We start from the raw sequence: 72089 nt of genomic DNA, 5'->3' as shown, positions 1-72089 counted from the left end.
TTATAATATTTAAATATATAAATATAACTATATGTTGAATTATATAAACATTAAAACTAGCTTATATATATTTATATATATATATAAATAAGCCGAGAGATATCCTTTTGAGGTGCCTATTGCACTGAGTGAGATTATGAAAATAGCACCTCGAGAAGGATATCTCTCGGCTTATATATATATATATATATATATATATAAGCTAGTAGCAGACGCGACACACAATTAATAAGCATAATTAATAATGTTATTTGTTTAAATATATTATATTTATTTATTTTATTATTATTTTTAATTTAAAAAAATATTATTTTCATTTATTAAGTTTAATTAATTATTAGAATAAATAATTTTAATTATTAATAAATATTAAAATAGAATTTGGCATAATGCATTTGAATAATTATTTTTGAACAACTTAATAAAAAAGTTAATTTTTTAAAGGGTCAGTACCAATTTTATATTTTTATACATTTTATTATTAGTTTTGATGATTGTACATAGATAATATGGCATCTAACATATCAATGAGAGTATAAATTTTATACATATCAATGTTAGCATCAATTTTATAAATATTATTATTAGTGTTGATGATTATGCATAGAAAATGTAACATCAAATATCGTAAGTATACCTTTAAACATCATTTGAAGAGTGGAATTTATTTATTTATTTTGTTGTTCATGAAACTCACATAGATGAAAAAAATATGTGTCCATGACTTGAATAGTGAAAATAACTTATTCATGTCGTTGTTCATAAAACTTACATTGATGAAATAGGAAATATAAGCCCAAGTAGAAGTATTCAGATGAAGTATAGGAAATATGAGAAGAAACTGAAAAAATAACATTTCTCCATAATGATGTAGTTGCATCACATATTCCTCAATGATAAGGATGGTGTTGCGACCTTTATTAGAGCAATGATCACAATAGACTTCTTTCATCATTTGTGGAAATGCATATGTTTTTGCAGATGTGTCACACATAACTTTGGCAACATCTGCCATTTCCATTATTTCTAGTTCATCAACAGTATCAATTGACAATGCAATGTTCTCCAAAGCTTGATTATATGTGAGCACAATTCTCGGATTATTCATTTACATTTATCTAAATCAGTCTCAAAGAAATTATTTGAGGTGACGGAAGTAGTAGGACTCGTAACAATGATATTTGACTCTCCAATAGAAGAATCCATTGCTCAAATGATATGCTACAAAATTTTAAACAAATATTAATATAAAAATATATAAAACCATTATAAGATATAATAAAATATAGAACAAACAATTTAAATATAGCACTTATACTTAAATATAGACCAAATAAAGTTTTTGATTAAGGAAAACAGGCTTTAAAAGGGCCCTGAAACCCCAAACATAGAAAAGAAAGTCAATAGTTTAAACGAAAAAGGCCATCAAGAGCCAGAAAGAAAAACAACAGTTCCCTAAAATATAAAGCAAGAAAAAGCCAGGGAAGAGCGCCAAAAACTAGGGCAGGCCGCCAAAGGCTAGGGCAGATCAACCAATGTCTCTGAGCATCTCCGCGACATTGATCTCGAGCTTGGACATCTTGCCCATCAATAGAAATAAAGTTAAGTTCACTAATTTTAAAAGTATGAAACAAAATCAAATTAATATTGGAGGATAATTAGAATAAGTAAATTATATTCATTGATTTTTTCTTTGAAATTATATAATGAATCTTTTAATTTAATAGTTTAAATAAAGAAAAGTTATCCATAATATTATCATCAAATATTAAGAGACATTGAAGCAAAAGTAAATATAATTTGTAAACATAAACTGATATTACCGAATGAGTCAGTATAGTTATTGCTTGAAACATTAGTACAATTAGTTAAGATATAATTATTACTTAATACATCGCTATAATTAATTGAGATCTATAAAAATAAAATATCATAAAAAAAGATAGGGTTTCTCAAAATAGAATAAATTAAAATGAAGAAAGTTTTTTTTTTTATCATTTATCATTGTATAATAGAGACATTTTTAAAACATGGAATATAGTAGGAAGTGTTACAAACAAAATACCAATGTGTCCAAAAAGACTTTTACAGACATAACATTTAAGAATAACATATCACATCAACTATCTTCAAGGCACTTAAGTCTATTTTCTTCATCCTTGTGCTTGAAAATTTGTCTACCCTTTTTCATTTTCTCATAACGATCATATGTGAAAGGAGACATTATTCTCAAAAATTGGAGAGATTTTACACGTAAAACTGCCACAAATGTCAATCCTGCTCTTTCTCTTGGTCCTATATCAATTGTTACTTTGGGAAGAGTCAATTCTTGAGATTTGTGAATAGTCGATGCCCATGCCAACCTCAATGGCAGTTTAAGTGTTCTACCCTTCTGTATTAGCGGTATTGGAATTATCTTTGGATTATGATCTTCAAATGGTAGTCCTAAATAACCATCAAACTCAACCATCACATATGTTGGAGGCTCAGGTGGAGCACTGTCTTGCTTGTAGACAATTTTTCAAATGTATCCAAGAGCCCCATTTACAAGACCTGCCTCTATCCATAGATTTGAAGTTAGCATGACCCTTGAATCCTTGCAGATTAACAACTCCAGAACGAGCTCATCATTTGAACAATCATCTCTTGTATTAATAGTAGCTACTTTTGATGCAACACAACGTGCAACAGGATGTTTCAATGAATGTAGCATTTTTTTATTATGAGCATGCACATTTTCATTTGTTGATAACAAATGAACATTTTCATTTGTTGATAACAAATGAACATTTTCATTTGTTGATAACAAATGAACATTTTCATTTGTTGATAACAAATGAACAACATTATTAGATTCAAAATTTGTTGCAACATTTATGTTGATAGGGGTCCTTGACATTAGCAATCTCCAAACATCAATTTGTGGGTTTGCATCTCTTAGATTTGTTGCTCAATATCTTCCTCATCTTGTCTAAATATCTTATCTAATGTGACAATAGTCTTGAATTCTTGCCATAGCAACTTTGCCCACTTATTACTGTCGTATGTTGCTCTATCATTGACAAGAGGCAGCTAGCCCAAATCTCCCACCAATATTATAGATGCACCTAAAATACAATTGAGGAAAATAATTATTTTAAAAACTATGTATTAATTCATGTATTTGATTCAAATAAAGTATATTTCACACATGAATTAGCTATTCATGATGTAAAAATAGAATCTTTACCTCCAAAGCTTATATGTGCAGATTGTGGGAATGCTTGTCACAGTCGTGAATCTATATTTTCCAACATGTTTTGACCAATGAAGCTCATTTCATCAATCAAAATATATTTTATAGGTGACATTTCTTCTTAAAAACTTGTGAGTCTTGCTCCTTCCAGTTGAGAAAAATCTCTTATTGGTATCATCAATTTTGAATGAATTGTAGAAGCTCCTATATTATATGCTACAACTCCTATTGGTGCAAGTAATAGAAGTGGAGAATGGGAGGGTATTGCCCCATTTTGAAGAGATTGACTACAGGCACCAATTAGATATAATTTTCCTATTCCTATTGTTCCTTGCATTATCATAAACAATGGTTCTCCATTTTGATTTCTGTGGTAGTGTGTGATGATTATGTTGACTGCCTTTTTTGTTTGTCACCAAGGGTCATGTAGTTTATGCATTGAGGAATTTCATCATAGATAAGGCACCCATTATTCTTCATGTTACTTATGAAATTGATTGCTCTAATAGTGTACTCTTCTCCTTGATAATCAACAGACCAATTTGTTTGTCTATCAATGTCTCTTCTCGCCAACATGTCTATTTTTGAGCAATGTATATTTTGACCCTAGTGCAACCTAGATATAATCTCCCATTCATGTTCTATAGTATTTCTTTGAACATCTTCATTGTCTCCAGTTTTAGAATCATTTGGGTTTTCAACATTTTTTGCAGACATTGTGCATTGAACATGCCAAGGGTTGTAATTGAATGTCTCCCAATTTTGTATGATAGAGGCATCATCATGACCAATATCTCATTCAATATCACAGAATGGCTTTTAGAGAAGTAACTCCAATAAACAAAATTCAATCCATTTACCTCACTCACGTGAAGGGATGGATACAAGCCTGGGAAATACTCTGACAATTGTGGCTTTTTCCCTAAGCTCCCATTTGTTGTCTCTTTTTCTCTTAGGATTATATATCCATGATCTAGTTGCATCAATTAATATGACACCTTCCATACATAATGGCCTATTTTTATAACCATCAATGAAAGATTTTGTTTGTTCTTCATTGTTCTCTTCATCATTTTCATTTTCATTATTTAGAGTTATGGGTTTGAAAATCTCAAATGAGACATTTAGACTAACAAATCTTCTACTACACTCCACCAATGGAAGTTCTAATAACATATGACAAGTTTCTTGAGCACCAATGTCTCTTTCTACAATTGTCTAAGTTAGAAGCCTCCTATAAGCTCATGCTGCTAAATCATCTAAATATTCCATGTTGGATAGATGCATCAACATTCGATGGTATGTTTCTAAGCATTTCTCTGCTTTTGTTGCATACTTGGTGATATATTTTATGACAACATGTTTGGAAAGAATAGGTTGCCAATCTATATTTTCTCTCCATAATTGTAGTATACGGCGATTATGTGAATTGACTCTATCATCATTTCTCGCTGGTTCAAATTTCTTTTCCCCTGTTTCTATGTCTTCGTATAATTTTGATTCCCCTAGATTTAATGGCTAGGGAGCATTATACCTACACTCCATGTAAGAAGTATTATATTTAGCCCCATCATTTTGTAGTAATTATATATATTTTATAAATATTTGTTGGGATGAAATAATTACCTGAAAACCATCATTCCTTTTTTTCATAGGCATGCATCCTCCTTACAGATTGTGTATTGCTCCACACAGTTTAATATTTCTTCATAGTCATGGTCCAAATCCACCTCTGCAAGTTGCCTTGCATTTTTAAGACATGGATGATGTTGAAAATTGACAAATGGCTATAATTCAAGGTAAGAAAAATTAAGCACATTAATTAATATCACATTACATGAATATATATAAATATTTATTAATGTGCCTGTATATTTCGTTGATGAGGATCATTTCTAGGGTTCCATGCATGTACAATGGAATGAAAATATCTTTCAACACTTCTTCTTTCCTCCTCATTTGACCAGTCAATTTTATCCACATCAAGTGCTCTTTCGATCCATATGAATCCATGTACGTGCGGGGACCCCCTATGTTGCCATTCATATCTACACCAAAAGTCCCTGACATTCATTCCTTTTTCTAGAATCTATTTTATAAGCATTGAGTGTCTTAAGTGCATATAGTGTGTGACTATGTGAGGATAGTCAATAATATTTTGTCTTCTTCAATTATGAGCTCATGGATCAGTTGGCATTGTTCCTGGCAAAAGTGCATGCAGATCAGGCCAATACATACCTGCTACACTTAATGTGAAAAATATTATAGGAGTACTAATCTAATGAAGCAAATCTATCAATTTTGCACAAGATTTAGTCCAATAAGACCATGTTCCCCTTAATGATGTCCCAGATTGCATCAATTTATTTTCCAGATTGGAGTGGGGTGTATTTTTCATATGTTGTTGCAACTCATGGATGTTAATGGGCATGTCTTTAAAGCTTCTTTTCACAAACACCAAGGATGAGTTCTGTGCACAATGTCTCATTATCATGTTAAACACAAAATATCTAAATCTAGGATGTTTGCGAAAACAATGATCCCTATAACGCATTAGATGTTTCACAAATTCATGAAGATAAACCTGCCACAACTGTGCTTCTAACCAATCACAGCTTCCATTAGGAAACAATGTTGGAAATGCCATATCAAGTAATCCAAATGTGACATATTTATTAATGGGAGATACACCTATACTTGGCCAATCTATCAATGATGTTGGATTCACATCAAAGTTATTGACTCATGCATGAATAAGTTTCATTTCTTTTTGGGCATTAGGTGCTCTTGAAGCCATTGATGTTGTATGCTCTATTATATTTCCTTCATCTGACTCCATGACTGGGCTAACAAAAATAATCTCATTTGCATCTAAATCAAATTCCATATTCACTATCTTTAATCTGGCAAAGATATTTTCATCTGCGTTTCTAGGTAGATCATTGAGAGCATTTTCATTAATTTGGACATCTAAATAAAATTTATCATGCTCTACTTTGTATTTGAGTGCTTTGTAGACACAATCCCTATTCAAAGTAAAGTTATAGTGTGTTCCATGTTGATCTCTTCATCTAACAATAATAATTGGCAAATTATCTATTATGTGTGGAAATATATTGGAAACATGTTCTATATTTTGTGTGAAACTTATTGTATGGCCTTTATATTTATATTGACCACCTGTTGCATGTGTAACTTGAAGTATGGGGCTGACACGTACAATTAGAATTTCCTCAACTTGGGTCAAGTTCGCAAGCTCCTCAGGTTGTGGCCCTGGATCCATATTATTTAAAGTAGAAAATCTATTGTTTCCCTTTTCTTGTTGACATCTATTGCATACTGGACCTTCTAACGTACAAAACACTTTCATTCGTAGATAGCATTCCTAACAAATATAACACATACATAGTATTCTTAAGCTATCCAATTATTGTCGAAACTACATTTGGAATCTATAGAAATTATCCTAAAGAAATACAGTTAGGTTTTGTATATTTTCTCTATTGCCTTGTCCACCTAAATTTATCTTGTTTTGGCTTATAGGATGAGGCATTTCAGGAACCTACTCTGTTGTTCTTGAATTTTCATTCTAGTGACTCATTTCCACAAATGCAAGTAATGCTTGATTGTACCTCTCACTTGATTCAAAATCAACTTCATGTCTCCCTTGTGTTTCAAAATGAGATACTTCATTAGATGTTCGTTGACGAGTAATTCTATCCCTATTTTGTAATTCCAATTATTGTAATGGCAATTATGCCCTTCTTCTAGCATAATTTAGTCATCGAACTTCATTGTTCCTTCTTCTTTCTTCTTCTCTTTCAGCTTGTGTCATTTGTTCTTGTCATCATCTGCGATACTCTCTCTGGTATGCTCTTCGTTGCTCCATTTCGTATTGTCTTCTTGCTTGATCTGATTGGAAATTCATAGTTGATTGATTCATTTCTATGAAATAAATTTGTAACCAAACATTTTTAAAAATTAGTAGATCTAGTAAACTATTTTTTATAAATTCGGTTTAAAATATCACATAAATTTAGTGACATTGTGTTTCAGATAAGATAGATATTTATTCATTTCTAAATAATAGTTCAACAATTGACAAATACATATAGAAGGAACTTTTTGTGTGGATAAGAGAAGAAGATCTACAAATATACTAAATACCAAATATTCTTATATGTATAATTCTAAGTTTATTTAAGACAAAGGAAAAATAACATACGTTCATCAAAATTGATAAGTTGAACAGACAAATTTATAAAAAAATGATAATGTCAAATAATACGACACCTAGATTTCATTATAATGATGTAAAAACATTTGGAATTCATCAGTGAGGAAAATGTTGTTTTTGCCATCCATGTGCTCTTCATCATAGCGGATGTCTTTCATAAATTCAAAGAACCCAAATGATTTCTTCCATGCCTCATGAATTTCCTTTGTATATTGTCTCATCTGTAAGATTTGAGAATCTTTGACACCTCGAACATGAAAGCTCGTAGTATGAATTTCATCTGCAATTTTTTTACAAGACTTAGAAATGATTGTTCCTGATCTATCCAAATAAGTTTGAACAATTTGACTTGATTGCACTGAGTCATCTGGAAGAAATGGGCTTGTGACAGTGTTTTTAGAATTATTTTGTTGAGCATCCATAGTTAATTTTTTTCTGATATCTATAATGTAAGGGAAAAAAATGGTCAGTATCAAAATGACAAAAATTAAGCTATGCATATATAGCAATAAAATGGTATTTGAAAGAGAAGAAGATTTGTTTGATTCTTTCCTATTGACATAGATTTATGCATTAATTTTTCTTAACAAAAAGCTTATATTTTCTTAATATTATTTATATAATATTCTAATCTTTGATTTTAAAAATTGATAGTAAAACCTAAATTCAAAATTTTCTTTGATGATTGAAGATAAAAGATGTTTTACTAAATGTACTCTTTTTTATTAATTAGAATGCACTTAATAAGGCAATATCTAGTAAAATTACAAAATTTCATTTTTGAATTTTAATAGTGAGTATAATATCATAATAAGATGCATCAAGCTACTATGACAAACCAAAATTTAACACTATTATCACATGCAGTGTTTTTCACAACAAAAAATGAGACTAGTATGACATGTACTATATGTCAAATCCAAAAGTAACACCAAAATCTAGAATGCCAAATTGGTTGGACCCATCGACTCATAAACCATTCCTTTTCAAGACGTAGTTGTTCACGTGAATATGGTTGAAGTGTAGATGTATTAGGAAAATACACTTCAAAAAATTGTTTTTGACTAAGAGGCGAATCAAATGTATCAAATATCACCCCTTGCCACCAATAATCATTATCAAACACTTCACCACAATATCGTATTGGTATAAAATTAGGCAGGTTGCTTGGTGGTGGAATTGTTCTTAGATACTCTACGAAAAAATCTTCTATGAGTGGTTCCTTGTCTCATTCATTATTGATGAAGTGATCATAACGAACAAAATACTTCAGCCTTTCACTATTTTGAACCCTCCCTATTATGGTTCCTTCAAACCATGCACCCTAAAAACCATCCTTGTCACATGAAGCTTCAACTCTCATTCCAATGTAAACCTCCATCACAAAACCTTATGTATAATCACAAATGAAAAAAATCATTACATATAAAGTAATATTCCATAGAATCCATAGAAACCAAATTGTTAATAATAAACCCAAAAATAATATACAATAAATAATATTTAACAAAAAATCTAATCTATTACTACATTTTTGTAAAGCACGACATAATTTAATCCTAAATAACTATATTATAACTGAATAATTAGATTCAATAACAAATATTTGTAATTGTCTAGCTACAATTCCTTTCAACCAAATAGTTTAATAATATAACTTACATAATATATGAAAGTCGTCTTTAAAAACTAAAAAAAAATAAAAAATGTAAAGTTTTAAATGTGTTGTCAACAAAAAACTGAAAAATCTATTAAAAGGAAAATAATTAAATATTCAACAATCAGTTAAATATTTTATGAAAAATATATTTAAAACTATAAATTATTTTAGGGTTCAATAAGTGGTGGTGGTTGTGTTCCTTTTAAAAATCACTTACTATGTAAATTTATAATTAAGTGGATGTGATATCTTTAAAATCAAATATTCTAATTTAATACTAAAATATGTCCTCATAAAGCTCTTAAAAAATGAAACTTCTATTTTCATTCCAATTAATACTGTAGACTTGAAAACTTAACATTACTTGTTATTTTAATAATTTTAATAATTTCTTGATAAATTAATTATCAAACATTCATACTTTCTAAATTTAAATGAAAATCCTTTTTATTAGGATTTAAAACTTTTCTATGTGATATTTGAAAAGATATTTAAAAGAACTACAAATCTAGTTTCAATGAAAAATAATAATAGAAGTATTATCTAAATATATTCAAATAGTTATGAAGAACCATTGCAACAAAATAGCCATAGAGCCAACTTATAAAATATGAGGAAGAGAAACATTATTTAAAAATGGAAAAATTTAGAGGCCAACTAATACACAATGTGACAACTTAAGAGTATGAGGATGAAAATTGATATATGATATCTCCTGCAAATATTCTATGACTAAAATAATCTAGAAATACACTTCGAAAACAAATTATTTTCCACTTACTACTATATTTTTTATTCATAGTCTATATTCCATAATTGAACTGCATGTAATTACTTTGTCACAACTATCAAAATTATAATACAAATTACATTTTTAAATTATCTACAATTTGATTTTGTTATAAAACTTGTAATAACATAAATTTCAATAAACTAACAAAAATTTCTTGAAAAAATATGGAAATATCATTGAATGTATACCATACCTGCAAACATAATCTTCTCCTATTACTTATGGTGATCAGTAAATTAATACCAGCTCTCTTCTACACTGCCATGCATATGAGTAAGATTATGCACAATGGAATACACTTTCTGCAAACTAGATAAGGAAAAAGTAAACAAACAATCATCTTATTAAATATGTATAGAAATTTCAATGTAAAACCTCTAATTTGTTATTTAAATTAAAAATAATAGCAATGAAGCAAACAACAAAATTGGCAAGCGGGAGCGAGAACGGTGAGAGTTTGGGTGGGAATAGGATTTTGAATCTCCCTGTACCTGGAGAACAGTCTGGGAATCTCCCTGTCAAATCTGGGGATGATGGCGAATCTGGGGATGCGGATGATGGCAGGTTCCTAGCAGATGTGGGGGGGGGGGCACAAATAGAATAAAAAATGGTCTAGCTTGTTTGGGATTTGACCCACGGGAAAATCTAATTTTCGTTGGTTAAAGACATTTCAGTGAAGGAGAAAGGTAAGTTTTCTATTGAGATTCCTGATCAGATTATTGATAGAAACATCTCTTGTATGGAGTCTACCCTAGTTGGGTGTTTCATTCGTGCACGACCTAATATTGAAGATGTGCGAGCTTTTGTGCGAAGAAAATGGTGTTTGAAGGGTCAAGTGGATATTTCTGCTATGGCTAAAGGGTATCTTTCTTTTTGTTTCTCTTATGGTGAGGATAGGAGAGATATTTTGTGTTGTAGTCCTTGGGTTATGGGGAAGCATACCATGCTTCTACAGAAATGGGCCCCCAATATTTACTCCTTGGATGATTCAGCTATTCAAGCTCCTGTATGGGTGAAACTTCATGGTCTCCCTCTTGAGTTCTGGATGGAAGATATTTTCAAAGGCATAGCCAACACCTTCGGGGAACTTCTCTCTTTAGATCCAGTGACGATTTCTAGGAGGAGATTGAACTTTGCCAGGTTTTGTGTTGGAGTATCCCGTGGGATAGACCTCCTGGAATCTATTGCTCTTAAATCTAAACTTGGGGTTTGGGACGAGAGGACTGAATATGAATCTATCCCTTTTGCTTGCTTCCATTGCAAGAAAGCGGGTCGTTGGGCTAAGAAATGTCCTTTATTGAAAGGTAAAGCTAATAAGAATGCTAAGAAGAGCAAGAAAATTTGGGTCAAAAAAACCCAACCTAAAGAGACAATGGTGGGAGTCGAGGGGCCTGTTCTTCCTAAGGACATTGCCCATTTGGATAGTAGTTGTTCTTCAGTGGGGGAAAAGAAAGATCTATCTAAAGAGTCTGCTGTGGTGACAGTTGAGGTGCTTTCTCCTACTAAGAACCAAGCTCATTTGGAAATCCCCAAGGAAGGTCATAAGGAAGTTGTGGGGCTTGTTCCTTCAAAGGACCTTGCTCATTTAGATAGAAGAAGCGCTTTAGTAGGGGGAAAGAATGTTCAATCTTTAGAGGTTGTTGTGGCGATTGCTAAGGTGACTTCTCCTACTAAGAACCAAGCTCATAAGGAAATGTTTAGCAATCAAGAGGTTGTAGTGGATGTGGCTAGTGTGGATGTTGTTTCCCACCAAGATACCCCAGTATTGCACGATATTTCAAAGGAGAATGGGGAGATATCTGACTTGAGAAATCAAGATGGGGAGGATATTGTTTTGTCAGGTCCCTCGAAGGATCTTAGTTCTGCCTTACCTTTAACAATGGTGGCTGATTTGGCTACCCCTTCCCTAGGTCCTCTAGAGGTTCCAGATTTTGAGACTCCTTTTACAGAGGATAGGATTAAGGTTTCTGATGGTTTCCACAAGGAGACTTTACCCCGAGCCCCTGTTGTGAAGGATAATTCCTTTGTTAGTGGAGTGGTTGAGGACATTCTCACTATTTCCCATGTTGAGGAAGTAGCTATGAAGAAGGATAGGTCTGGGACCTTTGGGACAATAGGAGGGAAGAAATCTAGAGGCAAAAGGATTAAAGATGGAGAGAACTTTACGCCAGTGAATATCAACAAGAAGGGAGCCAAAGTTGATCCCAGGTCTTCTAAGGGTAAGATTGGTCTATCTAAGAATGGTAGTGCCACCATCAAGAATGGTGATGTTGGGTCTTCACCATCTTCTACTAGTAGACCTTCTAATCAGCATAAAAGAACAACTGAGGCTATTAAGAGTATAGTTGATGGTTGTCAAAGCACTATCCTTGATTCAAAACATTTTGTTAAACTATGAAGATCATATCGTGGAATATTTGAGGGTTAAATAATCCTCACAAACATGATATTTAAAAAAATATGATTAAGGATAATAGACTTGATATTTTTGTTATCCAGGAAACTAAGATGCTCAAAGATAAGGTGGGACGCCTCTCTATTTTTAAGGGAGGAAAGATTTTTGGAAGTGACTTTGATGGTGCTTCAAGTGGCTTGGCAGTGTTTTGGATTAACAAATGGATTCAAGGGGAATTCATTTATCAAAATAGAAATATGATGAATGTGAGTTTTGTTAATTCTAAGGATAATTTTAGTTGGGTTCTCACTGATGTTTTCACCCCTAATACTAAATGGGGGAGGAAAGCTTTGTGGGAAGAAATTTCTAATCAAAGAAAGCTTTTTGTTGAGGATAACTGGTTGGTGATAGGGGATTTTAATACTCCCTTAAAGGAATTTGAAACGAGGGGAGGTAATCAGTCCATTTTGGACAATATATTAGATCTTATGCACTTTAATGACTCCCATATGCTTCATGATCTTGATTTACATGGGGTTGAGTATACATGGACGAATAAAAGAGCTGGTAAGGATCTTATTCAGGTTAGACTGGATCAAGTCCTTATTAGTAATGAATGGATTTTGAAGTTTAAATGCTCTCTTAATGCTCAGGTTCGGGTGGGCTCTGATCACTTTCCAATTTTCTTTTCTACTGACCCTTTTAGTTTTAAAAAGAATTACCCTTTGTGATTTGAAAAAATGTGGACCCTTCATCCTAATTTGGAGATCCTCATTTAGGAGTGGTGGAATATTGATGTCGAGGGTACAACTAAGTTTAGAGTGGCGGCCAAATTGAACAATGTCAAGAAACACATTAAAATTTGGAATAAAACTACTTTTGGTAATTTTTTTAGAACAAAACCAAGATATTGGAGGAGCTTAAAGACATTCAAAATAAGATTCAAGCTAATGGTTATGAGATGGTCTCTAGGGAAGAAGAGAGCAATAAACTGGTTGAACTTCATGATCTCATTTCTAAGGAGGAGACCTTTTGGAGACAGCGTTCCCAAAAAGTTTTTCTCAAAGAAGGTGATAGAAACACCAAGTTTTTTCATATGGCTACCTTGAAGCATAGGATGGCTAATAGAATATCCAAACTCATGACGGCTAATGGTATGACTAATAATGAAGATGTCATTAAAAGGGAGCCCAGGGTGTTCTTTGGTAGCTTGTTGCAGTGTGACCCAAACTTGAAGATGGAAAAGCAGCAAATGTTCTTGGACAATATTCCTTCTTGTATTTATGAAGCTTAGAGCTCAGTCTTGACTTCCATTCCCTCTTCGGATGAGATTTCTAAGGCTATTTTTTCTTTTGAGGGTGATAAGGCCCCTGGTCCTAATGGTTTTCGCCTCTTGTTCTTTCATAAATATCGGCATATCATTGGTCTTGATGTTTGTAATGGTGTTAAGGAATTTTTTGGTTCAAGAAACATCCTCAGAGAATTAAATGGGGCCTTCATTGCCCTTATTCCTAAGAAGCCGGGTGCTGATAGTTTGGATCAGTTTAGGCCTATCAGTTTATGCAATTCTTTTTATAAGATTATTTCCAAAGTTCCGACTCTCAGAATTCTTTCCATTCTTCCAGCTATTATTTTTGGTTAGCAAAATGGCTTTGTTCTTGGCAGGCAGATTTTGGATTCCATAATCACGGTTCATGAAAACATCCATTCTCTTGCGGCGTCTAAGAAAGAAGGGTTTCTGCTTAAGCTTGATATTTCTCAAGCGTATGATAGAGTTGACTGGAACTTCCTCCTTAGGTGTTTGGAAGCATTTGGCTTTAATAAGAGATTAAGGGATATTATCTTTATGCTTATCTCTTTGGCTTCCTTTTCTGTTCTGGTTAATGGTTCCCCTTCCTCCTTTTTTAAGGCTTCCAGGGGCCTTAGACAGGGAGACCCAATCTCTCCTATTCTTTTTATTATCCCGGCTGAATGCTTGGGAAGATTTATTTATAATATGGTTGTTAAAGGAGACTTTTTTGGTCTTAGCCCTTCCTCCTCTGCTCTACTGTGCTCACATAAGCAATTTGTGGATGATTCTATTGTCATGGGGGAGGCCTCGATGAGAAATTCTAGGAATATTAAGAAGGCTTTGACTGACTATGGGGATGCTTCTGGCCAAATCATTAACTGGAATAAAAGTGTGATTTATTTTATTAATGTTAGTGAGGCTAGACAATTAAAGATTAAAAGGATTATTGGGTGTAAAAGTGGATCCTTGCCTAGAACTTATTTGGGGCTACCTTTGGGTTTATCTCCCCCTGATAATTTTTGGAACTCTCTGATCGACAAGATTCACTTGAAACTTGATGGCTGGAAGGGATCCCTCCTTAGTCAGGTTGGGAAGGTCATTGTTTTGAAATCTATCCTCCAAAGTGTGCCGCTCTATGCTTTGAGTGTCTTTAAAATCTTGAGAAAGTTTGCACTTGCTATTGAGAAAATACAGAAAACTTTCTTGTGGACAAGTATGGAGACTAAAAAGAGACTTCCTCTTATTGCCTGGGAAAATGTTTGCATTCCCAAGGGGAAGGGAGGGCTTGGGCTCTGGAGGATTTCTTTTATGAATGAACTTTTATTGGCTAAACTTCTTTGGAGATGGCATAAGGAAGAGGGGGAACGGAGGAATATTTGGGATTATAAATATAATTGGAATAACTTTGATTTTTAGCATCTCCTTTCTGATTCTGATCAAGGGGGATCTTAGATTTGGAAGAATGCTTATAAATTTAAACACATTTTAAGGAAAGGAGTCAAATGGAAGGTTGGAAATGGGTTGAAGATACTTTTTTGGGAAGATATTTGGATTTTGGATTACCCCCTCTGTGAGGATCCAAGATGGAATGGGTTTATGGAGCAATGCAAGACTCAGTTTGGTACTCTGGTTAGTGATTACAGGAAGAATGACTCATGGGTGAATCTTCTTAGCGTGGATTTGAATCTTGCTGAGCTCGCTGATTGCTTAAATGCTTATTGTCTGAACCATGAAGATGATGTTCTGATTTGGAAAAAGGATCCTAGTGGTGTGTACTCTACTTCATCAGCTTTTGCTAATTCTTTTGAAGATTATGAGGTTCCCTGCTGGGCAATGGCTTGGGTAAAAGGTATGACTCCTAAAATTAATATCTTTTTTTGGATCCTTTTGCAAAACAAAATTTTAACCCTTGATAATCTCGAGAAGAGAGGATTCTTCATTGTTAATCAATGTATTCTTTGTAAGAATGATGAGGAATTGGTGGATCATTTAATGCTCTATTGCCCCTTTACTACTGAGGTTTGGGATAACATTTGGGACTTAATGAATATGGATTGGGTCCCTCATGCTACTATCCAGTTGTTCTTTTTGTCTTGGAAAGCTCCTTCTAAGAACCCTCTGATTATTAAATTGTGGGATTTTATACTTCCTTATCTTTGCTGGGGGGTTTGGAAAGAATGTAATGATAAGATCTTCAAAGGAGTGGAATCCAACTCTATTCAAGTTTTTCATAAAATTAAGGTCCTTATGCATGAAAATATCAAAATTTGTGGTAAGGGATAGCAACATTCTAATGATTGGGATGTGGGGGTGATGAATAATTGGAATATAAGGAGCCTAATTTTGGATGCAAAGGATCCTAACCCAAGGGAAAGTGCTAGATGGGATTGTCCTCCGACTAATTGGTTTAAGTTGAACTTTGATGGGGCCTCAAAAGGGAATCCGGGCCTTGTTGGTTATGGAGTGGTGATTAGAATTCTAATGGTGATTTTGTTGGTGGTATGGCTATACCTTTGGGGTGTCCAACCAATCATGTTGCGGAAGCCTCAGCTGCTCTTTATGGTCTTATGTATGCCAAAGACCTGAATCTGGTAAATATTTGGATTGAAGGTGATTCCCTCAACATTATAAATTGCTTAAAGAAGATATATCCACCATCATGGAACATTAGTAACATTATATTTAAGGCTGGGGATATTATTAATTCTTTTCAAAATTGCATTATTTCCCATAATTATAGGGAAGCAAATGGCTCAGTCGATTGGGCTTCCAATGTGGTGTGTTATAATGATCAAAAAATCATATGGGATTCATATGCAACTTTACCTGCTGATGGCCGCGAGTTTGTCAAGCATGACAAATGGAAATCCCAATAAACATCTTTTAATAATGACACTGTCAAGGAATTATGATTTTTACCTCTTTGTAGTGAAGTGGGCTATTATTTTTGGAAATGCGGGCAGCTCGCACGGATTATGGGTTACTTCTTTCTATCAGTGTTTAGTTTGTGGTGATTGCAGGGTGATTGGGGTTCTTTAGTGTGAGGAAACAAGAGCCTCATCTTGCAGAGAGTTTGGGGTTTCTTAGTAAGAGCAATTTAGGGTGTTTGTTGTAGAGATTATGGGGGGAAAGCAGAAATGGGTTGAACCGCCTAGTTGTGCGAAATGGAAGAATAAACCAGAGGTTTGGGATATCCTCAGGCGTGGCAATCTTACCAGCTACATGGAGAGACTTAAAGGAAATAATCCTGCTATCGCGCACCAATTTGTAAAATCTTGGAAGGATGGCTCGATTTTGGTTGGGAACCAGAGGATGGAGGTTATGGTTGAGACCATTGCGGAGCCTACTGGGTTGGATTTGGATGGGATGAATTTCTACAGGGAAAGGAAGATATCAGACAAGGCAATTAATGATTTTGTTGAGACCGAACAGGAAAGAAACCGTCTGGTTAAGATAGATACTTCTTGCTTCGTTCGTGGTGGTTTATTTTCTTTGTCATTATGGAATATTTAACTTTGGATGGTCGATATACCAAATTGTATGGTTATCACTTTGTGCTTGCAAACCATTTTTGACATAATATTAGGGTGAATTTTCCTTCCTACTTGTTCCAATCTCTTGCAATTTCTACTCAAGCCATTCAGTGTGACCCAACTAGGGAACATGTATGCCATTAAGGGCTTATAGTTTTGATCATGAATATGCTCAAATAAAAAAAAATCCAAAAACCAAGGAATTTTAAAGTGGAAGATCAAGATACGAAAGGGAGTATTCAAGAAAAAGGCTATGACTTTGATACACAAGATGAGGCTGAAGGCGGTTTGGCTAGCCCTAAAATTGGTTCCAGTGGCAACAATAAGAAAAAGAAGAAGAATACTAAGAAGGAGGATTTTGACCAGGAGAGAGAAAGTGATTTTGTTGAAGAAATTGTTCCCAAGCACATCAAAAATAGGGGAGGCAGTAAAGATAAAGGTAAGGGTTGTCTAGATGAGAGAGTGTCCATGCATTCTGATGATGAGCCTTTGGCTCATCGCTTGGAGAGGAAAAGGAAGCCCGCGCGGTATCAAGTCAATAAAAAAGCTAAGAAAGTTAAAGATGATTTTGATGCTGATTTTGATGAGCAGGGATCTAAATTTGAAGGGGGTGATAGTGGGTTAGGGTTTTCTAAAGGTATGTTTGACAACCTAGGCTCTATTCGAAAGGACATAGGCATCTTAAAGCATAAAATATTTCTGCTAAACAAGGAAATGGAATGATTTTCCAAAATGGCGAGAGGGGAAAGAACTCTAGGATAGCATATTGACAAGCTCTCAGAGGTCATAGGAAATGCTGAAGAAGTTAAAAATTTGATGCATAAGATTCCTATGTTGGAAGCTAAATAGAGGGTTATGGACAAGGATATTAGTAGTGTCCAGGGGAAGGTGTCAAAACTTGAATCTAGACTAGAAAACATGGACAAACAACTTAAGCAAATGGTGGCTTCTTGAAGAAGAATGAGGCAAGTAAAGACCAAGATTTTCCCTTGGGGGCTGATTCTCAAGGACCAAGTATGTTTACCTAGGCCCATTCGAAGAAGATTGAAGAAACCAGTAGGAAAGATGAGGTCAAAGCTGCTGTTGAAACCATGCATTCTCTGGTGGACCAAATCTAATCAACACTCCTTAGCTGCTCGGTTGCTATTCCTTTGCTGGAGTTTTGCTGTCTTTTCCAGCACTGTCCTCTGTGACCTCTTTTTTGTTGTTTGAGGTTTGTTTCATGCTTAGTCTTGGTTTTTTTCTCTGTAGTTCTTTTCTCTTGCTTGTTTCTAGAACTCTGTTGTTGTATAGGTTTCGGGTCCTTTAAAACCTACTTTTACTTAATCAAAACAAACCTGAATGGAAACCTTGATGCCAAAAGTTGAGAAAACTTTTCTCCAAACCTGAGAAATGCTAAGTGTTGATGAAGAACTTCATATATATAGAAGCTTCAACATTAATCAGTTCACTACCATTCTTCTTGTAATGTTAGTCTCCTCCTCTTCCATTTAACAATTGGCAGGTGAAGTCATTTGTTTATCTGCCCCACTCCAACTCTATACTGCAGTGCTAACTTGGAAATTCTTTGTAATAACATATTCTCTGGGAGAGCAATTGATGGCGATTAAACTAACCAAGAAAACCAAGAAAAGTGTATCCAATTTATTGCATATGTCATGGTTGGTTCCATGATACTACGCCTGTCACGAATCTCGACATCATTGTTAGCATTAAAATATTACTTTGATAATATTACTAACGAGATTATGTAGATTTATCATTATAATATGAAATTTTAGAAAAGCCGCAAATGTGTTTGATTTTGACCCTGAATTAAAAGTTGACAAATTAATAGAAATTAAAATCGACAATGTAAATCTGCTAGACTTTGCAAAGGAAGTCGATCGTTGGGTGTAATAATAATAAGGTGCACAAAATTGAACACCTCTGTGTTGGCGCCAGGGCATGACATCTACGGCAGGACCAATTGCATTTCAGTTGACTCTGCCAGAATTTTACATCGATGGATCTTGAACATCTGTTACTTAACATAACGCCCAAATGAGTAAAAAAGAAAAAGACTTTTATTAACAAATTCTTCGTAGAACTTGGCGCCTTTCAATATACGTTATGTTTGTTGATTTCCACCGATCTCTTACCATTATTAATATGCTATGACGGTATAACAGTTCATCGTCATACTGGCAGCTGCCTATCAATTTTAAAAAAAATGTTAGATAGTTTACAACCAAATCTGCTCCCATTGTAGAAGCCTCACGACTTAATCAACTTTTATAAAGAAAGCAAATTTTTTACATCAACCTAAACTCTAACTTGAGAGTTATGAGAGAATATGTAAAGTTTAGATATATTATCAATAAATATTTTGTAAAGAAATAAAATGTTGATTTTGTAAAACCTAATTTTATTGTGATTTATAATATTTAAACATGTAAATATAATTATATGTTGAATTATATAAATATTAAAATCAACTTTTATAAAAAGTAAAGTTTTACATCAACCTATACTTTTACTTGAGACTTATGAGAGAATATGTAAAGTGTAATTTTAGAATATTTTAAAAATTTTAGAAGAAAAATGAAAAAAACCACTAGCAAAAATATGATAAACCAATCATAAATAAGAAATAGTCTTTCAAAAATAAAAATAAAAATAAGATAATTGTAAAAAAATATAAATATAATGTAATTTTTTTAGAAGGTGGCCAAACTAACAATATAATCCATTTGCATCCATTTCAACATCAATAATTTATTTGAGAAATAAATACACCCAATCCAATCATCTATTTTTTTTTTCACAAATATACTTCAATAACAGCTCCCAAGTTTACTACATAAATATTTTACAATTAATAATTATATTAATTTTTATTTTACTACAATCAAATATGATATTAAAACTAACCAACCAAATCAAAGAATTTAAAAGATTATATGAGATTTCAAATGTTTATATCTTTTTCTAATTTTTCATTATTTTATAAATCACATTTTTCATCCATTCTATTGGTCCATACTATTTTTGGTGGGGAGAAAATTAATTTCTTCAACAAAAATTACAAATATTTTTTAACAACTTTATCTTGCATTAATGAATGTATTAATTACAACTTTATCTTTTTAGTAACAAGTTGACAAGATTTTATTTTTTCAATCATTTTATCTTCCACCTCACACAACATGTCTAATCAATATTATCACAATTTATTAAATATTTTTAATTTCTTATTTTAAATATATTTATTATTAGTTTTACATTGATGTTTATTTTTGACTATTTGATATAACTTGTTCTTAAAACTTTATGTAATGCATAAGTTCAAATTATACTTGTGTGTGTGTCTTTTTAATATAATTTCAATATGTTATATCTTTGTATTCTAATTTCTATTTAAGAAAAAAATATTTTGCTTTTTAAATAAAAGTAGTTAAATTATTACTATTATTTTACTTTTATAAAAATAAATTAAACAATATTATTTTTTAATTATATTTTATAATAGTGTTTGTAATATGTATAATTGATAAGCATTACAATTTATAAATTATAGAATTTATTATTATTAATATTTTTTTATTTAAACAATTTATTATTTAGTTTAAATACATTTAAAACTTAAATATATATTTTAATATTAAATTAATGATTATATTTCATATAAAAAAATACTAAAGAAATAACCACAAAAAAGAAATAATTTAATTCTAAAAGATATATAAATTATTATTATGTTTATATAAACTATGTATTAAAATTAAATAGTTATATTTTATTTCTTATTTATTACATCATATTTATTCATCAACATTAAATTTATATGTATTACATTTATTTATTATTTACAAATGTACATATTAAATTATATAGATATTATTTTATAATTAAAAATTACTTAATTTTATTAAAAATTTGGAAATACAAAACATTAAATAGTAAACATTTTCTAATTTTGTAAAATTAAAGAATTAGTTGTACTTATAAAATATTTTAATATTTCAATACATTTCATTTTTTTTTATAGAAATGTGAGTTTTAATATAAAAATTAAATTCTTAGTTTTATTAATTAAAATATAATATATTTTAATTTTTTAAATTATAATCATGATTCTATTTTGACTATTTGTTTTATTAAGAAAAATAATTATATTTAATTCTCTCTCTCTCTCTCTCACACACACACACACACAACTTATGTTGTTATTACTCTATCTTACTATTTTATCTATCTTCCTCTTCCTCTTCCTTCTCTATATTATCTATCTTTTTTTTACTTCTACATTTATGTTACTTATGTTGTTATCACTCTATCTTTCTATTTTATCTATCTTCCTCTTCCTCTTCCTTCTCTATATTATCTATCTTTTTTTTCCTTCTACATTTATGTTTATGTTGTTATTGTTGTATACTGATATTTATCTCTATCTATATCTCTATCCTAGTTTTTGTCTAGTGCTAATGATTAAAAATAGTATGAGTTTCATTTGATAATCAAGATGAGAATAATACATAGTTGGGGGAGTTATTCCAACTACTTATGGTTATCTAGTAGCATACATGGTATGCTTAAACATATAATGTGATACTCCAAATGCTTCATCACTTCTTCAAGTTCTATAATTCAAATATTGGTATGAATATCTTTCCTTATTACACATAATTTAAGTTGTCAATGTAGAAGGTGCAAATTTGTCTAAAGCATATGTATTGATCGTAGTATGATATTAAGTACTTAGTGCCATATTCAGACTTAAATGCCCAAAGATATAATAATATAGCATGAGAACTTAATAAGAAAATATGAGCCATCATATCAAATCACAAGTGCATTTTTAGGACGAAAATTTAACAACAAAATATGAGCAATCCTATCAAATCACAAGTGCATTTTTAGGCAAAAATTAATGCATTCACAATGTTAATTTAGATTGTCACTCATCTCCACTTCTACAACCATTATGCGTTAGGAAATAAGTGAAAATAGATATTTAAACTAGTAAAATTTCAAACAAATATGAGAATCGTAATTTGACTACCATTTTTGCAGTTTATTAAATAGCGAGGGTTTAGCTAGGGTTCATTTTTGGTATTCGGCCTGACCTAAAGGGTCTCCGGAGGGATCATTTGGCGGTAAGAGGGCAGAGCTGGAAGGGAAAAAATGAGGTTGGAGAAGTGTTGGTTCTGTTCCTCCACGATATACCCTGGCCATGGCATCCAGTTTGTTCGAAATGACGCTAAGGTATGCCTATTTTTATTTTTGTTTCATGTTTAGAGTTATTCATGAACACCAAAAGCATTATCAGTTACCAAAAGCAATGCTTAATCTCGTAGCAAGACTAGAGCATGCCGCAGCGTCACCAGATGGTCACTCGGGTGCAGGGAAATAGTCGATTGAAATTCTATTTAGCTGGTATAGATATCGCTCGGCCTTGATATTTTGCTATTTTTTGAGGTGTTCGAAGAAGAACTATGTTCTGGCTGTTTATCTCTTACTGTTTTCGCCTTTCGATCCTGAAAGAGATTTTTTCTTTTTGGAATCGCTAATCCCCAGAATTCCCATCTCCCTGCATTTGAACTTCGTTTACCAACATCAAGGTCAACGAGCTATCCTTCCCAAGAATGGTATCCCCATCAGCGGTGTTATGATGCATTCAACTTCCTAGATGATCCTCGTAATTTACAACTACTGAGAGGAAAGGTACACAGTCTGTATATTCAACACAGTAAAATATCACTGTAGCTAAACGGCCAACCTAACTGTATTAATATTGCTGTTTGTATACGACAGAAAGAAATAAAGAAATGTATTAATGTCTGCACATGATTGTTTTCCAAATATGTTTCTGACCTACTTTGTAGCCACCCAGCAGTTGCTGACACAGTTGCTCCGAACAGGTTTAATAATGCTTATTGGGAAGTTCAACACAGAGGCCTGTTACTTATGAAATATCCGAGAAGGAGCAACAAGTAACTGTTTGCTTATTAATGAAGTTCACAGACTTACAAGATTTGTTCCTGTATGACGCTTTAAAATTATTGGGAATGAAGTGCACAGTGTGTGACCAGTCAGAACAAATTACATATTACATTTAAAATGTAGTTACATTAACTCAAACATGGGCATGCATACTTATTGCCATGCCAGCAACCAGGCCTACAAGATACATGATATTCAAATTTCATGTAATTAGTTGGTCATCCACAAACTGAGACTGTCATCTGCTATTATCTCCAAGCAAACATTGAAAAGGCTTCTACTTTTTAACAACGTTATCTAATGTGAATGCTATGAATTGCACATCATTTTAGGATAGCAGTTTGAACAGACAACCTAGTTGTTTACAATGATTTATGCCATGCATGACTTCTTCTAGTCATTGCATTTTACCATGATGCGGCATTCAACTTGTCATGCCTTAAATTCACACCAAGTCCCGTTCAAAGTTCATTTAACTTTTCCTATGCCGCTGAGTTCAGGCACACTAGAACAAATTTTACATAAAATCAATTCTTAGTCAAGGCCCCTATAACAAGATGTGTCTTCCCACTATCATCACAAGAGCCATAGAGACATAGTCATTTATATAGTTCAGAGGTCCAATTACTTGTCAACTCAAGTGTCAGATTTATAATCCATCCAGCATAAGCATACATTCTTAATGTTCCGTGCAAGCAGAAATTTATATGCAAGAACACGGTTTGAATGCATTCTACCATTTATTATCCCTTATAAGGATTAGGCCAACTTGCCCAATTGGAATTTGGTACAGGCAATATATATTAAGTTCAGATTATCACATGTTATACATGGAACAGGGTGACTTGTGCTGAAAGGAATGCCTGGATTAGAAAATTGAAAACACACACACACATGTTTGCAGCATAATTGACTCTTGAGCAATTAAGTTCACAATAGTAAATACCACATAACATACATGGAACAGTGTGACTTGTGTTCAAGGGAATATCTGGATTGGAAAATTGACAATTAATTAAGTTCAGAATGTCACATTACATGCATGGATTAGTGTGATTTCTGTTTAAGGAATACAAGGACTAAAAAAATTGACAACCTCCATTGCAAATATTGTTAAACTGGGTGTTTACATCAAGTGCCTTTTTATTTATTAGTGATGTTAGAATTGTTGAAAAAAAGACTAATTAAAATTCAAGACATTTAATACCAATTTATGGTACAAATTTAGTTCCCCATTGAATTTCACTATGTTATGGACATGATGAAAATATAAATCTTGATTTCATTAGATCCTACATATAACTGATATAATTTAAATTAAGTCAATTAATTCGGAATAAAATATAAAACCTGAATTTTTGCCCTTATAATAAAGTGTTTAGGGTTCAAGCAAAGTGTCAAAAATATAGTGAAGGATGAGGAGATCTATCATTTTATGAAGGAATTGTTTCAGGTGTGGAGCATGCCCTGCAACACCTACAGAATTAAGAGCTTAGTAAATTACATGAAATGCTCTTTGGCAACAAACTTTATCTTTAGAAACAAAATGATGTCTTTGGTTTCGTACAACTCATATGTCATAAGTAAATTGCAATTTTGTTTTTCTATGCTATACATGTCCTTTCTTTGTCCGTTGGATTTTCTCTGTCTGGTGTGTTCCATGGTTTTACATCTGAACTCACTAAAAACCTTGCACGACTCTTTGCCTGTATTAGACTTGACAAGTCCCTTCTTCATAGAGTATTATTTATCTCCTCACCTGTAACATCACTTGACAAGGCTGGACATAATTATTACATGTTGGATTTAAAGTTGACATTATATATCCTAAAATAATATTATTCATAAAGAAGAAGGAACAAAAATTCTTGCATAACCAATTGCATTACTATTTGGTTCAAGAATGGAAGGAGTAGGTGTCATCCAAGTTGCCTAGATACCAACTTTGCAATGGATTCACTCATAGTTTATAGGTCCAAGCCTGATCTATCAAAGCTTACGGAGTACTGATCCCCCCATTTTGGGACCAAGATCCATTGCTTGGATATATACAAGCCACTCCCTGGGTAACATCCCAGACCTTCCTTCCATAAATCAAATAGTAATAGGATTGATAAATAATTTCTGCAGACAGTCAGTTTATATATATCACAAGTAATTATAAATATATCATGCTGGTTCTATCTGTTGGCAGGCGTTCAGATTCTTGTACATACATGATATATGCAAGTGTATGTTTATGTTGCAATAATTGGTATGCTGCCTTCATGCAGAATACTCCTGATTGTTACAGAGTTTACAATATATTTGATGGTTTATATTACTGCTAAGAATGATACTTCCTATCTATAGTTCTCCAGATTCTTTTTCCTTTTTCCAGTGCCTTCCCTTCTATCCTTGTTCGTTGTTTTATATCCCTTTTTTATAAGGGACATGTCTCCTGTTTCGTGCAATGTGCCTGTTCAGAAGAGGCACAATAATAGAATATGAATTATTGAATAGAGCACATAAGCATTGCTAATTATGTATTCATCATATAAGTTATTGCCCAGCAAACCATGACGTGGTTAGTTTGTTGACAGTGATGAGGGGTCATCCACGTGGCCTCTCAAACTCTGACAACAGATTATAATAATGCTTTGGTCGGTATCCATGCCAGCAGTCTGCCTTTGCCTATCCACTTGGACTGGTAGACTTGCTCATCTGATTGTTTACTTGATTCATTTATTAATCATTCCTGAAGCTTGTTAAAAAATTAGTTCATTGATTATTTGAATTTCTTTAATTAATAATTGTTTAGTAATAATCATTTATAATTAATATCCTCTTTTATTAATAATTTACTTATTATTTAATATTCATTTTATTCAATTTTCCAATTGATGTCTGAATACTATTTTAAATATATGAAGTATATTAATTAATTGATCTATTTATAATAAAATATTTATACATGGAATTCTACATCAGCAAGCTGTCGGCTTTGTCAAAGGCTATTAGTAGGTGGTATGAGTAATAACTTAGGAAGCTATGGAATAATTAATTGCATTTACCAATCCCTTTCACAGCTCATATTCTCGAGTCAGTGTCTCAGAAGCTGACCCAGGAAGCTTCTATATGACCTTTTCACTACATAGAAGCAGATATAGAGGAACTATGCTAGGAGCTGTAGGAACTGGTACTTTGATCTTGTACATTCCTTTAATAGAAACAAAATAAAATGGGTCAATCCACATGTTATATAATTTTTGCACTCTGCTGTTAAAGTAACTTGTATGATGCAAAGCACTCGATTCCCTAGATCCTTTACTAAATGTGTTGAAGCAATGCTTACTTTTTCTGGGCTTTTAAAATCAAGTTTTGCTGTGAAGTAGATTAAGTACAAGTTTTTTTTCGTTCTACTGATATGATTATAACAGTTGCACAAAGCTAAGTGGGATGCAAGCATTAGATTCCTTGATGCAGAGCTTCATGCAAAACATCCAATCTACCAAGGATCATACTGATCCAAACATCACTTTCATCATATTCATCATCAAGTACAAATAATAGAGGTTTAACCACATCAATTATTTCTCACATCAACATGTCACTATCACTTTCATCAGATCAACTTGAGGAACCTTAATTTAGATTCCATTAACACTTTAGCAAGGCATTACAAGCCTCAAATTAGAGTGGAATACAGTCTTTCAACTACACAACCAAACAGTACTTCCCAACAACCCTGATTATTGCTCACAAAAACAGTGAATCCACTTTGTCCTGCACCGAAGCTTTAGGTCCAATAATAATCCTTGAATCATATCAATCAACTCATATCTACTCACATTCAATCCATTTGGTATGTTGCCAATACCAACTTCATACACTGATCACAACACTTATCTATCCAATTCTGATCAGAATCTCTTAGAGCATTAATAGATCATAAACACCTTCCTTATACAATGCATTATTACCTAAAAGTAACAGTAAACATCCAAAACTCCTTGCAATCAAAACTTCAGACCATCACGAATTTATTCTGCATACTTATCACAGTTTTAGTTATGTTATCCTTGTATGATCATCTTGTGTCAATCAAAGCTCTTAAAGGATCCATTCTGATCAGAACAAATACAATATACTGTTAAACACAGAAAATCTCACTGGAATAGCTTGTTAGGGCATCATTTTTTTTTCACATACTCATATCATTCAATGTCAACCCAATCCCATATCAAAGCATGCCAATGCGCTGCAACATACCAGAGAAGCAGAATTTTTAAATGGTTAATTTTCAAGATATTTGAAAACCCTTGCAGAGACCCCTGATGTTGAGGGTTTTAATTTTAAAACCAGTCTGTGGAAAATTTTTTCTTTCCTTCATTATACTCCATGGCCAGTGCTTAATAAAACTCAAAAGAAAGTTAACTCTCTATACCACACAAGCAGATCAATTTCAGAAACAATCCAATCTAGTTGTCAAAAAGCTCTGTAACAATGAAAATCATGACTGCAGCCAGATTATCTGTCAACAACTTTGACTGAAAGAAACCCAAACCATACTTATTGATCTTTCTAAATACAATACATTTGTTTGATGGAGGTTACTCTCCTCTCCATTCCTCATACCCCCTCCATATAATTACTTTGTAATCTAAACAAGGTATGAACACATGACTGTTCACCTTTCTGTGAAAAATGGGTGACTGTCAGACGTGTGTTTGATCAGATCATTCCCAAACCTCCTCCAACTTGACTTTCTGCTCAAGATTCAACTAATACATGATGCTTGTAGCCATTTTACAGTTTCACAACTGCTCAACTAGCCTTTAGACCAAATATCTTCCCTTTTACATTGTTTTTGCAACTTTTTGGCAATATTTTGACATAATGGACTCCTAAACTTTGCATAGGCTCTTAAAAAATATTAAAATGGACTAGAAACACCATTTTACATCCTTCTTAACCTTCCGTAGACATATTTGCACATTTTGGTGCCCTTGACCAATCAGGACCTTGATGGACAACTTTGCAAATTATTACAATTGACTTGTATAGGCTTACATATGGATCCATAATGACTCAAAATGACAACATAGACCAATATATATGAATTTTACTCTTGACATGTCTTTTTGACCTCCTGAAACCTCCTGGTATGCTTATGCCTTTGTGCTAGGTGCTTCTGCAACATTCCTGCATTTCTGTTATTTTCCGAGAGAGCAGAAAGGTACCCAGATGACCTCGATGGACAACTTTGCAAATTATTACAATTGACTTGTATAGCCTTACATATGGATTCATAATGACTTAAAATGACATTATAGACCAATATATATGAATTTTACTCTTGACATGTCTTTTTGACCTCCTGAAACCTCCTGGTATGCGTATGCCTTTGTGCTAGGGGCTCCTGCAACATTCCTGCATTTCTGTTCTTTTCTGAAAGAGCACAAAGGTACCCAGATGATTGCCTGCTTGATATTGGATGTCTTGACATTTTGAGAAATGTTACCTGCTTTGCCATACCTCTGCCATGCTGAATAAACAAATTGCCACAATATTAAATATAATAGCTGCCTTATCCCTGATGAATGAGATAAAGAGTTGCGAGTCTCCCAAGGCATTTATGAGAATTAGTTAGAGGTAGTGGTTTCTTATAACATGCATCATTACTGTGAATACTAGAAGTACAGGTGGTAATTAATATTGAAGGGATGCATCCCTTGCAAAGGCTATGGGGTTTAATGAAAATATATGATTTTTTCCAAAGGGAGGATATAAAAGGGAGGATGCAGCAATTGCAGAAGGCATTGTATGAGATTTCCAAGTCTGAGTTTTAATTCTGACAGAGGAAGCCATCTGTAATATAAAGCGATTGGCTTGCAATATGGTTGAATCTATTATTTATTTGTTATTAAATCTGTTAGAAAACTTTAATTTAATTATTGAATTAAATTGCCAATTCATCAAGATACATTATAAATTATCCTTTTAATTCTCCTACAAACAATCATATTTAGGATTGGTGATGAAATATGTCAGGGAGCTACAGCAATACCGGTTCCTTCAATTCAGCAGCCCACCCTAAGTAGTTTTTCTTGTGGGCCAAGAGATTGAATTGACTTGGATGGTTCCACTCTCTTTAGCTTAATTGCACGAGACACTTTCCGGATGCCCTATGTTGCTTTTCCATTAAATTCCTACATTGGTTGGCTGTTGGAAGTATGTTCTGAAATGGATTATGTTGGTTCCCAAAACTGCAGATTGGAATCCTAAGAGTCTTGCCAACTCGATGCTGGGATATCCAATCGGTTGTGGTAAACTTGACAAGATCAGCTAGTTTGTTCTTCTGCACTTTTGGCTTTGCTAGGCCAAGGTGGGTGCACCTGATCCTGGATCACTTGAATCAAAGATTATATAAAGCAGATAGATTAAATGCAACAAGAGTCTCCTGAAATGACAAGAGGATCAAGAAACTTCCAGATTGCTCAAATAAGCATAATCTTGAATGATAACTTTGAAATGTGATTACTTCAAATTTGTAAATGCTAGAAAAGGAATAAATTTAATGATTAAATAAAATGTGAGATTGTTTTAAATGAAAAGATATAATGGAAAAGACTAAGTGAATATATTAACTCTCTATTGATAGATATGGAATGTTTGCTAGCTTATGGATTAGGACTTTATTAACAACTTAATGACCAGTACCAGAATTAAAAAAAAGGGAGTAATAGAGTCAATATTACAAATTGCAATGTACGACTTTATGAAATATAATGAATCAAACTATAAATAACTTAATTTCCAAGATGTGACAAATTAGCTATATTTATGCATTCTCCAACTAGTCTATATTGTTGTAACTCATATAGAGACAAAATATACACAAATACAAAAATTTCACAATATTCGCAATTATCAAGTTTGAAAAGCTATTGCTAATTCAATCCCCACTTATTTGGCATCAAATTACTTATAGAAAACATAAATTGATCATAAAAGTCGGTAAAACTTTGCCAATAACAAATAAGAATTCCGTACTAATTTGTCCGAAATTGAATGCAATGAAGACACTTGAATTTGATACTCTATTTCTTGCAATTTAGTGCCAGACGACATATAAAAATATTAGCTAATACCACTAAATCCACCAGCTTGGTTCAATCACCCGATTTTACCAACAAAGTAATATATCACAAGAATAGTATAATGCGCAGTATGCAAAGTTCTTTTTTTGAAATATTGTATGAAATATTCTTGACTGATTTCAAATTACATATTTATAGAGCACCAATGGCATCGGTTGCCTTTTCAAACATTTCACCTCTTCAAAACAAATAACCAAGCAATGTTAAACTATAATATAACTTTGATATAATTTAATGTAGTCCAGCATGACCGGTGATCTATGCTTGTGACTTCCACTGTGCATATTCCTCCTTTTATTTGGTGCTTTGGATATATTTGCCTTCACCATCAATCGCATCAGATCCTTGTCAGATATTGAATTTTTTTGGTGAAGGTTCCTCTCATTTCACATGCATCATGTATACACAGGGGCCTTCATTCCATAATTACCAACACATCATTCTATCTAAGTCGACTTAGACTCGTCGTTGAATCCCTGTGCGAACAGTGCCTTTATTAGACCATATGATATCATTGATAATGATTCTCTCTCCCTGATTGCTCTTTGCTGTCTCCATTCCTAGTCTGTTTTCTGGCATCACGCAAGTCTTTTCTCTTCTGCTCGAACACCTATAACAAACACAACAAAATAAATATTAGTAATTGAACCAAGATGAATAAATTGACTTGCATTTACGTCTTGGCATTGGACTCCAGAAGGCGATCTATGTTAATTATATGGTTCCATTATTTCCAATTTTCCAACTTCTGATTGTGAACAGAAAACTGTGATGGAGCATTGTTGATAATAAGTCATTTTCTATATCATTGCCTGAGAAAATTATTAGGTGGTTGCATGAGTCATCATCCTAAGTGGACGTTGTCTCTAATATTAAGAACATTACCGTTCTAATTATCATTTCTAAATGCAATTCAATGATTTAGATTTAGAAGACAATCGCATCTCTTCAATCTATTATTTCTGTGAAAACACGAAGGTACTGCTGTCTACGTTATAGACTGAGGATGGATTTCGTCTCCAAATGATATGCGTAAGACTTTCTCCTCCCACACACTCGCTCATTAGACATTCCAATTGATATTGTCATTGTCTGTTCAGGTTTGCATGCATCAGAGTATGTTGACATCCATGCGGATTGTATCATGTGAATTCATTCAATTCTTGAGACATCTTCCCAATATGCTCCTTGCAGTTATTACGTTTCTGGCAGAGACTTATTCTCAGACTTGCGATGAGAAAAGGCATTTGTTATACTGAAAATTCTATTTCCCTTGCTATTTTGGATAATGTTCTGAATCATAGTTTGATCCTCATCCTCAACGATTGTACATGCAGTTGTATATGATGTGCGACCTCTTCAAACGTGTATTCCAAAGACCTGTAAGATTCAGAATTTGGATATACCTATACTCGATGGCTCACTTTATACATATTGTGGCTCTTTTCCAATTAACAACTGTTTTTGGCCTTTCACAAAATATATAAGAATCTTAGATGTGATGAAAATACATTTGCTTCATCATCCATTATTATCCCAATACTGCATTTTCTGCCCAGATTAGGAGAATATCGAAATTATTTTGCAAATATGCTTTCAGACTTATGGCTCTTTATAGGACACCACTGGCGGATCAGAGAACATGTAGAAAGTACCTTGCAGAGTATATTTCGGAGTTCTTCGTCTTTCAAGTCTTCACCAATCAAGTATAATCTGCATGCTCAGCACTTGTGCGAGAAGCTTGAAAACTAGAACAACTGGCAGCACTCTTGTCTAGACAATATCTCAGACAATTTTCAAGAAAAAAAGGTGCTCAATCCCACTTCATATCAGATCCAACTTGAGATATTTGTCATGTTGAAAAACATTTGTCATGTGCTTGAAAGTACTGTAGCACTTCTCGTGGTTTGACAGTCTGTCTGTCCATCTGGTTGTTCTCATTCAAAAGAATTGTGACTTCATGCGCCTTTTATCTCACATTCTATTGCGTCTTTTATCTCACATTCTATCATTTCTGCTTAATGAATTGCTAATTACATCTGCAGCTTGTACACTTGAATTGTGTCACACTCTAAACCATTCTATCCAAACGATTCCATGAGTTGAAATGTTCGGATGTCGGCTTAGAGCTCCCTATCCACGGAGTGCAAGAGAGTATATTTCAAGAATAAGAAGGCTCTCAGATAAGCTTTAGAGATACTCATCTTGCTAGTAAACCATGCAATGGGAGGTTCCAAAGACAAGATGCAAGAATGCAAATGTCCCAAGGAGTTCCTCAAGAATGCAATGCAACTAAATATTAAACTAGAATGAATATGAAAAGTGCAGCTATTCTAAGCATGGATGAGTATGATACAATTCAAATATTAAGCTATGTGAGATAGATTATTGCAAAATAGAAGCTAAACTAACATGCAACATGAATCTAAGCTAAAATGCTATGGTATGAGAGAATGTAGACAGAAAATAGAAGTTCTCCACAAAGCTCCAAAAAAACCTGTTAGAAAACCTGCAGCATAACAATATTCAAAATGAGGATGGATCCTTTGAGGGGGAAAGCTCTCTCCTTTTTAAAGTCGTACGGATGGTAGAGATCAAGATGAAGATGGTGGATGATCAACGGTGGAATTCGAAAATAGGTGTGATCCATGTGCACACACAAGTCAACCAATAGAATATAAGTTGACTTGTCATATAAGACAAAAGTCTCACAAGCCTTTTCTTTTAATTGTAAAATAGAAAAAGGACTTTATGTGTGCACTTTAAGTGAGTTAGAAGAATGGGGTGCTTTATTTAATTAAAAGGGGGCATGTTCTTTTAATCAAATAATGAACTTAAGATAGCATAGTCAAACTATAGGTTATAATCAAATAAATTGATTATTAACAATTTGGCTTAGGTAAGTGATTAAATTAATTTAGCCAAAATGTTGAAAAGGGGGCTAATAGTCTAGATGACCATTTTTAGGTGATTACATTTGCCCCTCTTTGACTAATGCGTGATCTATCTGGGAACACATTATGTCAAAGAAAATAGAAAGCCAAGTAGGCAGTGATAGATATAGATATCTGATTTCAAAGAATGAAATGCAGAAATAGATAGCAAGTCCTGAATGCACAGCCTGATAGCGGTAGTACTGAACATTAGGAAGATGATGTTAGGATCCGAAAAGAATTCTAACACCTAGCAAAGCGAATAGATCAAGAGCAAGTGATAAGGTCAAACAAATGCTGCTAAGAAATAGAAAGCTGTAACAATCAGCAATAGAGTATTTTTAAAAAATGTACACTCGAAAGTGTCCCACTCTAAACCCTTCTATTGAAACAATTCCATGAGTTTGGAATGTTCGAATGTCGGCTTAGAGCTCCCTATCCACGGAGTGCAAGAGAGTATATTTCAAAAATAAGAAAGCTCTCAGATGAGCCTTAGAGATACTCTTCTTGCTAGTAAACCATGCAATGAGAGGTTCCAAAGAAAAGATGCAAGAATGCAAATGTCCCAAGGAGTTCCTCAAGAATGCAATGCAACTAAAGATTAAACTAGAATGAATATGAAAAGTGCAGCTATTCTAAGCATGGATGAGAATGTTACAATCCAAATATTAAGCTATGTGAGATAGATTATTGCAAAATAGAAGCTAAACTAAAATGCAACATGAATCTAAGCTAAAATGCTATGGTATGAGAGAATGTAGACAAGAAATAGAAGTTCTCCACAAAGCTCCAAAGAAACCTATTAGAAAACTTGCAGTATAACAATATTCAAAATGAGGATGGATCCTTTGAGGGGGAAAGCTCTCTCCCTCTTAAAGTCGTACGGATGGTAGAGATCAAGATGAAGATGGTGGATGATCAATGGTGGAATTCGAAAATAGGTGTGATCCATGTGCACACACAAGTCAACCAATAGAATATAAGTTGACTTGTCATATAAGACAAAAGTCTCACAAGCCTTTTCTTTTAATTGTAAAATAGAAAAAAGACTTTATGTGTGCACTTTAAGTGAGTTAGATGAATGGGGTGCTTTATTTAATTAAAAGGGGACATGTTCTTTTAATCAAATAATGAACTTAGTATAGCATAGTCAAACTATAGGTTATAATCAAATAAATTGATTATTAGCAATTTGGCTTAGGTAAGTGATTAAATTAATTTAGCCAAAACGTTGAAAAGGGGGCTAATAGTCTAGATGACCATTTTTAGGTGATTACATTTTCCCCTCTTTGACTAATGTATGATCGATCTGGGAACACATTATGTCAAAGAAAATAGAAAGCCAAGTAGGCAGTGATAGATATAGATATTTGATTTCAAAGAATGAAATGCAGAAATAGATAGCAAGTCCTGAATGCACAGCCTAATAGCGGTAGTACTGAACATTAGGAAGATGATGTTAGGATCCGAAAAGAATTCTAACACCTAGCAAAGCGAATAGATCAAGAGCAAGTGACAAGGTCAAACAAATGCTGCTAAGAAATAGAAAGCTGTAACAATCAGCAATAGAGTATTTCTAAAAAATGTATACTCGAAAGTGTCCCACTCTAAACCCTTCTATCGAAACGATTCCATGAGTTTGGAATGTTCGAATGCCGGCTTAGAGCTCCCTATCCACGGAGTGCAAGAGAGTATATTTCAAAAATAAGAAAGCTCTCAGATGAGCCTTAGAGATACTCTTCTTGCTAGTAAACCATGCAATGAGAGGTTCCAAAGAAAAGATGCAAGAATGCAAATGTCCCAAGGAGTTTCTCAAGAATGCAATGCAACTAAAGATTAAACTAGAATGAATATGAAAAGTGCAGCTATTCTAAGCATGGATGAGAATGTTACAATCCAAATATTAAGCTATGTGAGATAGATTATTGCAAAATAGAAGTTAAACTAACATGCAACATGAATCTAAGCTAAAATGCTATGGTATGAGAGAATGTAAACAAGAAATAGAAGTTCTCCACAAAGCTCCAAAGAAACTTGTTAGAAAACCTGCAGCATAACAATATTCAAAATGAGGATGGATCTTTTGAGGGGGAAAGCTCTCTCCCTTTTAAAGTCGTACGGATGGTAGAGATGAAGATGAAGATGGTGGATGATCAACGGTGGAATTCGAAAATAGGTGTGATCCATGTGCACACACAAGTCAACCAATAGAATATAAGTTGACTTGTCATATAAGACAAAAGTTTCACAAGCTTTTTCTTTTAATTGTAAAATAGAAAAATGACTTTATGTGTGCACTTTAAGTGAGTTAGAAGAATGGGTTGCTTTATTTAATTAAAAGGGGACATGTTCTTTTAATCAAATAATGAACTTAGAATAACATAGTCAAACTATAGGTTATAATCAAATAAATTGATTATTAGCAATTTGGCTTAGGTAAGTGATTAAATTAATTTAACCAAATGTTGAAAAGGGGGCTAATAGTCTAGATGACTATTTTTAAGTGATTACATTTGCCTCTCTTTGACTAATGCGTGATCTATTACAATAATAGATAAGACGTCTATTATTAGTTAATGGTTATCTTGTAAATATCTTTAGCTTTAGTTTGCTTTCGTTTTTTGCTTTCTCTGGAATAGAATGTTTCTATTCTTTACGATCGTTTCCTAAGGAAACATTGTCTCTTCCTTTTGTATAAATTGACCTTTCGGTCTCTGTTATTAATAAGCAAGTATTTACCAATTACCTTGTAATATGGTATCAGAGCTAAATACTTAAATTTTTTCGGAAAAATTTATAATTTCTTCTTGAAATTATTTGTTTAAATTTTTCCAAAATTATTTCAGCTAATTTCTCCAAAACCCACCTAGGGTTTTTCTGCTTGGAGAAATTCCCGAATTACGGGTCTGCAAATCGCGTGGAAATCGTGGCCATTTTTTGAAGACTCACGTTTTTGGGGTGAAAATCTGCATGTTTCTGTATCAAATCTTCATGCTCTTAGCCGTCTCAATCTGTCATCGTGCTCTGGGAAGCAGATTCGACCATTTTTCATCAAGAAATCTGAAGTTTTTTCAAGCTTTTTTCAGCTAGGGCCGTTTTTTTTCGAAACCCTAATTTTTGGGGTCGAAATTTTTTTTTGTTTGCAGATTCTTGGTGGGTTTTTCGAGAGCTCAATTGGGTTGTCGTCCGTTTTTTCTGGGTGCCTCGATTTTTGAGCCAGCGGATTCAAAAAACGACAGCAGATTCCTTTTGGGTTTTTCGAGCTCTCTTTTGGGTCATTCTCTGATTCTTCTGGGTCTTCCGTATTTTTGCCTCGAAGAACGTGCCTTCACAAATTTTCATTGAAAAACGTGCCATGGCATCTCTGACAAATATTCTGCTCGAGCATAATTCCAAATTCAATGGTCGCAATTATGGAACCTGGAAGCAGCGCATCATCGCAATCTTCGAATATCGAAACACCGATCAACTTGTTCTGGGTGTTAAGCAGCGTTCGACTTCTCCGGGTTCTGATCAAGATACATGGGATCTGAACAATCGAGAGGCAGTAATGCTTCTCAAACTCTTCGTAGTTGATGACCAGCTTTCTCAGATTCCATCCGGCAAGACAGCGGCCGAAATCTGGACACATCTAAAAGGTCTTCATGAGACTTCTGACAAGAGCAGAGCCTTCTTTCTGAAAAACACTCTGTTTTCTATTGTCATGGATGAGCGCACCTCGCTCCAGGCACACCTGAATCGGATTCAGGAAATCCGTGATCAGTTACTTGCCATCGGTCGCAAGATGGAGGAAGAGGATATTGTGGTAATCACTCTTCGGAGTTTACCAAATTCCTATGAGCATTTTATCGAGACTCTCAACATCACATCTACTGGTGTTGATCTAAAGTTCACTGATCTCTGCACCCTACTACTTCAGCAAGATCGGTGGAAACAACAGTTCGGTAGCAGCTCCAGTTCCACCTCCACTGAGCAAGCCTTTGTTGCGAAATCCTTTCAGAAGGATAAGGGCAAGTTTCAGCAACCATCTCAGCAGAAGTCTTCTGCTCCAGCATCCGATGGTACCAAAAAGAAGAACATTCAATGCAACTATTGCCACAAGTATGGTCAGATGAAGGTTGCATGTCGGAAACGCTTAGCTGCCCAGTCTAAGCAATCAGGTTCGCAACCCAAAGCGAACAGTGCAGAGCACACTGAGCAGGTGGAATCTGCCTTTTATGCCTTCATGGCTAAAAGACCTGCAGATCATGTACAGTCATCTGCCTGGTACATTGATTCAGGTGCCTCTCGACATTTCACTCACCGCAGAGACTGGTTTACTGACTACCAGCCTTATTCAGATTCTGTTATCTTTGGTGGTGGAGAAGAGTACACGGTTGTTGGTAAAGGCAACATTCAAATTCAGTTTGTTGGGAGGAAGCTCATATTCCTTGATGTGTACTACGTTCCAAGGATGGAACTAAATCTACTCTCGGTCAGTCAGTTGCTGCGACATTCTCCACACTTGGCAGTCACCTTCAGTTCACATCAGTGCACCATCACTGATCAGGCGACTAAGTCTACTGTTGCAGTTGGTCTTGAGGATCATGGTCTTTTCAGACTTACTGATTCTGGTGATTCTCAGGACTTAGCTATGACTGCTCGGCGATCTTCGATCAGCACACTTTGGCATCAGCGATATGGGCACTTAAATGTGCATTATCTCTCACAACTTGCTCGGGATGAGCTTGTTCTTGGTTTGTTAGAGATTCAAACCCAACACCTTGGAGTTTGTGACGCATGTCAGGCTGGGAAGCAACATCGCCCACCTTTCCCCAGTGGCGATTCTTGGCGAGCTTCTCAAGTATTTCAGCTTGTTCATGCTGATATCTGCGGCCCTATGGCCACTCCTTCTGTTCTTGGGTACAAGTATTTTCTATTGTTTGTAGATGATTTCGGTAGAAAAATGTGGGTGTATTTCCTTAAAAAGAAATCCGATGCATTTATTGTATTTCAGAAGTTTAAACCCTTAGTTGAAAAAGAGTCTGGGAAATCTATTATTACTCTTAGATCAGACAATGGGGGGGAATTTTGTTCTAATGTTTTCTCCAGCTTCTTGGATACACATGGCATCCAACGCCAGTTCACCACACCCCACACGCCACAACAGAAGTGTAGTTGAACGTCGGAACAGGACAATCACCGAGATGGCTCGTTCCATGCTCGAACACAGACATGTTCCGAAGCGTTTTTGGGCAGAAGCAGTTAACACTGCAGTTTATCTGTTGAACCGGTCACCCACAGTGGCGGTCAAAGGTAAAACTCCGGAAGAGGCCTGGTCAGGTCGCAAGCCCAGAATCAGTCACCTGAAGGTTTTTGGCTCTCTTGCTTTTGTTTGGATCCTTGATGCTTCACGCACCAAGTTGGATGCCAAGAGTCAGAAACTGATGCTTGCTGGATATAGCAGTCTTCACAAAGCCTACCGCCTTATTGATGTTGAGACATCTCGTCTCATATACAGCCGCGATGTAGTCTTTGATGAGCAGCGAGGACCATTCATGCCTGTTTCTCCTGTTCCTGATCCAGCAGACCAGCCTATGCAGGTTCATGATTTGGGAGTTCGGCTTCCATTAGGTCCACCTGATGGAAGGGCTCCAGTAGCTCGTACAGCTCCAGTCCTGCCAGTGATACCTGTATAGCCACCTCCGGCTTCTCCTGCAGGATCACCTCGTTTTGAAGATGCTTCACCTGAGTTTGATCCAGATTCTTCTGATCAGGATCCTGTTGATCAAGCATCTCCTAGTACTACTGTTGGTCATTCTCCTCTCCGGCCTAAGTGGTGGGCTAAGACACTTGCTGATCTTCATGATGATGAGCTCATTGATGGGAGAACTACTCGGAAAAAGAGCAAAACTATAGATTCTGTTAACTTTGCTCTTATGGCCAACATTCACAGTGTGTTTGAACCTCAAACATATTCCGAGGCTAAAAGAATTCCAGAGTGGGAACAGGCCATGCAATCTAAACACCAGAGCCTGCTGAAGAACAACACTTGGGTCCTTTCTGATCTTCCCCCAGGGAAGAAACCCATTAGCTGCAAATGGGTCTACAAAATCAAATACAAATCAGATGGTACTTTGGATAAGTACAAAGCTCGTTTAGTGGCAAAGGGCTTTTCTCAGCGTCAGGGCATTGATTATGAGGAGACCTTTGCTCCTACCGCAAAGATGAGCACCATCAGATTAGTCTTAGCCATGGCAGCACAGTTTGGCTGGAAGGTCCATCAGATGGATGTAAAGAGTGCTTTCCTGAATGGTGATCTCCATGAAGAGGTCTACATGACGCAGCCTCTTGGTTTCAAGGTTGCTGGTAAAGACCATCAGGTTCTTAGATTGGTAAAAGCTCTCTATGGTTTGAAGCAGGCCCCTCGGGCATGGTACATCAAGATTGATATGTACTTCAGTGATCAAGGCTTCAAGAGGAGTTCTTCAGACTCAAATCTGTACATCAAGACTACTGACAGTGACATCATCCTTCTGGTTATTTATGTGGATGATCTGATCATCACTTGCAGTTCGACATCTTTGATTCAGGGAATCAAACAACACTTATGCCAGTCTTTTGATATGACTGACCTTGGGCTCATGCATTATTGCTTAGGTGTTGAAGTTTGGCAACAGCCTTCTGGTATATTCATCTCTCAGTCCAAATATGCCAGAGCCTTGTTAGACAAATTCCGAATGCAGGATTGCAAACTTGCATCTACACCTATGGAGAAAGGTCTCAAGTTATCAGCCAAGTCTGATTCTCCTTCTGTTGATGATACTATGTATAGGCAACTAGTAGGTAGCCTCATCTACCTATCTGCTACTAGGCCTGATATCAGCTTCGCAGTCAGCTATATTTCACGCTTTATGACAGCTCCTAAGGCTGATCATTGGATGGCAGCAAAGTGTGTGCTTCGTTATGTGAAGGGCACTTTTGATTATGGACTTCTGTATTCTCGGAGTTCTAATCCTAAACTCAGTGGGTTCACAGATTTAGATTGGGCAGGCTCTGTTGATGATAAAAAGTCAACATCTGGATATGTGTTCAGTTTGGGATCCGGTGCAGTCACATGGACCAGCAAGAAGCAGCAGGCAGTTTCTCTCTCTTCTACAGAGGCTGAATATAGAGGGACTGTTAAGGCAGGATGTGAAGCTGTCTCGCTTCGTCGGATGCTTGGGGATATGCAGATGTCACTAACAAGACCGACTACTCTGTTTGTTGATAACGAAGGCGTTATCAAGCTAGCACGGAATCCAGTCTTCCATGAACGAACCAAGCATGTGGATGTTCATTGTTATTACATACGACAGCTGGTTGAAGACGGGACTATAGATTTGCAGTATGTTCCTACCTCAGATCAGACTGCAGACATTCTCACCAAGCCTTTTGGTCTTGATAAGTTTGTCAAATTCAGAGGACAACTTGGTGTGTTAGATAGATTAACCATTAAGGGAGGGTATTACAATAATAGATAAGACGTCTATTATTAGTTAATGGTTATCTTGTAAATATCTTTAGCTTTAGTTTGCTTTCGTTTTTTGCTTTCTCTGGAGTAGAATGTTTCTATTCTTTACGATCGTTTCCTAAGGAAACATTGTCTCTTCCTTTTGTATAAATTGACCTTACGGTCTCTGTTATTAATAAGCAAGTATTTACCAATTACCTTGTAATATGATCTATCTGGGAACACATTATGTCAAAGAAAATAGAAAGCCAAGTAGGCAGTGATAGATATAGATATCTGATTTCAAAGAATGAAATGCAGAAATAGATAGCAAGTCCTGAATGCACAGCCTGATAGCGGTAGTACTGAACATTAGGAAGATGATGTTAGGATCCGAAAAGAATTCTAACACCTAGCAAAGCGAATAGATCAAGAGCAAGTGATAAGGTCAAACAAATGCTCCTAAGAAATAGAAAGCTGTAACAATCAGCAATAGAGTATTTCTAAAAAATGTACACTCGAAAGTGTCCCACTCTAAACCCTTCTATCGAAACGATTCCATGAGTTTGGAATGTTCGAATGTCGGCGTAGAGCTCCCTATCCACGGAGTGCAAGAGAGTATATTTCAAAAATAAGAAAGCTCTCAGATGAGCCTTAGAGATACTCTTCTTGCTAGTAAACCATGCAATGGGAGGTTCCAAAGAAAAGATGCAAGAATGCAAATGTCCCAAGGAGTTCCTCAAGAATGCAATGCAACTAAAGATTAAACTAGAATGAATATGAAAAGTGCAGCTATTCTAAGCATGGATGAGAATGTTACAATCCAAATATTAAGCTATGTGAGATAGATTATTGCAAAATAGAAGCTAAACTAACATGCAACATGAATCTAAGCTAAAATGCTATGGTATGAGAGAATGTAGACAAGAAATAGAAGTTCTCCACAAAGCTCCAAAAAAACCTGTTAGAAAACCTGCAGCATAACAATATTCAAAATAAGGATGGATCCTTTGAGGGGGAAAGCTCTCTCCCTTTTAAAGTCGTACGGACGGTAGAGATCAAGATGAAGATGGTGGATGATCAACGATGGAATTCGAAAATAGGTGTGATCCATGTGCACACACAAGTCAACCAATAGAATATAAGTTGACTTGTCATATAAGACAAAAGTTTCACAAGCGTTTTCTTTTAATTGTAAAATAGAGAAAAGACTATGTGTGCACTTTAAGTGAGTTAGAAGAATGGGGTGCTTTATTTAATTAAAAGGGGACATTTTCTTTTAATTAAATAATGAACTTAGGATAGCATAGTCAAACTATAGGTTATAATCAAATAAATTGATTATTAGCAATTTGGCTTAGTTAAGTGATTAAATTAATTTAGCCAAAATGTTGAAAAAGGGGCTAATAGTCTAGATGACCATTTTTAGGTGATTACATAGCTTACATCAGAACTTTCAAGCTTGTAAATGGCACTCTGCATGTTACTTGATTCGAAAAGTCTCTTGTGAACATGCACCTATAATAACAATGGAATAGGGATGCAAATGAGGATTATCTATAATATCAAAATGGTTGATCAATTTGGCCAATCGTGCAAAGTTTTATATGCAAAATAAAACAACCATAATAATCATAGAGCGAAAAGATTAAGGATAGTGCATGAAATGGAGCCCCTTAAAATAGGGGTCCATCAGATTCAATGCATGTAGGATAATTATTTTCAATAGGGATTAGTCATGATCATAATGCTTGATATTAATTAATTATAATTTTTTAAAGTTTACTTGTCATTATGTAATTTTTTATTATTTGATTATAGAATACACTTAGTAATAAGTTGTATTGTTGGAATTGTTGCTTTTGGGCAAAAATCAGGTATTATGTCCTAAAGGGGCCATTACACGGTTTGAGTGAATTCTGACTGTCAAACCAATTGTTGTATCCACTCCCTCTCCTTCACAAGTTTGTATTAGTAATTGTATTAATTCACATTCGGAATGATGAGTGGGAAGAGAAAATGAGAAATATGTATTTTTGAGCTACAACTCAATTTTATCAAGAGCTTATCCACTTGAGCGGATGGAATGAAATACTCCATATGCTTTTTTTGCATCGTTCCCATTAAGAATAACTTCTAAAGTTGTACACAAAGCCGGAAACTTGTTCATTTGTGTTTTTTGTTCACAATTTGTGGGCTCCACTCTAATTTTCAATTTCAAACATCCTGCAGCATGTGAGTTGTGTAAATTTGTTCTATTTCAATACAATGATGCACAAATCATGCTGAGAGCATCATATTGAAATAGAAGTTGAGGACATTGTATTTTTACAAAGTCTGAACAATGAAGCTGAGCAAATGAACAATGAACAATGAACAGTGAAGCTGAGATTGTACTTTTACAAAGTCTGAAAGTGTCAGCTCGGAAAGGAATTCAAAAGTTTATTGTTGAATGTGTCTGTTCATCATAAAAGCAATGAGGAAGGATAAAACTGCAAGCTGGATAAGTGACAGAACTTTAGGTTAAGCAAGAGGCCTAGTGCTTAGGATTAATAACATTTCTTTGTTTACATGCTATAGAGAATGTTATGCCATGTGGACCTCCTAGCAAATGCAGGTGTTGTTTAATATCTGATCTCTTCCAAAATCAGCACCTTGTTTGATTTATGGAGGGGCATTGCCTCCTTAATCCCGATAGCGTAGTACAAGGCTTGGAATTATAATAATAGCATTGATTCTTAGTAACATATCTAGTTTTTGTGTGGTGGATTGAAATGACATGCCAATCAAAATGTTGTTTGACTTCATCAGAGAGTTCCTTTAGTTATACAATCCATATACTTGCCATTTGCAGAGAGATCCATACTCCCACAAAAGATCATCAGTAGAAAGAAATTCCACCTCCCCCAAAATCTAATGATGTTCTCTTTGATGGTGTGGGCATAATTTACTTATGGCATTATCTTTGGCAATATGTTTTTGAGTTGAATGCAAGAAACTGTTTAGCGGTTATGTTTTTTATAGCAAGGGTATTTTTTTTTTTCTCTTTTGGTAAAGTTTTAATGACTATAACACTCCATTAAAGAGAATATGGTAGATGGATTAGTTTGGCAATTTGTGTGAGGTTTTGTCTGACCACAGTTTGAAGAGACCATTTGGCATTGTGTTTCCAGCAATATTGGCTATGATAATTAGGGGAAGGTGATGAACCAGACTACCAATACGAATTGCTGGCAATAGTAAAAAAGCAGTGTTACACCAATATGGGGGTACTTCGGGACGACGAGACTATTACGAGGTAATTGGTAAATACTTGCTTGTTAATAACAGAGACCGAAAGGTCAATTTATACAAAAGAATGAGACGATGTTTCCTTAGGAAACGATCGTAAAGAATAGAAACATTCTATTCCAGAGAAAGCAAAAAACGAAAGCAAATTAAAGCTAAAGATATTTACAAGATAACCATTAACTAATAATAGACGTCTTATCTATTATTGTAATACCCTCCCTTAATGGTTAATCTAACACACCAAGCTGTCATCTGAATTTGACAAACTTATCAGGACCAAGAGGCTTGGTGAAAATGTCTGTAGTCTGATCTGTGGTAGGAACATACTGCAGATCTATAGTCCCGTCTTCAACCAGCTGTCGTATGTAATGACAATGAACATCCACATGCTTGGTTCGTTCATGGAAGACTGGATTCCGTGCTAGCTTGATAACGCCTTCGTTATCAACAAACAGAGTAGTCGGTCCTGCTGGTGACATCTGCATATCCCCAAGCATCCGACGAAGCTAGACAGCTTCACATCCTGCCTTAACAGTCCTTCTGTATTCAGCCTCTGTAGAAGAGAGAGAAATTGCCTGCTGCTTCTTGCTGGTCCATGTGACTGCACCGGATCCCAAAGTGAACACATATCCAGATGTTGACTTTTTATCATCAACAGAGCCTGCCCAATCTGAATCTGTGAACCCACTGAGTTTAGGATTAGAACTCTGAGAATACAGAAGTCCATAATCAGAAGTGCCCTTCACATAACGAAGCACACGCTTTGCTGCCATCCAATGATCAGCCTTAGGAGCTGTCATAAAGCGTGAAATATAGCTGACTGCGAAGCTGATATTAGGCCTAGTAGCAGATAGGTAGATGAGGCTGCCTACTAGTTGCCTATACGTAGTATCATCAATAGAAGGAGAATCAGACTTGGCTGATAACTTGAGACCTTTCTCCATAGGTGTAGATGCAAGTTTGCAATCCTGCATTCGGAATTTGTCTAACAAGGCTCTGGCATATTTGGACTGAGAGATGAATATACCAGAAGGCTGTTGCCAAACTTCAACACCTAAGCAATAATGCATGAGCCCAAGGTCAGTCATATCAAAAGACTGGCATAAGTGTTGTTTGATTCCCTGAATCAAAGATGTCGAACTGCAAGTGATGATCAGATCATCCACATAAATAACCAGAAGGATGATGTCACTGTCAGTAGTCTTGATGTACAGATTTGAGTCTGAAGAACTCCTCTTGAAGCCTTGATCACTGAAGTACATATCAATCTTGATGTACCATGCCCGAGGGGCCTGCTTCAAACCATAGAGAGCTTTTACCAATCTAAGAACCTGATGGTCTTTACCAGCAACCTTGAAACCAAGAGGCTGCGTCATGTAGACCTCTTCATGGAGATCACCATTCAGGAAAGCACTCTTTACATCCATCTGATGGACCTTCCAGCCAAACTGTGCTGCCATGGCTAAGACTAATCTGATGGTGCTCATCTTTGCGGTAGGAGCAAAGGTCTCCTCATAATCAATGCCCTGACGCTGAGAAAAGCCCTTTGCCACTAAACGAGCTTTGTACTTATCCAAAGTACCATCTGATTTGTATTTGATTTTGTAGACCCATTTGCAGCTAATGGGTTTCTTCCCTGGGGGAAGATCAGAAAGGACCCAAGTGTTGTTCTTCAGCAGGCTCTGGTGTTTAGATTGCATGGCCTGTTCCCACTCTGGAATTCTTTTAGCCTCGGAATATGTTTGAGGTTCAAACACACTGTGAATGTTGGCCATAAGAGCAAAGTTAACAGAATCTATAGTTTTGCTCTTTTTCCGAGTAGTTCTCCCATCAATGAGCTCATCATCATGAAGATCAGCAAGTGTCTTAGCCCACCACTTAGGCCGGAGAGGAGAATGACCAACAGTAGTACTAGGAGATGCTTGATCAACAGGATCCTGATCAGAAGAATCTGGATCAAACTCAGGTGAAGCATCTTCAAAACGAGGTGATCCTGCAGGAGAAGCCGGAGGTGGCTATACAGGTATCACTGGCAGGACTGGAGCTGTACGAGCTACTGGAGCCCTTCCATCAGGTGGACCTAATGGAAGCCGAACTCCCAAATCATGAACCTGCATAGGCTGGTCTGCTGGATCAGGAACAGGAGAAACAGGCATGAATGGTCCTCGCTGCTCATCAAAGACTACATCGCGGCTGTATATGAGACGAGATGTCTCAACATCAATAAGGCGGTAGGCTTTGTGAAGACTGCTATATCCAGCAAGCATCAGTTTCTGACTCTTGGCATCCAACTTGGTGCGTGAAGCATCAAGGATCCAAACAAAAGCAAGAGAGCCAAAAACCTTCAGGTGACTGATTCTGGGCTTGCGACCTGACCAGGCCTCTTCCGGAGTTTTACCTTTGACCGCCACTGTGGGTGACCGGTTCAACAGATAAACTGCAGTGTTAACTGCTTTTGCCCAAAAACACTTCGGAACATGTTTGTGTTCGAGCATGGAATGAGCCATCTCGGTGATTGTCTTGTTCCGACGTTCAACTACACTGTTCTGTTGTGGCGTGTGGGGTGTGGTGAACTGGCGTTGGATGCCATGTGTATCCAAGAAGCTGGAGAAAACATGAGAACAAAATTCCCCCCCATTGTCTGATCTAAGAGTAATAATAGATTTCCCAGACTCTTTTTCAACTAAGGGTTTAAACTTCTGAAATACAGTAAACGCATTGGATTTCTTTTTAAGGAAATACACCCACATTTTTCTACTGAAATCATCTACAAACAACAGAAAATACCTGTACGCAAGAACAGAAGGAGTGGCCATAGGGCCGCAGATAGGGTACTTCGGGACGAGGAGACACCGGGGCGAGTTTTTGGGACGCGGGGAAAATGGGCCTCATTTTTGTGACAGTGGGGGGTCTGCCAGGGGATGACAACAAGGGGAGGACGGGCCAGAGAGGGGTGTTGTATAGTATACATAGAGAACTTGAAATGCTAGTTGTGAAATGATGTTTCAGTAGCTCACTAGGACATACCAAATTAAAATACTTAACATAGCAAAATTGCAACATGAATCAGAATCATTGACATTCAACATAGTAACGTATTACATACCCAATAGAAACATTCAAAAATCAAAATTCAAATAGAAATTCAAGTACACATCCCAGTGGCTGCATGGTTGTTGTGGAATGGCGGAGGTGGGGGGCTTGGGTACTTAAGTACGCAATGCGGGGATGGGTACTTCAAGGTTTGGTAGGGGGGTGTGAGTCTCCGAGTTACACTGTAAAAAAGAAAATTCTCTATAATTGGATTCTTGATAATGTTAGGAGACAATTAACATATCCTGGTTGAGGGATCAAAGAGAGGAAGACGAAGATCTTGGAGTTAGAGAGTAGGTGATAGTGCTAAGAGTGGAATTCCAGTTGTATTGTGAAGAACCTTAGGCAGTAAGGTGCCAATAATTAGACATTATCCATTATGTTAAAGATCTAAGTGCATTGTATAGAATGACTTGTTGCATGTATCAAGCTCTTCCACATTTCTAGTCTTCAACTAGTTAAAGTCAATGTACAATCACCCAAGATGCATGTATTTTATGAGCCAGTTGTGCGTGCAGGATTGGCAATGAAAAGCACTAATCTTAAGTGGGCTTGATCTTGGGGGAACTACATGGCTAAGCATGCTTAAGTACAAGTATTATTGGCATTACTGACTGAGGAAATCCCAATGCTTGATCTTTGTGAGCATCACCTAGATGCAATAAGTGCTAACTGCACCTTTCATGCTTATGAGATGGTTATTATTAATCAAATCAAGAAATATGGGTCAGTAAAAACTGAATCAAAACTATGCAGTTGAATCGTGATAAAGCTTCATATAATGAAATCTCTGAGGCAAATGGTTAAAGGCAAGTAGAGTCTGGAGCGACATTTCCTGTTGAAAATGTACTTGCCATAATGTGGAAATAGAGAAGAAAAAGGATCCATTGGTGTGAACCTTTGTCAACTTGGGATGAAAGAAATGGCTTCCCTAGAAAAAGTACTCCATGTGAATTATGCTCCGTTGGCTAAGTTTGGGCCTTATATTTTATCCATATTTTACAATCGTGTACGTTTTGTGAAGCATTGTGTTGTGGATGTGTATTATGCATGATATGTTCTGAATTAAGTAAAGGTGGATATAAGTTTTCAATATTCTGGGCAGTTGTAGTTTCAAAAGATATAGAATGTGATTTATGTTCAGTTTTTGGTTGCAAGGACAGAAAGTTTGTAATTCTTCAGAATTCTTTCTTGTCTGCCAAAAAAGGTTGCTATAGATATACAGAGTCTAAATGTAGAATGAGCAAGAAATGAATGAAGGGTTTACGTAACTTTTGTGATGTGAAGTAAGCAAACAAACTCACGTAAAGGAAGCAAACTCACCTCACCATTTACACTGAAGATTATTAGTAAATATTATATACAAATCACAGTCTTCAAACTCAGTACGCAATCCTTAGATGATAAGATGGGGGGGATTTAGGCATGCAAAGATTGTGGTTAGTATGCGATAAATTGGCTACAATGCGGTAGTCTTATACACCTGTGCATGTCTATGTGCCTAATCTTTACTTGCATGTAAATAGCTTCCAAGAGTCATGTGCAATGTAGAATCTACAGTACATTAACAGAATTTCCTTGTTTGCAATTGGATCTTGTTGACTGTAAGTATGCAAAGAAAAGCATTTTTAGTTCAAAAAGCTTTTACTGCTTTCTTAATTTTTGGTAGTACTAAGTACTGGGAACCTTTTTGCAACCCCAGCTTACCAATAAAAAGCAAAAAAGAAAGAAAATTGTTTTCAGCCAATGAAGTGAGCTGTATTTGTAAATTATAATAATTGACTTTTCAATGTCTTTCATGAGAAGTATCAGATCATTCTTACTTTCACTTGCCAGAACCTTAGTTTCAGTGCACAGTTCTAAGGCTCAGATGCAGAGTTGGATGTGTACGGAGCTGGATGCTTATGTGGATGCAGAATCGGTGCACAGAGAGCGCATATGGTTGGATCCTCCGTTGGAAAAATACAGGGCATTTCCCCCTGTGCGATCATCATTTACCCCCACAACAAAAAAATTCTCCTGCTGCTGAGGTGGCATTCTTGACATGGAAGATGTGTACCAGTTAAGTCACAGGGGCTTGGAAGTAACTGGGTTGGCCTGAAAAACATGGGAGTAGAAAAAAAAGTCTTCGTTTGTAGAAAAAATGGAACAGGTTCCTGCACGGAGCTGGACCTGTGCGATGTGGCCAGAAAACTCCATGAACGGCAGTGAATACTGCCAAAAAAGAAATATCGTTGCTGGGTGGGAAAAATATTAAATCTTTGCCAAAGGCAACAAAAAATACTGGCACTGCCAAGAATCGCCCAGTTTTCCAGAATATTGCTGCGAATTGTTTATATTTTCTTTTTTTGTTTTGTTTTAATTTTTGAAATAAAATTTGACATATAAAAATACTATTTATATTTAGCAATATATTAATTGGATACACAGCCAAATGCATCCAAAACCTTCCAAAAAAAAATTCGCCCATCCACGCATCCGATTCTCACACCTGCATCTGCATCTGCACCCGAATCAGCAACTTAGGCCAAAACCCCACAAGTAAATTGTTAATCAGCAGTCAGAACACATAGAATAGATATGTTAGGGGTTGATGTGAAAATAGAAGGAGTTGGATAATTTAGGAGTTACTTTTGTTGCTGTAGCATTGAGAATTGTGTTAGATATTATTGATCACATCCAGTTTTTCACTTTTGTAAATAACTTTCCATCTTTAAGATACAGTATTCTACCACAAACAACCAGCTCATCTGTTAGGCTGGTGCGAGTTAGATTCGATTAAGGAGGAAACTATGGTAGAGCTATATCTGGCTACACTTCTTTAAATTTCCTTGATATGCTCATTGGAGTGTCAAGATCTCAAAGGTGATGAAAAAGTTGTCTGCAAGGAGCTGCAGCCATATTAATTAAGAGCACATATATTCCCGAAGTGATTAACCAACATTATGTACCTTTGCATTAAACAACATTTAATCTCTCAGAGGAGGCTGTAAAGTTAACACAAATGGTCCATTTGCACAGAAGACCATAGTAACATGTTGTCTGTATATCAACTTCTTGTTGATGTTGGAGAAACCAAGATGTGTGATTTACAGTGGAGGCCACATGAGTCGAGGACCATCATGGGTGTTGTTATTGGAGGTTGTTCTAGATTGTCAGCAACCTGGTTGCACTTCCTCCCTGATGGAAGTTAAGGGGGCTTTGCTTATTTAAATTTGCTTGATATGCTTGTTGCTTGCTAAGATATCCAATGTGGTAAAATTAGTTGCTGGTAAGGAGCTTCCGCCTTATTAGGAGCATAAATATTCCCGAAGTGATCAGTCAGTGTGATGGTTCTTTGCATTCAATAACATTTAAGCCCTGGGTTCAATGAGGCGTTAGAGTTACCACACAGAGCCCCATTTGACATTAAAACCCATAGTTAGTAACATGTTGCATGGCTATCAACTTCTTGATGATGTCAGAAAAATCAAGATCTTTTTGACATTCAATGGATGTCAACAAGAATCAAGGTACATCACGAGTATTGAAATTGGAAGTTGACTTAGATTGTCAGCAACCCAGTTGAAAGTGAAACTTACCTTCCTAAGGTGGAAGTTAAGGTGGTACTGTTCCCAATAGGTGGACTGCCGTCGATGATAATCTGTGTGTTTTATTCCTGAATCTACATGAATTGCAAAGAGTTGAGCTGCGTGGATGATTGTTGTTTTACCCAGAATATAATTCTTATTTTGCACACATGCCTGCACAATAATATAGAACCCTGTCATATGTTGTATACTGTGCATTATGCCAAGCATGTCTCTGTGTGGTATGCAATTTGGTGCCAATACTGGGAGAGGACTACACCTTGTACATACTCCAAGGCTTTGGTCTCCATCTCAAAAGATTGTTTAATTTTGGTAGGACAAGGATTTATATTGAGCATAGCCTCTGCTTCAGCTGTGTGAATGCTTAACGTTATACCTTGACCAAACAAACGTGTCTTTTTTTCTTGCTCCCCTCCCATGTTAAGTGTGTTGGAGAATCCAAGTATGCACCTATTTTAGAATTTGCTAGTTCCTAAAAACTCTTGAATTCTATGAATCTTTGGGACTGGCTGTTAGTTTATGGTGACTGGTCAGGGAAGTACTGTACATACTTTATAATTCTTTGGGGTAACATGTTGTAACTTCATAGTTCTTTATGACCGGCATGTTGTAACCCTAAAAGTGGAAAAAATACTTGTATAAAAGGGCTTAGGTTAGGTATCTTTCATTATGTGTGATGTGAAAGTTGCTTCTTGTGGCGCTATTGAGCTGTAAGGGATTACGGATTGTAAGCAGGTTGGACTTGCTGTTTGGTGGACGTAGCCCAGGATTTTGGTGAACCATGTTAAATCTTGGTGTCTTGCGCTCTCTTTTGTGTGATCTATTATTTTTTGATATTGTTTATATTTGCATGTAATTGTTATTTCTGTCTGAGGTTAATCCTAACACTGGCTAGTCCCCATTGACAAGGATCTTCCCTTGGTCAATACATGCACCATCTTTGTCAATTATGCAGACTAGATATTGGATACTCTCCATACCAAATGGACACTATTCCGTATTTATGTAGAGCTTGTGTTAGTGTAGCATGCGAATGGCCCACCAATTTGCCTCAAGCACTCCCACAGCTTAGTGTAGATGAGGGTGTCATCTAATTCAACAACTGCATAAGAGTTTGTGAATGGCTGTGACATCACATCATTGAATTTGTGAGATCAAATACCAATTCTTGATAGTGATCTTGTTTTGGGGCCATATAGTCAATGACAAATGACAGTGAGCAGAAAGCTTGGGTAATAATGAATTCCTCGACCCTACAAGTGGTTGAGTCACTGTGACCAGTTTTTGGGTGAGTACAATTGGCTCTTGCAAGGTAAGCCATGTGGCTGAATAGTAATCGTTTGAATCAGTTTTTGAGTTTGTTGCTTGATTTTGTCATTTTTGGGCATCAAACAACTGTATAGTGGTACATTCGGTGATGTAGACTATATTGAATTTTTGCCTAACAGTGCAGAGGTTTATGTATTGGTGAGTCAAAGACATCTTTGTATACTGCTAACATCTGATCAATCTGTTATTGTTGTACTGTCACATTGGGTGTAGTAGTCTGTGTGATTGCTGCAATGTTTTGATCCTTCTTAGATCTGATCATGAGCAGGATAAATGTCCTTGCATGGGCAAGTATATGATGACACATTTTGTGTTGACTCGGGATACTGATTTGTGGAGCTCACTTCTGTTTTTCAAATTTCGCTTGAGCTTGTCATCCGGTGATGATGACACTACAAGGCCTGGTGTAATAAACACTGGTGTTTCCACATTCTGGGCTATCCAGCTAGGATATCTGAGAAATCCAATAGTGCCACTTATAGAGGGCAACTTCCTTGAGCATTTAATAGAATAGGACAGGTGACATTGTTGATTGATACAAATGCCTCTATCTCAAGTTGTCCAATTGATGGCATATGGATATGGTGAATTGTTATTTGCAAATCTGGCCTCTGAATCACCCTGATTCGGTTTTTCCAGTTATAACTATTTATGATAAAATACAGGATCCGCCTATTCCACATCTATGAGCAGAAGATAGGATCCTTGTCCTCGTGTGGCAGCACCTGTGTAGTGGCAATAATGGAGTATGTATTTATCTCTAGACTATGATTTTCTTCTCTCTTCATAAATGGAGTTGGTGTTGTGGAAGCTTGCTGTGTCTCTAGCTCTCATGATGTTGGTAAAAAAGTCTTTGTAGCTCAACATTCATTTGTGTTGTTCCAATTGCTCATGTGGTTCTTGCACCACTTGCAAGTATTGCTTTGCCACTTTTTGCAGCTTCCTTTTGTTTGTTGAAAGGCTTGGCACTTGTTTTTGCCATTAGCCATTGCTTGATATTTTTTGAGGAATATTGAAATTTTCATTGATTTTCACATTAAAATTTCTAAGGCTGATGACCTCCTCAAAGTTCCCATAGGCATAGATTATTATTCTTGTAGATGGTAATTTCATTCACTTCATTGTTCGAAAATCAAATTTTCAACCATTGTTGTATACAAGTGCAAACATGACCTTTTCTGATTCACATGAGTTCACAGATATAATGACTTTTTCAATTTGGAGATCCAATTGTCAACTATACCTGTGTGAGTTCTGCCTTAGAATGTGGGACTATTTTAATTTACATGAATTTCGGAGGAGTCAGAACATTGAATGGCCTGTTTATTAGGGTTTGTGATGCACTTGGGCCTCATTGAAGGATCTGAATGAGCTGGCTCATTATCTTGGCTCTTTGCTTTTGTGGATCCACTTAGAAGGAAAATTTCTATCAGCCTTTTGATCACCCCTTGAGAACAGAATATACAAATAAGGTAATTTCTGTTGGAGAGTTGGATTTCTTGAGTTCTCAGTTTTTCATTCCAATAAACAGCAATTTTATAGCCTCATTTAAACAAAGGGAAATTTCTGCAGGGCAATTTTATAGGTTCACTAAACAGAAACGGAAAGGTTAGTCTCAACCGAAGTTCTTCCTTGGTAACCCCAAAGTCTGGTCCAGTTCTTGCAAAGGTCTGGTCCTCATCATATTCTTGCAAAAGTCTGCCTCAGACCTTCAAAGCCTGCCTAAATTCTGTTAGATGAGCGCGGTACAAATTTTGCCGTTTTATGGGAAATTTGGAAATCTGCTGCAGGATCCAGGCCGAATTTGGCTCAAAAAAGTACTATTTTGACTTTTAAAAAGTTTTTGTTGGATCTATTTAGACAATCCAACCCTCCAACTCTAAAATAGACCACTAAAAAGGTCAATTGGTTAAACATGTCATCTGGACTAAAACATTAATATATATGGTGTTGTATTTTGCTATGTTGCTTTACTAGTGGCAGAGTGATGTATGAACTTATTTGCTGCTGCACACATAGACAGACATACGTCAGTCGCACACACACATGCACACACAGATGTATTTTAAAAATTTTTTTTTGTCAGAGGAAGCCAAAACAAATTCAAACACGAATCTTGAACCCACATCCAAACCTGAATCTGAACAGGAAACTTAGGTTGAAAGCTTAGACTGCGAACTAAAACAAGCTTTCAAAGACAGCTATTCAATCCCTTGAGAGCTTCCAAGTACTCAAGGGGAACTCATCTCAGAAGTTCCATCAAAGCGCAAATAGGAAACATGGAGAATACTAGAAAATATTATTTTTGGAAATGTGAAGAGGAACAACACTTGAATGACCGGAAGTACTCTGCAGATTGATTCTGCTTTAAGAGAAGTTAAATAAGAAATCTATTTGGATCGTTTCTAAATAATTTAATAAATCCAAAAAAGAAAAATGAGATTGTTTGAAAGAGGACTTGAAAAGCATATAGTAATAATGCCTCCATCAAAACCTTTCTATTTCTATTAGTGCAAGTAAAATCAATATCTGAGCCCTGACTCTGACCAGCACAAAAAATGGAACAGTATGCAGGCTTCTGAGCATCAGATGGAGCAAATCTTTAGGTTGTGCTTAGCTCCTCATCCTTCAATTCCAGTGCAAGGAAGTTCAACTCTTCCAAATTTGAAGGAAATAATGTGAAAATTTCAAATGTAATGAACAATAACTAGGCTATTTAGTGTGCCTTTGTCCTGTTTTGTAAATTTGTTTTTGTGATGCAGTTGCAAAATGGTACTGGATTTTTGCTTAATTAGCCAGAACTAGAACCAATGGTGAAGTCTCCAGTGAATTAATTTTCTAGTGAAGCAGTGTTACTATTGAGGTTAATTTAGTAACCTGGTCTATCGTAATGCTAAGATTGTGTATACAGATCATAATACAACATACTTATAGAGGAGAGGAGAGGAGACCAGCAGTTAAAAACTCTTAAAGAAATACAATCAAATTTTTGACAAGCTAAAAACTTTTTTTTTAAATGGGTCTCTTTTAACAAAAGTTCCTGTTTTGAGCTTATTGTCAACATCTTTGCTAAAATCTTCAAGAAGTTGGTAAATGATAATAGCCTCAGCCTGTTTACCCTCAACTGTTACAGAAATGACAAGCCTTCTAGAGTTAAGAGTGACCTCCAGGGTCTAAGGGCACAAGAAAATCTCTAAAATAAGGACCGGGACCCTTTGACTTCCATTGCCGTTGCACCCCTGTAGTCCTGCATTTGGCAGTGGAACAATTTTAGGGGGGTGTTAGGAGAGGTTTTCAGGTCTCCCCATCATTTTGTGTTTATAGGTTCTTCGTTTTGTTATGGAAAACATGCCAGTGGTTTCTGCCTCAATAAATAACCATTTTTGCTGCTGGTCTGATTTTCCAGTATTTCAGAGGAATACACCCTATCATATTTCGCAAGGTGGATGTCTTTTGGATGAAAATGTGGATCTTGCTTATCAGGTATGGATATAAGCCCATTCGTATTAACACACCTTTTGTGTTCTTGAAAGCTCCCATGATTGCTCCCACTAGTGTATGTGTTGCTGGAATTGGAAACACAAGGCTTGATGGAATTTTTAGTACTGTTATAGCTGCATACCCCATATTAGCAAACCTGTCACTGACACTTTTGAATGATGGAATCATTTCATAGGACTGGACTTAGAAGAATTGCTAAAGCAGATGACAGATTTGAGGCATTGAATACAGATTTGTCTTATGCACATGTAGATGATAAATGCACTCTTGCCGATGGTCACCGATTGTAGATGCTCTTCCGTAAACTAATCATTGCACCAACTATATCTTGGATTGTTGAAACTGGTAGTCCATAGCAAGAAGCTACCTGTATCTCACATGGGATTGTTAAGCCGAAAGATCCGGATCATTGCAATTCTACCATTCACCACTTTCAACATCCAAAATTCATCCAACACGTCTTTATGCCCTCGAGGCCCTAAACTTTACATTGCAAATCTATTGCTTTAATGAACATTCATAATCGGTGACACCATTAGAAATAGTCATGTGACTACGGTGATTCCCTGCTTACAATCTTCATTTGAAATTAATCCAGAAACTATAATTGAAGTCCTATTAATTGAAAACTGGTTTGAAAAGTTTCCCTTTCATGTTCCAGTCTCAGTTATGCTGTTTATAACAAATCATATTCCTTTCATTTTATAATGTCTGCTTCGCATATCACCTGTAGGTGAAAAATCACTCTTCACTGAATTCAACCTGTCATAGGGACCATGACAGAGGATCGGGTAGATTCAAATCACGATTGAAAGAGAGTTCATTCCATTGTAAGGTCTTGATCTCTTTCATTGTTTCAAACATTTCCAAGAGGGCTGAGAAGAGTTGATGCTACAGTACATTGTTCGGCAGCTTGGACATCCTTGAGCTCGAAACATGTCCATGTGCATTCTTTATCATACTCCAAACTGGCCTCTGTGGCCTTTGGGTAGTCAATATCACCATATATATGCAAGGGGCTCGAAATAAGATTAAACTGAAAACACTATCTTATGACCAATTTTTGCAAAACATTTCTATCTCTTGAATGTGGTGTTGTGTATGCGACGATGTCTCTTTTTCCAAGACCTATGATCACCTACATCTGGATCTTCATCATCGCCACCTTTTAATGTTATCACTGCCAGATTTTATCTCCACTTTTCAAAATAAAATCCATCATTAACACTTGCTCGATGTGTTGGTTCCCAAAATTGTAGATTAGAATCCTATGAGACTTGCCTGCTTGATCCTGGGATATCTAATCGGTTGTGGCCAACTTGATAGGATCAATCAATTCGATTTGGATCCTCTATGCTTCTGGCTCTGCAAAACCAAGGGGGCTGTACCTGATCCTGAACAAAACACTTAGATCCAAGATGCTTATAGCAGATTGATTAGAATGTGAATGTATTGAAAGTTTTCCTAACGGCAAGAATTATAGAAAAACTTTTGACTTGCAAATTACAAATTAAAAATAGTAAATGAATATATGAATGATTTTTAAATAAGAAGTATGGATTAATGAAACAAATGAATATATTAATTCTTTAAAGTAGAGATATGAAACAATTGCCAACATATGGATTACGAATTATAGAAAAAATAAAGACCAGTGCCGAAGGGCAATAGAGTCAGTATTATAAGTTCTAAATGTACAACTTTATAAAATTTTATGCACATTAATTATAAACAATTTAGTAATCAAGATGCGACAGATCAAATATATGGAGACAATTGTAAAATAGTTTGGAATGTACTTTAACTCCTGTGGTTCGAAGACAAACCAAACATAGATTTAGAAACAATTAAATATTTTTCAATATCTATGAAATTCGATTTTAAAATGCTATAATTGATCCTATCCACTTATCTATCATATAAATTATTTATAAAATAATTTTTTTTTTATAAAGGACGAAACTATATAATATTTTAACTCTAAAGATTCATGCAAGTAAAATAAATATTTCTTACTGATCATCCGGAAATAAAATTGCACTGGAGACACTCCTTATGGATGATCCATCCAATACAGTTTGACTCCAAAATTGCATAAGAATTTATTCAATAATCCGAATTCACGAGCTTACTTATAAATTCATTTCTTCACCAATAAAAGAATATAATATATCATAGGACATATAGTATGCAAATTTTTAGAAAGTATATATGAATATGTCTTTTTTGTTTGATTTTACATCTATATTTATAGTCAACGGAGAGATGTGAGTCCCTTCAAAACAACACACCTCTACATAACAAATAACCAAATAGTTGTGATCCGCAATTTAATTTGTAATATAACTTCTTGTTACTTGAAGGAATCGAAACCAAGCATAGATGTGAGCATGATTTTGAATAGCTTCGGGAACTATTAATATTCAAATGTTTTCTTCATAAATGTGGTATGTGGACTCTGCAACTTCAGCACAGATTGATGCTAATAAAAAGGCGAGATGCTCATAGTTGACATCTAGAGGATTGCTGCTTTGGTTCGAACTAATCATCTATTAAGATTGCCATAATTGTATATGGGAAGTATGGCTCATGTTATCGTGTTTCATTTTACCATATATGTTCTTCCTGTGACAGGGAGTATCGCCATATGGTTGATTTCTGAAGATCAATAATCCATTTCCCATGAAAGTGCAGTTATAAACATAGCATAAACTCACGCTTAGGCTTTCATTATTTTGATTTGTGGGCTCCATCACGTGTTTCCATTTTGAACAGACATTTTCCCTTTTGTGCGCATAATCGCTGATGCATATCTGTGAATCACTATTGTCCTCCTTGAAAGCAAATCAAACAATACTCCATTATGTTTGGCACTATTGGAAGGAAACAATATTTCCTGTTTGGAACACACGATTGGGAATGGCCTATAGGAGTCATTATGGTGTTCACTGCACCTTGGAATGGTATTCTGCCACAGAAACTAAAGTGTGAACACTGGGCTAGAGTGCGCATAGGAATGCTTCAGATGTCTTCCGAATTTGGCATGGACAGAACATGAACCTAGTCACAATAATAATAATCTCCAGAATTTATACATGTCTCATCCTCGAATCACAAACAGGGACACTCGTGGTAACCTTTTGTCATCTCCACCCTCTTGTGTATTATCTCCAGACCTGCAAGCAAATAGTCTTATAAGTTTGATGAATACAATCTGTGTTAATGATTCGGAGAAGATGACATGAAATTCTTGAAGGCTGGAAACATACAGGCAGTGTGAAATCAATGTATCTTTGAAATTTTCTTTGAGGAAATGCCATGAACTAAGTGCTTTTCATATTCCTGTGGTCTCCCTCAGGATAATTCTCTTTCATCATTGGATATGATCGCAGGCTCTTTTATCTGCTCAAACAATCTCCATAACTCTGCCTTGAAACCCCTGATGAATCTGTTCATCATGTCCTCATTATTGTGCTCAAATTTGCTGTGTAAGGCTGCTCACTCTTCTCAAAATCTGTAATCAAACTGGTGAAATGAATGCCTTAAAAGTATTTGTACATCTCACTGCCTTTGGTCCAGTATCCTCCATTTCGTCTAGTATCAAACACAAGGTGTCATGTGTGATAATAGACATCTCTATCCGACCACTGAAACGGTCAGATGCTTACTTCATTTCCTTAAGTGAGGCCAACATTTGCCTCACTTTCCAGCTGTTACATAGTTTCTTTAAATGTATTTCATTATATGCAGCATAATTGCACACAACCATATCCCATTGCATGTACTTGAATTCTTCATCTTTCGATTTGACATCAATGCTTATATTTCCAGTATGAATCCTTAAAATTACTTCTCTAATGGAAGTCCTAAACTCTGCAAAAAATTGGGCCCAATCACAATGATTGCCAGAACTTGGGAATAACAGCTACTACTATGTTCTCCTTCGATGTACATAGGGTAACTCGATTATTTATCAGATGCCAAATTCACCAAAACATTTCTTAACTATGTCTATCAGGTTTGTATTAGAGTCATGAACCAGATCTAGCTAGTTGTCACACCATGTCTTTCAGATTCACCTCTGCTTCATGGTTCAGCCTTTTCTGAGGAAAGGGCTTGATGTGGTAAATGTATGACCATCTGACTATATGGGTTTCAAAGAAATTTGTTAAATTCTTCTTAGTATCCGTTGTTAGGTTTGTAGCCATAACTAGAAAAAAGTCAGGGGTATCAGCAGTTTACAAAGTAAGGATATCACCCGACTATGCTTGCTGTTACTGGTAACTTTGCAACCCACAGAATTTGGAAACGTCAGCTCAGGATTTCAAGGGAGGTCCGATATCCCGATCTTAACATTTTAGAGCTTCCTATTTCATTAAGTACTTTTCATAACTGTGAATTGGGTTCATGAGCCCTTTGGGAACTAAGTTGAATGAAATTGAAATGGCATGTGAATTTGGGAACAGTACTGACTTATCAACTTGGCGATCGGGTACCACCTTTGTTGCATTGATATGAAAAACCAAGATCCCATATAATTTGAACAATAGCTTTTGGTTTCTACATTGGCTGGACATGGATTTGTCATCTTTATTGTATTATTAAACTTCTCATGCGGAGTCGAGGAACAATATAAACTTTCCAGTTTCAAAACCATTTTGTACAAATGGGTTGCACTTGTCTGGAGCCTGCAAGTCCTTTCACTAGATATGAATGCATGAATTACATACAACCTTCTTTCCATGGAATGATTGTTTGATTAGGCATATAATTAACTTGAATGTTTTGATTTGGGGTTTAAAATGAAGGTGGTTAATAACCGGAGAAGATCAGTACCTATACTCATAAAATAAATTTCAGGGTAGTATAATTCTTGGAATCATAAAATTTTGAGTTGGGCCAGTTTTAAAAATTCAGGGTTAACAATAGGACATTACGTTCTATCAATGTAATTCTTAGTTGCCATTACTCTCTCTATATCTTATTAATGAATATCTTTTTGTATAGATATTCCGGTTTTGTCGTTCAAAGTGTCATAAAAATTTCAAGATGAAGCGAAATCCTCGTAAAGTGAAGTGGACGAAAGCGTACAGAAAGTTACATGGAAAAGAGCTCACTAAGGTAATATTCTTTGGAACATATCTTTCATTGATGAGTTTTCCTTGCTCTGCTATACATATCTTTTAAAATGCGGATCATTTGAAGGTGAACTGTTTGGTTTCAAATATTAGTCAAAGAAATTTTTTTCAGATTGGTTGGTTTTTGAATTTTGAACATAAGAGGAAAACTGCTGAACTGTAATTTGGCTGTTGTTTGAAGGGGGTCATGAAAATGTACATACATACATACATACATACATATATACATTCATAGGTACATATATATTTCACATATATGATATTTTTTGATACAAGCAGGACACAACCTTTGAGTTTGAACGGAAAAGAAACAGGCCTGAAAGGTATGACAGAAATCTTGTGCAAGATACATTAAAGGCCATTAAGAAGGTTGAAGAGGTTCGTGTCAGGAGGGAAGCTGCACTATGGGAGAAGAGGTTTGTGCTCTCCTACAGTGTTACTTGAGTCACATAATGAAGATAAAGCTACATTTTTTGATCAGTTAAAGTAGATCATAAAATTGGCTTCTTATTGTCTTTCAACAGTGTTTTTTATTCTTCTTTTTCTAATCTTTTAGTTCATGTACACTTTGTACAACTATAGAGTCCTTATTGGTACAGTAAATCTTGTAACATCAATAACTTCATTTCAAAAGGGCGTGGATAGAATTGAACTGCAAAATTGGATTGAGCGTTTTGCATCGCATTTAAACGTGTTTGCATTTGTTTGTGTATTCAGATTTTTGAAACAAGTATTGTGTGGTTTGGAAATTTCACATATTTTTGTGTCTGCCTTCTTTTGCTTGGTCTCAGGATGAAGGGCAACAAATCTAAACAAATCAAAGAGGATGTCAGAGAATTGGAACAAAGTATTAACCTGGTCAAAGCTCCTCTTGTCATGCAAGAAGATCCTACACTTACCTTGCCGAAGAAAACAGAGAAGATGAAAGTTAAAGTTTCCAAACAACAGAAAGAACCATTTATGGAAGAGTAATCGGTGAGCCGTGCAAATCAAAGCAGTTATTCACTCTGCATTATGTATTATCTTCTTAATGAATGTGAGTTACAAATGTGATGCTCAGCCAAATTTTTATTTTGCTCTGATGTACATGTTCTTTTGGTACTTTGAAGACCAGTGGCAATACTGGCTCATGATTATTTCTGAACTTGTCACCTACCTGTGATCACATTTATATTTTATTTTAACTTCAGCATTTGATGCTGACATATTGTCGCTCTTGAGAGTATAGAGCTTTTTGTTTAAATTAAAACCTCAAAGTGAAAAGAAATCTGTGCATGGCATCTTTTTTCAAATTAGAACTTATTTCTTGTCTGCTTTAAATATAGTTTCAAGTCTGAAGCAGATGTGAAATATATTGTAACATTTCCTTGGTTTGGTTCAATCTGACGAGGGCTGGATTCATCTTACGTAGACCTTTGAAAAAAATATAATTAAATTCTTTGAAAAAAATATAATTAAATTCAATATAAACTCTTGGCCGCTCCCATTGATTTTATATGTCGTGACTGTTGTGATAAGACATTTAACATATGCACCGATAATTAAAAGAACACATTGTACATTTATTTATCATGGGGAAATGTTCAGTATTTTGTGATTATCATAATAGGAAATAATAGGAAACCTAAATTTGGTGACAGCAAAATACACAAATTTTCAAATGACCTTTACACTTCGAAAACATTTCATTTCCATCACGAGGTAACTTCGTATACATTTTGCATAATTTAGTGTGATATTTTATTATTTAAATCATTCGATAAACATCCCAACATTGTTTAATTATTGTAACATTTTTCTAATTAATCATTGATAAAGTATGTCAGTTCGTGAATAAAAAATACATTAGGCATAATCTGAAAGAACTAAAACATTTGAGGTATTTTTTCTTTGAACATATATAAGGACTCCACTCATTACAATTGGTAGTAGAAAATGCCTCAACTACTCATTACATATGTTACTTCCCCTATTGACATTAAACATTTTCTTGGGTTGGTTCCGTCTAACATGGGATGGATCCATCTTACATTGTATACACCCTTGAAATTAAAATAAATAAATTTAATATAAACTCTTGGTCACTACCATTGATTTCATTTCTACCATGCATTGATGTGGTAAAACATTTAACATATGTATTGATAAATAAAAGAATTTGATGTACATATATTTATCATAGAGGAATGTTTAAGTATTTGTGATTACCATATCCTACCATAATAGGAAATAATAGGAAACCTACAGTTTGGTGTTAGAGAAAGAAATTTGCATATCTATACTCAAATGACCTTAAATGACCTTGAACTTTAAAACCATTTCATTTTTATTATGAGCTAACTTGGTACACATTTTTTATAATTTAGTGTGATATTTTATATTTTCAAGCAATCAATAGACATCCCAACATTTGATTAATTATTATTTGACTTGTATAACAATTTTTGACTCACCTTTGTTTTTGATGTCGAAGGGGGAGAGAAGCTAGTGAAAAATATAATGGTTTGAAGATAACAAGAAACACAAGGTATAAATGTATGTGTGTATGTACGTATGTATGCATGCCTAGGGTTAATTCTATTAAGGGGGAGCATATGTATATACACAATATAGTCAAAAGGGGAGTATTGTATAAACTATGATGTAGGTGGTATGTATGGATGATCCAAAATTTTGTTTGGCCAATCATGTTTTTTTTGGAAATTTTTGAAAATTTGAAGTGTTTTGAAGAAGTATCACTTATACTTGCCAATTTTTTTTTATTGTGTCTTCATCAATACCAAAGGAGATTGTTGGAAAGTTGGCCAAGGTTGGAAAGTTGGCCAAGGTAAGTTGATAGGAGGTGTCATTAATGACAACATTATGATATGGTAAGGTCGTCAAAAGCAAGTGTTAAGATTGCTATTTGATAATGAAGGAAATTGTCTAAGCCTTGAGCATGAAAGTAGAGTACATGTAGACAGTTTGATTTGGCAAGATTCACAAAGAGCAAATACAAGGCTATAAATTGGAGGGATGATAGAATTGATAGTGTATACGGTATGTCCTAGGCTGTTTTAGCTTGATTTTGTTATTTGCAGGAGTTTTGGATGAAATTGCTAAAGACTGTTTCAATATTGTAGAAATAGAACATATGATAGAGTATGATCAAAACGGTTAAGGAATTGATTTGACTAATTAAATCTTGACAAGGTAGGGTTTACATCCTAAATGTTAACCCTCAGCTAGTTGAATGAGATATTTAGTTTTGTTAGTGCATGGTTAAGTGTAAGGCTAGCAAGGTAAAGAAATTAGTACAAAGGAAGAGATTTTGATTTAGTGAAGTTGCCACTTGTATTGTAATGTTATGATTATTGGATGCACACTTCTATTATGTTGGTTAGATGTGAATTTGATAGTTAGAGCATGGTGCAAGGTTGTATGGATGATTGGATGCAAGGAACTACAAAGGAGTGATCAAATATTTGAGATATCAACACAATCAAGTTTCTAGTATTTCTCTACACTGCTTGTAACGTTGTATATTGTTGTAAGAGCAGTGAGCTCACCTTCTTAATGAAACTTTTATCAGGGTTGAGGCCTCTAACAAGGTCTAGTCTTCTAACAAAGACAAATACACTATATGTATGTAATAGACTCCTAACAGGGTCAACACCTTTCACAAGGTATTTTTTAATTAGTGGATCATTTTGTAGGTACCATCTCCACCAAGGTTTTCCCTAGTTAACAAAGTATGGTGTTATGCTTATTATTGCTTTTCAATTTAATCATCTATGCAAGTTTAAGGTTAATTTATGATATCCATAGTTGGGCAAAAAGTTGTAGAAAACTAATTCACTAGCTCCTCTTAGTATTCCTTATTTCTAACACTCTTACCCTTATTCATGTTTTACATCTCCATTGAAATAAAAATGTCCAAAAAAATATTAATTTGTTGAAGAAGTGACAATGAACTATTGCATATATTTATCTAAATATGATTCATTGGTTGTACGACCTACAATATAAAATATAGATGTCATCATGTATGATGTTCAAGGTCTCCTAGGTGACCACTAATCACTAACTTGTACCCACTAAATAAGAATGAACTCCAAATTGCAGATAGATAGAGATATGAGTCACTCTTGTGTTAATTGCAATTGCCACTCACCAATGCTCTTAGCAGTCTGAGACGTTGCTATCAATCAAAATTGAGAGAACCAACATACCTAAATTGTGTAAAATAACACTAATCTTTGAATGCATTTAAAAGGAAGCTTATACCATATACAAATATTTGGCAAAGATGCATAATAATAACATGCCTTAATGTCATTTTTAATGCGATTATAGTCCATCCAATATATTGCCATGAATTATAGAGTTGGTTAAAATGACATTGGTTTGTGATATGCATTTGCAAAATGACAGGAAAGTTTTTGTCCTCTAAATAAAACCTTATAAACCATGGGAAAATTTAGGCCATCCGAAATTTCCCTTTAGAAATTATAAGTGAATGTTTTTGAATTTTTTGTGTCCAAAAATAAATTTGTTTGGTTCTATTGCATAAAAGATGGAGACAATAGCATAAATCATTGGAGGAAGGGCCTTAGCGTGTGACCCAATTTTTATAAAGTTTGTGCAACATGCCCCATCCCATATGTATAATTTATTTGCCAAATTCTAGTTTGTCGACGTGTAAAATTCACAAATTGGTGAATATTCATCACTAAAATTATCCCCAACTCTTGAGTATCTATTGCCTAGAGTAACATAATGCATTATCATCCTTAGGACTTTCCTCCAAATATTTTTTATCATGGTTGGAGGATAATAAGTAATATCCATCTTGACTAGGGCATCCTTTCGTCCCCCCCTTTTGGGAATTTCTTGACTACTACCTCCAAAAACTTCCTATTCCTACAAGACTATTTCTTGGAGTATGACACTCCAGTAATCTCAAAGATTACTCCCTCATTTACTCTAGTTTTCTTTCTAGCTATCATCATTTTACTCGAAAAAATTGGTAATGGTAGGGTTACGACCATGCAACTTCTCCAAAAAAGGTGTTAAACCCCTTGACTGCAAGTTTTGCATAAAAGATGGAGACAATAGCATAAATAATTGGACAGAGGGCCTTAGCGTGTGACCCAATTTTTATAAAGTTTGGGCAACATGCCCCACCCCACATGTACAATTTATTTGCCAAATTCTAGTTTGTTGACGTGTAAAATTCACAAATTGGTGAATATTCATCACTAAAATTATCCGACTCTTGAGTATCTACTGCCCAGAGTAACATAATGCATTATCATCCTTAGGACTTTCCTCCAAATATTTTTTTATTGTAGTTGGAGGATAATAAGTATTGCCCATCTTGATTAGGGCATCCTTTTGTCCCCCCTTTCGGGAATTTTGTGACTACTACCTCCAAAAACTTCCTATCCCTACAAGACTATTTCTTGGAGTATGACACTCCAATAATCTCAAAGATTACTCCTCATCTACTCTAATTTTCTTTCTAGCTATCATCATTTTGCCCTCATTTCACTCCTTGAAGAAATTGGTAATGGTAGTGTTATGACCATGCAACTTCTCCAAAAAAGGTGTTAAAACCCCTGACTATAGAATCTCCTAAATCCTTCTCTTATTCTTTTAGTTCTCATAAGAAATTATCTCTATTTTCCTAAGAACACCCATACTCACACATGAGTGATCTCTTAACAAACCCCAGAGACAAGTGCTCAATAGAAAAGGAAATTTATAAATTGCTTTGCCAAAAATAGAGCAAGAATGCCTCCAAAAAATAATTGGCACCCTCAAAGCATGCAAAGTAATGTTGTAATTACTTCACTTACTAACATAAGGACAATATAGCTTACTATTTTAAAAAAATTCCATGGGAAATCACATCATAATCATACTCCAAGACTCCCACTATTCTATATAGTGTATCATAATTAAGGAAAAATTTCACATCAATTGGTAAATCCTTCTCACCCTTCCATATCTTATAATTATTGGACTTATCTTCCACGTTAGCAAGAAAGTCCACCACTTAATTGATTTCTCTATAACCATGGGAAATATAGAAATCCTCAAAAGAATTTATAATATCCTTAGCTTTATTTATAATATTGTTGATAAAACATGATGGTAGAAAGGTCCTTAAGACATCTGAAAATAATATTCATCAAATCCCCTTTGACCCACACCTTAGAGATACCCATGTTTTTAGCAAGAATGAAATAATGAAAAGTCACCATAGCTTTCGTATAATGATTAGTTTGAGGTCCCAAGGGGAGTGCCATCACAACAAGACACTAGCTTGAATAATTTCTTATCACTCCTCCACACCTTGCCAACTCCAGGCTCCCTTTGGCTACCCATCAAAGTTGATCTTCATCCATCACATAGGTGTGAACTCTCACCTACAAACTTCTCTACCATTAACTCTGAAGGAGGAGGTGGGCTAAGCATATTCCACTGAGAAACTTGTTGAGGAAGGAAAGGGGGACGAAATAATCTATTTTTTAGAAGAATAGATCTTTTAATTTTACTAAAGATAAACTTCATGTACACATATTTATCCCCAAAGATTGTATTATTTTTCTCCTTTTAGATACCTCAAAGCACATGAGGGAAGATGATGGACCATAGTATTTTACTATCTTTGTTGGCAGAAGGACACACCCATTGATTAAAGCAACTTTGAATAGAGCACAAAAAAGTCTATCAAAGATATAGCTTACTAAAGATGAGGTTTTAGATGTTAGAAGCAAAGTAACAATTAAGAAAAATATGATTCAAAGACTCCTCATCACACATGCACATGAAACATCTATTGGGGATATGAAAAAAACCTTCTACATAGGTTATCGATAGGAATAATTGTGTTTTGAAGGAGGATCCAAAAGAAAATGTTCACTTTCAGAATAAGATCTTTTAGTCAAGCATCCAATCAACATGGATGGGGGTGTGTGGAAGTGGAAAGTATATTGATAATGAAGGTTATCAAGTAATTCCCTGAGTGGGTATGCTTCCATATTATTTTATCCTTTATAGATATAAATTAATAGAACTGAGAAGAGTCATAATAGGAACAAAAGGAGGATTAATATGGTTAAGATCCACTCATTTGTCACCTTCACAATTATCAATCACTTTTAACTCCAAACCTATCCTTATAGTAATTGAAACCAAGGGGAAAGGGCATATAAATCCTTCAACACTTCATTAGAGATCCATGTATCATCCTAGAAATTGATTAGATTTCCATTATCAAGACGTCACCTCATACCAAGGGAATCAATACGTCTAGGAAACAATAAACTATTTCGTATGGAAGAGTCAACTAGAAAAAAGGGACATGATATAAATGACTGAAAATAAGGTAGAGGATTAAGGCACTTATTTCTAATTATAGAATTCCATTATCCATAGCCACTATAGATTTTCCAAATCTACTTAGAAAGAAAAACTTGATTTAGGGACTTGACACTTCTCAGACCCAAACCTCCTTTGTTCTTAGGCATACAAACTTTATCCCGAGCAATAAGAGGTAGTCTTTTTGTATCTTCTACTCTATCCCACAAGAAAATCTTCCAAATCCTATCAATGATCACAAGAAACTTGGAAAGTATCTTAAATAGGCTAATAGTATAGTTTGGAAGATTTTGAAGAGAAAATTTCAAGAGTTGCAATTTTTCAGCTTGACTTAAGAGAGCTTATTTCCAACGAACCATCTCTTTATGGAATCTTTCCACTAAAATACTACAAAAAATAATCAAAAGGTTTATTGCATAAAGGGATCCCCAAGTAGGTCAACAACAATAGAAGAGTATGACAACCCGTTATAGTAGATATACATCATTGTCTATCATCCAGTGCGTTGATGAAAAAAAGAGAACTCTTATCCTAATTTATCAATTGAGTCGATGCCCCTTTAAGAACTATTTCTTCCTTTATAGTTGAAGCACCAGCCAAAATGACACCATTAATTTCTTTTAATGAGAACACATAGATTGGAAGAGGAGGTTCTGACACCTATTAGCTAGCCATTGTACACCTTATTGGATGTATACCTCCCCAAACCTTCAACCATAATAATAAGGATCACCTTGTCTTAATCCCTAAAAATATTTGAAAAAAGAGGGGGATCCATGAACTATCATTGAATAGGGTAGAGAAGAAACCAACTAGTGAATTGATTGACAAACTTTACCATAAAAATCAAAAGAAGAAAAAACCTTAACAATAAAAGACCAATCCACCCGATCATAAGCCTTAGATAGACCCAACTTCATAAGAAAGCCTTAATTGTTGGAAATCAAGAGAGAATAATTGATCTCATGTATGGTGATTATGGAGTCTTAAATATGTTTCCCAAGTAAAAATCCATTTTGTTGGGGAGAAATAATAAAGGGACCATAAGAATCCTTGAAGTGAAAACTTCAGAGATAATTTTTATAAAAAAGAGTTGTAGAGGCTAATAACTCTTAACCTATCCATAACATCAGCTCCAAAAATTCTTGGGGTAAAGACCAGGAAGGTAGCATTAATTTCATGGACAATATGCTTAGATAAAAAATATTCATGTACCTCCTTCACCATATTCAGGTTAATGATATTCCAGTAAACTTGAGAAAACATGGGAAGACCATAAGGGCCCAAGGCTTTATTGCCTTCAAAAGAAAAGACACCCAATTCGATTTATTCAGCTATAGGGATAGAAACTAGTCTTCTATTCTAATCCTAATTAATAAGTTAGGAGATAGACCTAACAAGGATATCTTGATTAGTTTGACCAAGGTTCCCATCCTCCAAGAGGAGAGTCAAGAACTATCTTCTGGCTTCCTACCAAATCTCTTCCTCATCTTGCGACATCTTATCCTTGATTCTCATGTTTGATATCTTATCTTATACTCTATGTTTTAGAGTCATTAAAAATGGAAGAATCTATTATTTTTGTCCCCTTCATTAGCTAAAGGGATCTAGATTTTTTAATTTTATAATAAACTCATTCTTCGGAGATGATATCATGATATATAACTAAAACTCCATTCTCCTCTTTAATTCTCTCCTTAAGAGTATCCATCATTTTGAATCCTATCTTTGAACTCTTTAATTTCAAATCAGATGGAGGCTTTAGTATAAAATATGCCCCCAAAATCCATCTTGTTCCCCACCTGTTAACCTTATCTTTGACATGTCTCTCTCTCTCTCTCTCTCTCTCTCTCTCTCTCTCTCTCTCTCTCTCTCTCTCTCTCTCTCTCTCTCTCTCTCTCTCTCTCTCTCTTTTTCCATCTAGTTTGTACATGATCGATCCTTCAACTTTGATACCCCACTGTTAAGAAATAAAGTTCACACACAACTTGGGGGGGGGGGGGGGGGGGTGTTGAATCATTTGTGACTAATTAAACTTAAAGACAAACTTCGATAATTAAAATAATGATGAACAACAATAGAAAATCATACACCATAAAACACTAGTTTTTTGACTAAGAAAACCCTGGTGGGGATGGTACCCACAAGATAGTGTACTAATATATAATTTCCTTGTGAAAGGATGTGACCCTATTAGGAGTCAATTATAATGCATTCGGTATAATTGTCCTTGTTAAAGAATAGATCCTAATTAGGAGACCTTGAACCCTTGTTCAAAGGTTCTAATCCTATTAAAGGTTGATAAGAAAAAGTTTGACCCAATGCTTAAATGTTCCAACAAAGTAAGAACAAATCTTTAGGATAATATCTCCAAATTAATGAACTAATTGATTTGCAACTTACTTGCCAAAATAGTCCCTTTGAAGCTCACCATAATTAAAACCAACTCAACCTCTTCTCTACTCTTATCATCCACCATGAAAGACCGCAACCATTGACCACATACATTACATATATGATACCCACGATAATTCCCAACCAAGGAAAATAACTTTCCTTTATAGCTTTACAAACAATTAATTAGGTCATCTTGTTAAGGCTTTCCCAATATCCAATTAATTGCACAGGTCTATGCTAAGGCATACGTTCCTTTATAAGAATCATTACACATTATAGTATAGTTCCCACTTGTTACAATACAAATACTGCATTTTACAATAATAAGTTAAACTCTTCCTTAACATTGTTGTCTGTCAGTAAAATATACTACATGTTGAAAAACAATCACCTTTCTAGAAAAATCCCAAAGCCTTTCTATCACAAACATAGCTGCATGAACAAGTATTCTACCATGGTCCAAGATCATTGAAATTAATTCCACCTTGTTAATAAGATACAATAAATATATTATCAACTATCTCTTACATTAATTCCTTGTACTCTGGTTTGCTAGCAGTCTTCACCAAACATACTGTAAGTTATCCATAACTCAATATTGTTTTATCCAAGGTTCAAATGTACAAATAAAACTTTTCAGTACTGCAACTTATCCTTAGGCATGCATTGACCATTCGATACATTAAACATATTCATATTGCCGTCCTATGTCAAAATAACTTTGTAGAAATGTAAACATGTAAAACCACAAAATCAATCACACATTTTGACACAAGGATTTTATGTGGAAACCCAATATGGGAAAAACCAATAGTAACATGCTACCAATTTCTCACTCTTTTGAAGTGAGCTCTATGAGGAGCCAACCTTGTTAAAGGTTACAAAATACACTGTTAAATGTGACCTAGTTAAAGGATTTCAATCACCCTATTAGGAGTGAGTCTTGTTAGAGGAATTTAGAAAATTTCATTAGAATGTAACCCTATTAAAGGATTTATAAATGACTATTAGGTCAACCTTAAATCAAAGGATTTATCCAGACTGATACAATGATTAGAAAGTAGCAGTAGGACTTGATTTGATAATAAAACACAACTATCTTGCAGATTACAAATCTCACATTCAATCCTCCATTCTACTTGACATTCATACCCTTCATCTCTAGTTTCTCATTCATCCTTCAAGCCTTTAACCTCTTAAGCCTTCTTGCTTTGCATGCCAGTTGCAGTCAGTCTCTTCTATTCAACCACCATATTAAGCAACACCCTAGACTTCATCTTCCTTAGGTTCTCACACATGACAACTGTTGCTTCTGGCCTACTATCCCTATAAATGAAGAATTTAGGTCTTTTTTTGCTTAACCACAATCTTCCATTCTAGGGTTAGGTAAGACTTAATGAATCTACCCAAATTTCCATTTTAGTCCCTTCTAGAAACTTTTTCTACAATCCTCTTTGAATTTGCCTCAAATGGTTTATCTTGAATTCTGTGCCACCAGCTCATCATAGAAATCTTCCACACACTTCACACAATTCAAGAAATCAACTTTTTTGGCTCAAATTTGTTAAATCTTTGATCTAACTCATTTTATTATCACTCAAAATCCACACTATTCACTCAACAATAATATTCTTTTGATTCTCAACCAACACTGAGTTGCTCAACATCAACTAAGTCTTCCTTGCTTGGTCACTACTGTCATTTCCT

At 35.2% G+C, this 72089-nt stretch overlaps 1 protein-coding gene across 1 annotated transcript; it reads left to right on the top strand.

Moving 5' to 3' along the window:
* Positions 1 to 22173: 22173 nt before the first annotated feature.
* On the top strand, positions 22174 to 61909 carry LOC149547977 (Ribosomal protein L24e family protein). The gene is made up of 4 exons (XM_089792010.1): positions 22174 to 22391; positions 60487 to 60600; positions 60897 to 61033; positions 61409 to 61909. Exons 1-4 carry the CDS (start codon positions 22311 to 22313, stop codon positions 61587 to 61589), a joined length of 513 nt encoding a protein of 170 aa, XP_089648136.1. The 5' UTR covers positions 22174 to 22310; the 3' UTR covers positions 61590 to 61909.
* Positions 61910 to 72089: the final 10180 nt, after the last annotated feature.

Source organism: Cupressus sempervirens, chromosome 7 (genome assembly GCF_028749045.1).
Source record: "Cupressus sempervirens isolate cs-2001-9-10 chromosome 7, ASM2874904v1, whole genome shotgun sequence".
Taxonomy (NCBI): domain Eukaryota; kingdom Viridiplantae; phylum Streptophyta; class Pinopsida; order Cupressales; family Cupressaceae; genus Cupressus; species Cupressus sempervirens.
The sequence above is the reverse complement of the archived record's forward strand: the minus strand, read 5'-3'. Positions and strand labels throughout refer to the sequence as shown.

Coding starts and splice junctions, on each gene's coding strand:
- LOC149547977 (XM_089792010.1), top strand. CDS start 22,311: ATGAGGTTGGAGAAGTGTTGGTTCTGTTCCTCCACGATATACCCTGGC. Junction 22,392..60,486: donor TTGTTCGAAATGACGCTAAG/GTATGCCTATTT, acceptor CTTTTTGTATAG/ATATTCCGGTTTTGTCGTTC. Junction 60,601..60,896: donor ATGGAAAAGAGCTCACTAAG/GTAATATTCTTT, acceptor TGATACAAGCAG/GACACAACCTTTGAGTTTGA.